Here is a 72,089-nt window from a genome sequence, read left to right as displayed (position 1 = left end):
CCGGGTGAAACGCCAGTATGGCGATGACGAATACACGCTTCCAATGTGCGTTCACCGCGATGTCGCCAAACACGGATGCAACCATCATGATGCTGTATGCAGAACCTGGATTCATCCGAAAAAATGACGTTTTGCCATTCGTGCACCCAGGTTCGTCGTAGAGTACAGCGTCGCAGGCGCTCCTGTCTGTGATGCAGCGTCAAGGGTAACCGCAGCCATGGTCTCCGAGCTGATAGTCCATGCTGCTGCAAACGTCTTCGAACTGTTCGTGCAGATGGTTGTCTTGCTAACGTCCAAAACGAGAGTGAAAATTGGGAATGCTGAGTGCTGGAAGCTAAAGTAACGGCAGCAAAGGTGCCGAAGCAGAGTCTGTATCTTGCTACAGGGGCGGAAACTAGATCTGAGCTCGGGTTTTAGCAACTGTTACCATGAGAAACCTATCTGCTGAAAATGTGATAGTGATGGAGTCCAGATCGACAGCTGACAAAAGCCTGTATTGTCTGGACAATGCTTTGGGAGTATGTGCGATCATTGACACATTGCTCATCTTGTTGTCCTTCCACGATGAGAAGGTCATCAGTTACCCAGCGTGAGATCACCTCAGGTCGGAACCGATGCAAGTCTATTTTCCTTATAATTGCGTTGTCATCCAGGTTAATGTGCAGAATGTCGTCTGTGTGGTTACTGATATGCTAACGTCTGTCAGTGGCATCAAGCAGGGTCCATGCCAGTTTAGGTCTGTTGACCCGGGGTCAGGGATTTTCTCTGCCTCGTGATGACTGGGTGTTGTGTGATGTCCTTAGGTTAGTTAGGTTTAAGTAGTTCTAAGTTCTAGGGAACTGATGACCATACATGTTAAGTCCCATAGTGCTCAGAGCCATTTTTTTCTGTTGACCATAACAGTTGTCAGTTTGCTGAGCAGCAGTTGTCAAAGGTTTTGTCGCCATATCTAAGTACTTAATATACATGCGGATATTAGATTTCTACTGTGAATTGCATAATGAAGTAAAAGTAGCAGCAGCTCTATGGGTGGAGCCTGTTGCAAGGCTCTGAACAGAATCCACTAGGGCTGCGATGATCCATATAGACTGGCATTGAGCTGCCCTCAATGTCATCTTTCCATTTCTGCACTGGTTCGACGTCATAGGCCGAACTTAAGCTGTGAGTCTGTCAACTTTTTGCAGAAGAGACGCAGTGGTTGTTGCATAGTTGCTATCAGCTGCCGGAGAACAGTGCCAGTCGCAAAATCGCTCACACCTGTGGTGATAGTCAGCTGGGCAGTGGGAAGTGGGTGAGTTTGGGTTGTAGCCTGAGCAAGACAGTCTTTAATTTTTCCATGTGCTTGTTGCGTCTGCGGGGTCCAGCGAATAGTCTTTCCACCAGAGGTGCCTGGATGGCGGCTGCATTAGGCAGATGTCTGCGATAAAAGTTTATCTTGTTGAGAAATCGGCGGAAGTCATGAAATGTTGCGGCTGTGCAAGTGCCGAGAAGTTCGGCATGTTGACTTATAGGCTGTGTGCCGCCACGGAAAACCACATGTCCAAGGAAGGTAACCTGAAATAGTTTCAACTGACAATTGGCATCACTGATCATGACACTGAGTTCGTGTAAAGTACTGAAAACGAGTTTGAGACGTTCGTCATTAGGTATTCCGGGCCCGAAGTACGTGATAGATGACGTCGTGGGATTTCCCCATGACAAATTTTGATAGTGTGTTTCTTATGGAAGGAGGGTTTTGTCCTAAGTACAAACTGGCAGGAAATCGAAGATGATGCATTGTCATGATGGCTGATCTCGAGCACTGGCCCTGGCTCTATGACGTCACAATACGTGACTTGGAATACGGGCGCAGCCTTATTATGATGTCAGAATCCAAGATGGGTGACCTAGAATACGAGATGGTGATCTAACATGGCGGCCAGGCCATAGTGACGCACCTCTATGACGTCTCAATCCAGATACCTGACAGGCTATTTGTAACAGAGTGGAATACTGGCATACTGGCCCAGACTAGAGATAGTGGCATGGTTTTATTTTTGACGTCAGAATCCGGAATGGGTGACCTGGAACACAAGATCGTGATCGAACATGGTGATGAGGTCGTACTGGGACAGCTGTATGTAGTCGGAATCCGAACTCTGGAATACTAGCACTATGACAAAGGATGTTCCTGCAGGTCCAGACCTGTCCACTGCCCTACCTGACGTGTTTTGGCCCCTCAAAAATACTCTCACAGAACTGTATTGCTACTGGTTCTCTTAACTCTGAGTCTCTCCACTTCTGTCTTTATTCAGACAAACACCGGGAGGAACAGACGTTCTGGACGCTCAGCCCAGACTTATTGCCCTGAGCTGGAAGTCCAAATTGTACGCTGTGTAGTAGGAACACTGTAACGTTCTTTTAAAAAATGTGGAATAATATACTTTACGATTACGTAGAATGAAGTCTGAACTGTGGAATGGATACAGAACTCGAATTCTCGTGTTGCGTGTTGTAAGAGCAAGTGGTGTGCTTCCTCTGTCTTATTGTTAACAAAACTTTACGAATCGATTGGGCAATTCAACTCCCAATACCAATAAAGAAATACAGTCACTGCAAAATACATTCAGCCCCTTAGGCACTGAATCATTTGGCCCTGTTCAAAACTGGTAACTTTGTCTATGTGCACGCACATAACAAATAAATTAGACTGTCTTACCTCTAGAGCAGCAACGGAGTAACGCGATATTTTCTGGTCTCTCATAAAAAATATGAATGTGCGAACTACAGGCTCAGCAGTGTGCAATGCTGGCCATAGTACTTGAAATGCACTTGACATTCTTTTGGCTGATAAAGGAGAACATTTGAGAAAATTGAACTTCTTTAAAAAAATTGTATGACCTCGACTGGGAGGTGGTACTGATTATGGTGAATTACTAACAATGGGTTTTCTTAGCAAAATTATATTGCAAGTTAAGTTTGTCTTTTCAGAAACATCTGACAACTGAAGCTACATTAATCACAATTGATTCATAAACAATGAGATTTAAACAGCATGTATTATCTAACTTCATTAATCCAACATAAATGTAAATCATCAAATTACATACAGATCTGTTAACACATCTTAAAAGGATTACAAAAATGTAATATCTAACTAGTCTCTTTCTCAAAATAGTTTACGTACATTCTGTGGTTACTCAACAATTATAAATTATCAGCCAAATCATCTATACTAACGCGCTGGCGAAAACAGAAATAATAATTATTTAAATCTTTACCTTATTTGCCTGAAGACTTCTGCTTCCATGTTCAACAATATTGACATACCTACATTAAACTAACTCTTGGTGGCTTCACACAGCACACCACAGAAACTGCCTACACCATCCTCTTTCCCTCAGAGACAGATACCTACAACTGTCCGCCCAGCGCTTTGTTACTCCAACATAGCAGTATCTTTAACTCTACGGCCGCGTACAGTCAGAGATCCACATTATCGAGCTTATCGGAGACATTCTTCGTTTATAGTATCTTAGTTTTATTTTAATTTATTAATATTCTTGTCTTATTCTGCTGCCACATACAAGTCTGCCGCAGTATACTCCTTCGCATCTTTATTTCAACAAATTATTTACTTAAGTGGTCAAGAAGTCCTCCGCCCTGCCTGAAGGTTGGACAGAACTGTCAAGTGCCGTGAAATTACTACCTGACACATGCCGCTTATAGGTGCCCAGAGTGGGACAACGTCAACTTCTTACGAAATTCGGAAATTGTGGTGTGTTCACATCATTCCTGTAAAGTGATCGTCAGCGATGGCAAATGTATGTGATGAAACAGCGACACCTTATGAGAAAAATAGTCTGTTACCTTCATATTCACAACATCTCAACATGAAAAACACCTGCCAGTGTCAGACACCAGACCACAGTGCACCCTGTATTTAACATCGACCAGAAGTCAGGAACTTTATGTTCCAACACATACTTGATAACATAAACGAAGAACAGTTAAGATATGCCAGCCACAGATTGACTCTCTCTACATAGTGGCCCATATGGCAGAATGTAAGGCACACAGGTCTACTATACTCGAATGCTTAAAGTTACTTGTCACAGACACACATTCGTTCTCCCGTTTCTCCACATGAAGGTGTAACTGACTAGCAGTTATACAAGATATTCTGCACAATGTGTTGTATGCAGGCATGTTAACCATCAAGAATATATTGGAGAAAGACATCATCAAAGTATTTAACACCACACACAACACACGGCAGAACTAGCACCAACTTTATATTTCAACACATACAGGGTGACATAATTGAACTATATGAAATAAAATCATCATAACTTCTGAACGGTTTGCGATCGGACATGGTTGGCCACGGTGCATGATGGGAATTAGTATGCACATGCATACAAATGTTGGCTTGGTCCCTGCTTTCATGTGGTATGGCCGGCCACAATTGAACAGCTCTGTCAGGAGGGTCAATACGGAGCTAGATCAGCTGCTTCGGGCGGCTACTTTGTCAGGCATAGGTTTTATTCCTGTTGATGGTATTGGTAGGTGGGACTGCACAGGACATGACACGCATCTCAATGGGAAAGGGAAGGGTAAACTGGCTGGTATGATAGCAAAATCTTTAAGGGGGGGACACTGAAACTCATGGGAGAACTTTTTTTGGCTAAGATCAGTGTCCAATCATCCTACATGGATTGAAATTAAGCTTAATAAAAAGTTCAGACAGGCAGGTACTAGAGATGTGAAAATATCGCGATTCTCATAACAGTACAGTGGAAAATAATGTTAGTATGTCACAAGATTCACATAAAGGCACAGAGAAAAATAATATTAATATATTTCATCAGAATATCAGGGGATTAAAAAACAAAGGAGATGAGCGTCTTGTTTGTTTAGAAGATTTAGAAACTGAGGGTGGAATAGATGTACTATGCCTGTCTGAATATCATATAGTCACAGGTATGGTAATGGTAAATGTAGGTGGATATAAGCTTTCAGCACATGTAAGTAGAGACACTATGGAGAGAGGAGGAGTTGTCATATATGTTAAAATTAGTTATAGCATGTGCAGGTGAGCTTAAACTAAATAATGGCACTTTTATAATTGTAGCTGTGTATAGATCCCCACCGGGAAATTTTCAACTATTTTTGAAAAACGTGGATCCTTTGTTGTGCTACCTGTCAGACAAAGGAAAGCAAATGATTGTTTGTGGGAATTTCAACATAGATTTTCTGAAAGAGTCCGATAGTAAACTTGACCTTGAAGTATTACTTGGTTCTTTCAATTTGACATCAGTTATTGATTTTTCTGCCCGGGTGGTACAGGAAAGCAGCACACTGATAGATAACGTTTTCATAGACCAAGATAAATTTAATCATATAAAAACTTTTCCTGTTAAGAATGGTCTGTCTGATCATGATGCACAGCTAATTACGGTATATGATATAACTCCATACAGTAATGCAAAACAGTCATCCAAAATAGTGCATTCCATTAACGATTTAGCAATTCAGAACTTTAGGGAAAGCTTCCGACAGTTAGACTGGGATGAGATGTACAGGGAACATGATGCTAATTCAAAATTTAACCTATTTCATGATACCTTTGTGAGTATCTTTGAAAACAGTTTCCCTCAGAAAACAGTGAGCCGGCCACGGTGGCCGAGCGGTTCTAGGTGCTTCAGTCTGGAAACCGCGCGACCGCAACCGTTGCAGGTTCGAATCCTGCCTCAGCCATGGATGTGTGTGATGCCTATAGGTTAGTTAGGTTTAAGTAGTTCTACGTTCAAGGGGACTGATGACCTCAGATGTTAAGTCCCATAGTGCTCAGAGCCATTTTGAAAACAGTGACATATAATTGTAAGAAAACATGTAGAAAGCCATGGCTTACTAAAGGGATAAAAATGTCTTGTAAACAGAAAAGGGAAATGTATCTTATAACTAGGAGGAGTAATGATCCTGAAACAGTGAAACACTATAAAAACTACTGCACTGTATTAAGAAAAGTTATTAAAAAGTCCAGAAGCATGTGCATTATGTCTGAGATTAGCACATCTGCTAATAAAATTAAAACAGTTTGGAATAGTGTGAAAAGGGAAACAGGGCAACTGAGAGCACAGGAAGACTGTATTTCTATCAAACACAATGAAAAGTTTGTTAACAAGAAGTCAGAAGTAGAAAACACATTTAATAATCATTTTTTAAGTGTTGTAGGGAAAATAGGATCCGTCTATTTATTAGAAAATGCAAGGCAGTATATGGAAGAGGCAGTATCCATGCAATTTTCTTAAAACTGAAATTCAACCCACCTCTCCAACTGAAATTAGGAAAAAAATAAATTCACTCAAAAGTAAAAGCTCACGTGGAATTGATGGCATTTCCGACAGAGTACTAAAAGCTTGCTCCCAACAAATAAGTAGGATTCTCAGCCACATATGTTGTAGCTCATTGAAACAGGTCATTTTTCCAGATAGACTGAAATATGCTATTGTTAAACCATTGCATAAAAAGGGGATAGATCTGATGCTAACAACTACCACCCAATCTCACTTCTCACAACTTTATCAAAAATTCTTGAAAAAGTAATGTATTCAAGAGTAGCATCACATATTTACAAAAATGAAGCACTAACAAAATGTCAATTTGGTTTTCAGAAAGGCTTTTCAACAGAAAATTCTATATACGCTTTCACTGATCAGATATTAAATGCATTGAATAACCGAACATCACCCATTGGGACATTTTGTGATCTCTCAAAGGCTTTTGATTGTGCGAATCATGAAAGTATTCTAGATAAGCTTAAGTATTGTGGTATGAGTGGGACAGTGCACAAATAGTTTAATTCACTTTTGTCTGGAAGAAAGCAGAAGGTTGACATTAACAGTACAGATAGCGTGGAAAAACCAGCAGAGTCTTCTAACTGGGGTCCCTTGTTGTTCTTAATATATATTAATGGCCTGCCACTCTGTTTTCATGAAGATGCAAAGCTAGTACTTTTTGCTGATGATACAAGTATAGTAATCTCATCCAAGAAGCAAGAATCAGCTGAGGAAATTACAAATAACGTCTTTCAGAAAATTATTAAGTGGTTCTCTGCAAATGCACTCTCACTAAATTCTGAGAAAAGACAGCTTATAAAATTATGTACAGTAAATGGCATAACACCATTGATAAGTATAGACTATGAATGGAAGTCTGTTGCTAAGGCAGAATACTCAAAATTTCTGGGTGTGTGCATTGATGAGAAATTGAATTGGAAGGAACATATCTATGATCTTCTGAAGCGGTTAGGTTCAGCTACTTATGCTATTAGGTGTATCGCAAATTTTGGTGATAAACATATAGTAAATTAGCCTGCTACGCCTATTTTCATTCACTGCTTTTATATGACATCATATTTTGGGGCAATTCGTCATTAAGAGAGAAAGTATTCATTGCAGAAAAGCGTGTAATCAGAATAATAGCTGGAGCCCACCCAAGATCACCTTGCAGACATTTATTTAAGGAACTCGGGATATTGACAATACCTTCGCAATACATATATTCACTTATGAAATTTGTCATTAACAACCTATCCCAATTCAAAAATAACAGGAAAGTGCATAGCTACAACACTAGAAGAAGGGATGATATTCACTATTCTGGATTAAAATCACTTTGGCACAGAACGGGGTGAATAATCCTGCCAAATAGTATTAAAAGTCTGACAGATAGCTAAACAACGTTTAAAAGCAAATTAAAAGAATTTCTGAATGAGAAGTCCTTCTACTCAATAGATGGATTCTTAGATATGAAATAGTAAGTGTAAAAAAATTTAATTAATTAATTATTTTGTGTAAAGAATACTTATGTTAAAGTGACAGGTTCCACATCATTACGAAATGTCGTACTCATGATCTATGGAACAAGGTTCAATGAATGTATGTATGTACGCGCGTTGTTGTTGTTGTCCATTTGAACGTGAAAATATCACGGTACAGCGTGCCTGAGCGTATAGCGCTTGTGAAGGTATTCTACGTGAGCAACAACAAACAGCCCAACTGCGGCTCAAAGGAAGTTTGCGACTGAGTTCAAGCTGAAGACAACCGGTCAAAGCGTGCTAAACAATCAAGAATATGATTCGCAACGGGTAGTGTTCGTGATGACAATGTTGGCAATGTCTGTCGTCCAAAAAGATTGAAAACGCCTGAAAACACCGAAAAGATACGCGCTGTGTTTCAAAGCAGCCCCAGGTAATCGATCGAACGAGCTGCACAACAGTTGGGAATCAACCGGGAGACACTGCGACAAATAGTTGTCGAAGTCCTGCATCTCTTCCCATACAAAATTCAGACCCATCAGCTATTAATCCCCAGGGCCATGGAACAGCGGTTGTGTTTCGCCAACACTGTTGTCTGCAGAATCGACGAACAGGACTTTGATGTGAATATAGTGTGGTTTAGCGACGAAGCCCACTTTCATTTGGATGGGCTCGTCAGTAAGCAAATTTGGGGAATGTGTGGGACTGTGAATGCGCGTTTCGCGATCTAGAAGTCTCTTACCCTCAACAGGTGACTGTGTGGTGTGCATTTTCCAGTCACGGAATAATTGATGCGATATTCGTTGATTGCACGGTGACTACCGAACGGTACGTGAAGGTTTTGGAAGATGATTTCATCCCCATTATCCAAAGTGACCCGGATTTCGACAAGATGTGGTTCATGCAAGAGGAGCTCGACCCCACTGAAGCAGGAGAGTGTTTGACGTCCTGGAGGAGTACTCTGTGAAGGAGTGCTCTGGGGACCACATTCTGGCTCCGGGGTACCCAGAGGCCACTGGCATGGGCCTCGATTGGCCGCCATATACTCCGAATGTGAACACACGCGACTCCTTTTTATGGGGCTATATTAAAGACAAGATGCACAGCAACAACTCCCAAATCACTGCTGAGCTGAAAACAGTCATTCAGGAGGTCATAGACATCGTCGATTTTCCGACACTTCAGCGGGTCATGCAGAATTTCGCTATTCGTCTGCACCACATCATCGGAAATGATGGCAGGAATATCGAACATGTCATAAGCTAAATCCGAATTTCAGTAGTGAGGTTTACATTTTGAATAAGTGTGTACATGCCGTAGTTTGTAACTAATTTACGTTTTTTTCATACAGTTCAATAATTGTTATCCTGTACTTAACAACATAATCAACAAGTAATTCTAAGATATGTCCACCATAGATTGAGTGTCTCCATAGCGATCCATATTGCATAGTAGAAATCGCACAGGTTCACCACTTAAACTTATTTGACAGAGGTACATATTCGTTCCCCCATTACTCCATACGCAGGTGGAATAACAGAAGGGGCCAAACCACTCCTTTTCCTCTCAATGTGCCTGTCGAGAAAATCAAGAGATGCACATTCATCCTCCCGATGGTTGCTCATTCCTTTCTTGAACACATTTCAACACGAAAAACAGTCACCAATACCAGATGTTAGACCAGAGCGCTCCCTCTATTTAACACAGACTAGAAGTCAGGGATGCTAATTTTGTTTTCCAACAAATAATTGGCAACATAATGCAAGAGCAGTTAAGATGTATTTGACATAGGTAGTCTCTTCTCTATCTCTTCTATCACTCCTGCCTGGTAAGGAGCCCATACTCATGAAAAATACTCAAAATAGGTGGAAAAAGCGCGTTATAAGCGTCTTCCTTCATGGATGAGTTACATTTCCTTAAGGTTCTTCTTGTGAATCTGTGCAGTAGTGAATTTCTTTTCCTATATATATGCAGTAACTTACATTTATTTACATTCAGGGTCAACTGTCAGAGCTTGCACTATTCACCAATCCTCCGCAGATCATTCTGCAAATCGATACCGTTTTCCGACGGCGCTACCTCCTTATAGACAACCGCATCATCTGCCTATATTCACAAATAGTTTACGACGCTTTCTACTAGTTCATTTATACAGGGTGTTACAAAAAGGTACGGCCAAACTTTCAGGAAACATTCCTCACATACAAAGAAAGAAAATATGTTATGTGGACATGTGTCCGGAAACGCTTACTTTCCGTGTTAGAGCTCACTTTATTACTTCTCTTCAAATCACATTAATCATGGAATGGAAACACACAGCAACAGAACGTACCAGCGTGACTTCAAACACTTTGTTACAGGAAATGTTCAAAATGTCCTCCGTTAGCGAGGATACATGCATCCACCCTCCGTCGCATGGAATCCCTGATGCGCTGATGCAGCCCTGGAGAATGGCGTATTGTATCACAGCCGTCCACAATACGAGCACGAAGAGTCTCCACATTTGGTACCGGGGTTGCGTAGACAAGAGCTTTCAAATGCCCCCATAATCCATACGTCAAATGGGCATCTGCCAACTCCGCATTTGTAAACATTGCACTGACTGCAAAACCACGTTCGTGATGAACACTAACCTGTTGGTGCTACGTACTGATGTTCTTGATGCTAGTACTGTAGAGCGATGAGTCGCATGTCAACACAAGCACCGAAGTCAGCATTACCTTCCTTCAATTGGGCCAACTGGCGGTGAATCGAGGAAGTACAGTACATACTGACGAAACTAAAATGAGCTCTAACATGGAAATTAAGCGTTTCCGGACACATGCCCACATAACATCTTTTCTTTATTTGTGTGTGAGGAATGTTTCCTGAAAGTTTGGCTGTACCTTTTTGTAACACCCTGTATACATTGTAAACAGTAACTTTCCTATCACAGCCGGCCGCGGTGGCCGTGCGGTTCTAGGAGCTCCAGTCCGGAGCCGCGCTGCTGCTACGGTCGCAGGTTCGAATCCTGCCTCGGGCATGGGTGTGTGTGATGTTCTTAGGTTAGTTAGGTTTACGTAGTTCTAAGTTCTAGGGGACTGATGACCACAGCAGTTGAGTCCCATAGTGCTCAGAGCCATTTGAACCATTTTTTGTCCTATCACACTTCCTTGGTGTTTTCCGGAAATTACCTTTACATCTGTTGATTTTGTTCCGTTAAGAAGGAAATATTCTCTATACAAATAAGTCTTGAATCCAGTCGCAAATCTGACCCTATGTTCGGTAATCTCGTATGTTTTCCACTAAACGGCAGCGCGGGATGGTGTCAAATGCCTTCTCGAAGTTAAGGAACGCGACATCAATATGAGGGCCGTTGTCTGCAACGCTATGGGTCTACATCTACATCTACATATCTACGTATAAACTCCGCTAGCTACCAAGCGGTGTGTGACGGAGGGCACAATTCGCGCCAGTGTCATATTTCCCACCCACTGTTCCACTCTAATGGGGAAACATAGGAAGCTGAGTTTCCAAAGATCTCTGTTTCGGAATCCCTGTTGATTTTTATATAGGACATTTTCGTTCTCTAAACACGTCATAATTCTTGAGCATACCGTGAGCAAGAAATTTGCTCGCTATATTCTCCAAGTCTCTTCTGAACTCTTCTTCCACTATTGCTCCTGTGACATGTGGCCTATAAAAGTATCCGATCAAAGGATTGCTAGTGACACACAATAGGAAACTTGACAATTTGCAGCCACTGTACCGGAAATAGGTGGTAATCGTAATGTGCTGCTCGCTTCTAAATGAGTGGTAACTGTACAAAGATTTACGTTCATTTTTTTAATGTTTTAATCGATTTTCTCATCTATAGGTTAGCACTTTGAGTGCTGGTAACTTACGTAAATCTACATACCCCAGTGGCAGCCTCTTGCCTTTATTTACCACTTCCGAGCATTTTCACTATAATTTGACTCTCTCGTCAACGCGAAACAAAGCTTATTAATTGCTTTTTAGTTAAATTGAATTATATTGTTCTTCTGTTAAATGTCTCATCATCACAGGGAGTGAGAAAGATTGCCTTTTTCGGATAAAAAAAAGGTTCAGCTTTAGTTTACAATTTACGAGTAAAAAGTATGAGTTTAATATGTGTACAGGGTGAACCAGAAGTCCGTTATCATTTGAAAATTCAGTACGTCACAGAATAACGTAGGTAGAGGGATAAAAATTGACAAACATGTTTGAAATGACTTGGGTTTTTATTGAAACCAAGAAAAGTGCAAAAAATGACCAACAAATGGAGCTTCATATTGTGCAAAAGCAATAACTAGCAAACCAACTGATTTTGAGCAAAGGCGATGTTCTTTATAACAAATGTTCAACATGACGGCCGTCATTCATCAACAATACATGTAGTAGAGGGACAATGTTATGAACAGCATTGTACAGTATATCAGTAGGCATGGTGAGAAACTGCCGTCGTATGTTGCCTTTTAGCATCGCGATTGAGGTTGGTCGATCGCGGTAGACTTGCGACTCCAGGTAACCCCACAGCAACTAATCACACGGATAGAGGCCTGGGGACCTGGGAGGCCAAGCATAACGGAAGCGGTGGCTCAACACGCGATCCTAAACGAACCACGTGCGCAAGAGGTCTTTCACACGTGTAGAATATTGGGTACAATGCCATACTGCATAAAAGTCGTACTTTGCAGCAGGTGTTTAGCAGTCAGGCTAGGGATAATGCGATTCTGTAAAGGCCCCCGTCAAGTTCAAACCTTTTGTCAAACTTAACTACGCTTGCCAAATATTTGACCGTGTACGGTGTTGTTCGATGTGTCTGTCAAGCGTAGATAGTGTTAGATGTGTTCGCCAGAAATTCTGATTGACCGAAAGTTTGACAAGATGACGATGATTTGTGAAGATGTTTCACCGCATATGTTTAGTGAAAAATTGTTTTATCATAATTTATCTCATTAGATCGTGAGTTTGCACAACCATGGAAACTGCGGTCAAGTGTAAAAATAAAGTAGCACTGACAATTACGAAAATGCTAGAGGTATAGCATCTTTCTCAGACATACATTAGCATGAAGAGGTTAAGAACAAAAGCAATATTTTACGCATACAGTCATATACAAGCGGAAGTGGAATAAAATAAAAGACATCGAGGATCTCCTGTTCTTCTACGGACGATGTGGGCTATATGTTCCTACGTTGTGGTATTTTGACGAACTGTAATTATAGGAATATGTAGAGGAGAATAAATTTTCGCATACCTGTATCTTTTTTTTCAATGTGAGGGGGAAGTAACGCTAAACAAGTTATTGAACGTTTCACTGTCAATCTACAGAAAGTTTATGTAATCATCAGGTTCTGTATATAACATTTCCATTAACAGGTTTTCAGTTGTATATTTCTCTCTCATTTTATACCACTCACTGGACCTGCCTCTTGTTTTCTTCTTCTTTAAACACGGTGTCAGAGTCATTGTTGTTGTTTTTGTGGTCTGCAGTTCCAAGAATGGTTTGATAACGCTCTCCACGCTACTAAAAATGCCTTATCTGCATTTGTACCTCTTCGCAGAAGTGCCAAAATACAGCATACACGAAAAGCTTCTGTTTCAAAAGTAAGGTAAAATTGACGAGCTTTTTTGGTACGTGTACTGGTTCTTTTCAGACATTAGTAGCTAGACAAGAGCTCATTTGGTAGGGCCTTAACAAGTTTTAAAAAAATTAATTTTCCATTCGAAGGAAGTTGATGTAATCATCGGGTTCTGAGAGAGATAAATCTTTTACAGATATCCATGGAAAATCTCTCATTTTAAGCTGTAGCATGGACCAGACAGATGTTTTCTTCTCTTTCTTCTACTCTTCTTTAAACACAGTGCCAAAATAACTGCCATGACTGGTTTGTCTGCATTTGTGGCCTTTCTCACTACTGGCGAAATAGTTACGAAGACGAATACCGTCTGCTTAAAAGTGAGGTTAAACTGGCAAACGTTGTTTGAACTTGTACGGGCTTGCTTGGCAAATCCTTGGCTAGATACGGGCAATTTTGTCGAAGACGATTGTTCGTTCGCGGAGGCTTAAACATACCGGCGTACGTCGCACCTCATTCGGCGTCAGTGACGTGTTTCTCTCCAGCGCCATCTGGTGGCCGGGTTTTGCACTCCTTTTAGGTTTAAGTAAAACTTCATGTCATTTCAGACATATGTGTCAAGTTATACATCTCCTCCTATATTATTCCATGAATTAATCAGTTTGAAATGTTAACAGACTTTTGGGTCACCCTATACACTGAAGGAGAATTATAGTATTACGAGAATGATTTCTTTCATGAACTGGGAACATGCTTGCACACAAAACCCCAGTTTGCGTACTGAATCGATATTTCTGCATTTGTGTTCCAGTGATCTGCAGTTGATTGTCGCTCGCCAACACTCATACGCCTACGCAAAATGACTGCCATAAATTTTCGAATGTCCCCCAGAGCGACTGTTTTCTTACCTGTATCAGATAAATCGTAAATAGAATCGAAATCCGCACGGCCAGCATATAAACGATCGCTACTGTCGTCTTCAGATTCTTCGAGAATGCGGAGAACATTTGCCAGACATATTCCATCGAGTACATATTGCGCTAGCAATGGAGCCTCACGCTGATATGACTTAGTTTGATTACTTCAGTTATCAGATTGCATTGTCGTGAATCAAACCGGCGGAAATGTGTACTAGCAGCGTTTGTGTGCTGTCTTTTAGCCGGTGGAGGACTAACGTTAGTTACGAAAACTAACAGTTCAGTGAGAAACGCTGCTCATAATATTACGGGTGTTGCAGCCCTCAGTAAGTTGTGCCCGATATATTACGGGCATAACACACAGCCTTACAGCGAGACTGCGCGTTGCCAGGGAGAGAGAGACTAACAAGTCTTCCTGTTAGGCAACCCGCAGAGCTGATGGGCTTTGCAGGTCACTCACTACGCAGGCGTTTCACGGATTTACATCCAGAAATAGTTCCAACGAAGTCACACAATTTTACCCGTAAAACACATACCATTAAATTTCTCTTTTTCTGCCTTGATTTATAAGGTTTACAAGCCTCAATCTGTAGCTTAATTACTCTGATGAAGTTGGATATATTTCAGTATACTGTTTCGGTATAGTGCATGTTGCTAAAGCTACTAATTAACGAATTTTGGATTTGTCATCATTCACAATTCTTTCCTTACACGACGCTTCCTGCTTGGAAAGTATAGTGTTATTCTTAATGCAGTCAAGACGGCGCATAATCTTCATTCACGCCTGAGTGCTCGATACTGTCATTTCGTTCTACACAACTTTCAACATTATTTGAGGTTTGCATTTTTACATGCTTAAACTATTCTATTTTCTATCGTTCTTATCCTTAACACACGGCTTTCCTAGGAGCTCTTTTACGATTATCCTTATTGTCATTAAAAGCTGTTAGCTATACTTTGTTCTGATTTTAACTGTGACATACAATTTGTCCATTATGTGTTAGAGCAACTTTACCTCTCCATCGCCGAAGCTATGTTTAACGTTCATATCAACTTTTTCGTTGATTTTCAAGTATCTTTCTTTAGCCACTTCGTGTATTTACCTGACCTGTTAATTTCAGCGACATACACCACGTACTTCATTTCGGATAGTCTACGTTATCGTTTTTGTTTCAGATGTCAGAAAGTTGCAGCGTTTCGTGAGTGATCCTTCCTTTACACTTCAAAGCGATTAATACCTGGACTCACTTCCTAGTTCTGTCTACTCACAGTGCTCCTTGTCGGAGGTATGACTGCCACCTCTGCGAGTTTTAAGTCCGTGTTTTCTTTTGACGGTGTCCTGTTTGCTACTGCATGTCATCTCGTACTACGAACTCATGTTTCACTGTGTACGTCACATATGCAGGAAGAAATGAATTGACTCGTGTGTATAGATGGCTAACAAGGTCACGGATTTTATTTAGGCGAGTCAGCAGGTATGAGCCATGAATGTGGTTCTCGGTCCTACTTCTGTATCAGAAGCGAAAGGAAAAAATCAATACACTTCAGATTTAAGAGCTTGAGACTTCTACTTAGAAAACGTAGAAGATGAAATTTTCACTCTGCAGTGAAGTGTGCGCTGATATCGAACTTCATGGCAGATTAAAGTTGTGTGCGGGACCGAGACACGAGATCGGGACCTATGCCTTTCGCGGACAAGTGGTCTACCTCCTGAGCTACCCAAGTACAAGGCACAACCTGTCCTCACAGCTTTACTTCCGCCAGTTCGTCGTATCCTACCTTCCCGTATAGTAGTAGTATGATATTCTGCCTTACCGCCGGTCTTGTCATGGGTTAAGCCTCTTCCACTTTTGTCTGTCCATAGCCAGTCTTTTCATTTCTGAATTTTTGTCTCCTCTGATATTGTCCAACATTTGATACCTTCTTTTTCCTCTTCCCCTATTTCCCTCCACCATTCCTTCTATTCCCTCCTTCAATAAACAGTCCCTCCTCAAACAATGTCCAATCCAGTTCTCTTTTCTCTTTCTGACGACTTTCAGCATGTTTCTTTCTTCTCCAACTCTTCTTCATACTTCCTCATTCCTTACTCGGTCTTCCCATTTCACTTTTCCATTCTTCTCCATATCCACATCTCTAGTGCCTCCAATCTTCTTTCATCTTCCTTCCTCAATGTCCAGGTCTCCGCACCATAAAGTGCAACGCTCCAGATATAACACTTGGCAAGTCTTTTCTTCAGATCTTTGTTTAGTGGTCCACAAAGTAATTTCTGTTTATTCTTGAATCCTTATTTTGCCATTGCAATTATGCGTATTAAATTTGTTTGAATGGATATGAATGTGGCTGCAAGCATATTTGAGTCCACTGTTGTATCGTGGAATCTGTGTGTCCTCTTAGCTAAAATAATACAAGTAAAAATTTTATGGAATTTAAAAGGATTTGTTTCTCATCTTAAAGAAATGTTTGTCCTAATTCCAAAATTGTTCTTAGATTTTCGAAATTATAGGGCGTTTGGCATTATGGTTTATAGTTTAGTAATATTGATGAAGACCATATATTTGGATTAGAGTTATGCTTCGCTTAAATGAATATGAATATTACCCAACATCTATTCGTATGTGGTATAATTTTAGAATCAAGTAAATGAGTTAAACGTAAAGGTAGGCTTCCGCGGCAGTTGTCACTGTCAATATAATTCTTCTAGGCTGTTGACTATATTGTCTGTATATAAAATTGTCCTATGCTTCGGCCACTATTGCAAGTGGCCTTCCTCAGGACTATGTGCTCAGCTGAGCTGAGTTGAACTGAGTCAGATCAGCCCATAACCCTGAGGAAGGCCACTTGCAATAGTGGCCGAAGCGTCGGACAATTTTTTGTATTGACAATGCGGTCAACAGCCCAGAAAATTTTTATTGACAGGTAAAAGAGTTGATTCCTAATTAAATCTATTATCCTACTAAGGCTTTTAGTTGGTATCGACCCTCAGTTCACCGGAGGAAAACATGTGGTTAACTAGTTTCAGCTATTTACGTGGCAGAATGAACCCCTTACCAGTAGAACATTACACCCCCTGTGTCCTGGGCATATGCATTGATTCTTTTGGGATGTGTGTCACAAAGCCGTCATATCCTCTTCTGAGGCAGGTGGTCCTTAACCGCTGTAAATTGTCCTTCACGTCCTCGATAATGGCGCTGGGATGGAAATGATGTGTGAGCTGGTCCCACACATGTTCTATCGGTGACAGATCCGGGGATCTGCTGGCCGTGGGAAAATCTCAGTATCACGCAGACGCGTACCATGTGTCGACGAGCATTGTCCTGTTGAAAAATGTCACCATGATACTGTCGCCTGAGAGGTAACACTTGAAGACGCAGAATGTGCGTGACGTAAGGCTGTGTCGTAGGAGTTCCTTCAGTCACTATGAGGCGTGACCCAGAGTTACAGCCGATGGCTTCCCGCACCGTGAGACCAGCAGTAACACCGTTATGCCTCTCCAAAATCTTGTAAGAATGTGACCTCTTTCCAGGTCGCCCCTTACTCGCCGAAGATGGTCGAAAAGGTAGTACACGGCCGCGATTCATCGCTGAAAACAATGCGACATGGTTCGCCAGCAGTCCATGCTCCCCGCTCAAGATACCACGCCAGACGCAGCCACTGTCCACTGTGTTGTGGTGTCAATGGCAGCCTACACGTGGGGTGGTAATTCCCTCGTCCGGGCACTTTTTTGTCTACGATCAGCGGTGCGGAATGACAGAATGTTGCAGGTGGTCGATTAATTTCCTCGGTGCAGGAAGGGAGTTAAATGCGATAGAAGTAAATGTTGCGGCGGATTTCGTTGTCGGAAAATGGGAGTCTGCTCAAATAAACCTGGGAGAAGATATTGAGGGTGTATAAGTGTATAGTGATGTGTTGATAAAGGCGCGGAAGCACTCTTGCGTTGCCAGTAAGGGGTTGAGGGGGGAACCATGGGATTTTGGAGTCGAATATATGGGAAGTATGATTATTATGATACACTATGTATCGCAGGAGAGCTTCTGTAAAGTTTGGAAGGTAGTAGACGAGCTACTGGCAGAAGTAAAGCAGTGAGGACAGAGCGGGAGTCGTGCTTGGGCAGCTCAGTTGGTAGAGCACTTGCACGCGAAAGGCAAAGGTCCCGAGTTCGAGTCTCGGTCGGGCACACAGTTTTAATCTGGCAGGAAGTTTCACATCAGCGCACACTCCGCTGCAGAGTGAAAATCTCATATTGGAAACATCTCCCAGGCTGTGGCTAAGCTATGTCTCCGTAATATCCTTTCTTTTAGGAGTGCTAGTTCTGCAAGGTTCGCAGGAGAGCTGTAAAGTTTGGAAGGTAAGAGACGAGATACTGGCAGAAGTAAAGCTGTGAGTACCGGGCGTGAGTCGTGCTTCGGTAGTTCAGATGGTAGAGCACTTTCCCGCGAAAGGCAAATATCCCGAGTTCGAGTCTCGGTCGGGCACACAGTTTTAATCTGCCAGGAAGTTTCATATCAGCGCACACTCTCATTCTACAATATGTAATTAAAAGTATCTAGACACCTGGCTAAAAATGACTTGAAGTTCGTGGCGCCCTCCATCGGTAATGCTGGAATTCAGTTTGGCGTTGGCCCACCCTTAGCCTTGATGACAGCTTCCACTCTCGCAGGCATACGTTCAATCAGGTGCTGGAAGGTTTCTTGGGGAATGACAGCCCATTCTTCACGGAGTGCTGCACTGAGGAGAGGTATCGATGTCGGTCGGTGAGGCCTGGCACCAAGGCGGCGTTCCAAAACATCCCAAAGGTGTTCTATAGGGTTCAGGTCAGGACTCTGTGCAAACCAGTCCATTGCAGGGATGTTATTGTCGTGTAACCACTCCACCACGGGCCGTGCATTATGAACAGGTGCTCGATCGTATTGTAAGATGCAATCGCCAACCCCGAATCGCCCTTCAAGAGTGGGAAGCAAGAAGGTGCTTAAAACACCAATGCAGGCCTTTGATGTGATAGTGCCACTCAAAACAACAAGGGGTGCAAGCCTCCTACATGAAAAACACGACCACACCATAACACCACCGCCTCAGAATTTTACTGTTGGCACTACACACCCTGGCTGATGACGTTCATCGGGCATTCGCCATACCCACACGTTGCCTTCGGATCGCCACATTGTGAACTGTGAATTGTCACTCCACACAACGTTTTTCCATTGTTCAATAGTCCAATGTTTACGCTCCTCACACCAAGCGAGGCGTCGTTTGGCATTTACCGGCGTGATGTGTGGCTTATGAGCAGTTGCTCGACCATGAAATCCAAGTTTTCTCACCTCCCGCCAACTGTGGTACTACTTGCAGTGGATCTTGATGCAGTTTGGAATTACAATGTGACGGTCTGGATAGATGCTGCCTATTACACGTTATTATACATTACGACCCTCTTCAACTGTCAGTCAACAGACTAGGTCGGCCTGTACGCTTTTGTGCCGTACGTGTTCCTTCACGTTTTCACTCAACTACCACATCGGAAACAGTGGACTTAGGGATGTTTAGGAGTGTGGAAATCTCGTGTACAGACGTATGACACAAGTGACACCCAATCACCTGACCACGTTCGAAGTCCGTGAGTTCCGCGGAGCGCCCCATTCTGCTCTCTCACGATGCCTAATGACTGTTGAGTTTCTGATATGGAATACCTGGCAGTAGGTGGCAGCACAATGCACCTAATATGAAAAACCATATGTTTTTAGGGGTGTCCGGTTACTTTTGATCACATTGTGTATATGGAGGCGTATGACAGATATTCCGAATCAAACAATTAAATCTTATCTCTTTATTAATATTTCATTCGGCAAGTTATTCAAGCAAATTTCCATCTCTAAGCTATTGATTACCGTTTCAGATTTTCTTAGGTCGAAATACGTAGAATTATCAGATCCAGTGGGTGGCGGCTGATTGTTCCAGTAGAAATGAAATAACAAAATCGGCACAAAATTATGTTTATAACATGGTAAGTCTGTCTAGTGGTGAGTCTCGGGGTGATGATTCCACATAGTTTTCGTTAGGCGTCACCTCCGTCGCTTTCATAACGAGCAGAACAGATTTCCATTTTTCGGAATACCGAGAAAGAAGAAAACAAACTTGTACGCACTGTGTCAGCTACTGTACGCGTCGTAAAAATGTCATAATATTGCAATATAATGTGAAATAGATGCTGATTAAGCTTATCCATTACGGATATCTTAGATCCCTTGACAGTTAACTGAATGGAAATACATAAAACTGCAACCAGTCACTTTTTTGAATGGTTATTCGTTATTCAATGAACCGGTTTTCGAATTTTTTCAGGTTCACGGATTAATAAATAACCATTAAAAAAAGAGACTGGTCGTAGTTTCATGTGTGCGCCAACACATGAAAAACAAAAAGTTATAATTTACTGAACCGTAAATGAAACAAGTCTCCCCCATAATTTCCAGTCCAAGTGCATTGGGGCGCTTGCACCGACAGAGTGAACCAACCCTAAAACTGCGCACACTCCACATCCTCTCCCAATGAAATTTCAACTGTTTTCCTCTCCCAGACTAAGAAGTTCGTCCCGGTATTTACCCACTCTACCAACCATAATTAGACCCTAACCATCCCACCTCATTAGGGCTCCCCTTTTTGTTTTCCTTCCCCATCTTGCCCCACCCCCTTTCCCCTTCGAATAATGGCCCTACCCACACCGCAAACTATTCTTCTCTTCCAGTCTTGCTAACTTCTCTTGATTTCCTGTCGATTATGAATTCCTCTAAAGTATGGGATAATATTTGGCTATCTATCGAATCATAAGTCTTTTTGAAGTCGACAAATGTTACCACAGTGTTTCTACCTCTTCTCATTTGCAAAATTATGTTCAAGTTCCACATCATTTGTACACAAGATCGCCCTTTATGAAGTTCTATCTTATACGCTACTGTTAATGGATCTGCCTGTTTTTCCAGTCGACTTAAAATGACTTTTGAAAGAATTCGTACACAACAGGCAGCACTGAAATAGGCGTATTGCGATGTGAACTCAAGAACGTTCTGCTGAGGCCTGTTTAGGCAACTGGCAATACTAACTACTCCTTCCCAATAGCTTAATGAAATTTGACATTAAAAACATATCTCTTTTTTAAAACAACAGATTAATTCACAGAATATACTATGAACAGAGATAATCTTCACAAAGATTTGCAGTCGCTTACTTTCGTCCAGGAAGTTGGCCATTATTCAGGAACAGATATTTTCAATAACTTGCCAGAAACAATATAAAGATTAACTACTAATATAAAATCAGTATAAGAGGAGCCTAAATACTTTATTGCTGGTCAATTCATTGACGAAATTCTTGGCAGAACAGACTGTTTGTATATATTATTAATAACATCAAATCATGTATATTATTAATAATATCAAATACTGCGAGTGTTACGCACAACATGACTTCTGTACAACTTCAGAGTAGTAAAGTGATCAGTGGAAATATGTGTTGTGACTTTTTATATGGTGACATCTGATTAAAATAGCCTAAGACTTGTCATGTGCACTTGAGTAATTTGATGACATGTTTTGTGACAAATTTGTTATTACCTTTTAAATGAAATGTACTTAAAATTTTTTGACTTATTCCACAGCCATGGGAAATTGGGATCTGTGGATGGTACATTAGCATTTACTTTTTTTCTTTACAAACATTTATTGTGTATTCTTGTTGTACGACATGTTCTACATCCAGGAGGATCTCCTCCCTATGGACCTACAAAACGAAGAATACCTCTAATCTAATCACGCCTGTAATTATTTGGCTCAGCTTCTTCTCCTTTTTGTGTTGGAGGATGAATTAACGCACGTTTCCTCTGTCCAGGTATTTGTTCTATTTCTGGAATGTTTGATGTAAATGTATGATTTGCTTGTGTGAGATTACTGTCATTTAATGTCCATATTTCTGCTATGATTCATTCTCCCCCGGGGGACATGCTATTTTCAAATAACTCATTGTTTCCTTTACTTCCTCAAGAGACAATAATTTTGAAAACCGGTTGGATGGAGGTTTTCCAGAATCTAGTTTTTTTATCGGGGCCTCGCAGTTGAGAAGTGAGTGAAAGCACTAGCCTCAAAATTTGACGGTTATTTTACGCGTTGGTTACCGCTTAACCGTTGGCCCAGCGGAAGCATGGAGAAGGTGGACGATACTCTGATTTTGTCTAAGAATTTTGTAAAAGTTTCTGGTGTTGTTCTTAATAAAGTCTTGTTCAGTTTCTTTAAGCAGGTTTACAGCATGCCTTATTTTTCCTCTTCGTGTCGCCTTGGGCGAGCTCCCCTGTGTTTAAAAAAATTCCTGACTTTTTCTGGAGTTTTGTTGCTATTGAAAGTTTTCCATGCTTGTACCCCTGTTGTATTGTATGGTCACAGACAATGTTCCGCCACCTGTTTTTTCTCTTTCTTGGAAGTTTGCCTAATCTCATATTGGTTTCCTAGAGACCTGTAAATTTCTTCCAGTTCATAGTATTACTCGTAGATTGATACAGTGTATATTGTTGATATTCTACTCGGACATTAACAGTTTGGGCTAGTTTGTTGAAGAGTGCTAGCATACGCTTATTACTTGTATGTTGCCTGTTGATGAGAAGCTAATGGTGATGAACTAAGACATTCCTCTTTTTATCGTATCACAGTCTTTCCCAGGGTATGAAACGCTAAGGAAATTTAAATAGGATTATGTAGGATATGGAGATAAAAGTAAAAGTTTGAAACAGTTTTCACGTATAAAAATGTGTTTATTGGCAGGCAGAACAAGCCGATAAAAACATTTGTTCCTACAAAAGGCATCACACATAAGTATAAAAAAAATAATAATGCTTGGATGAGTAATATTTACAAAAGAGAGAGAGAGATGCACAGACGATTAACTACTTACAATACACTGCGTTAAGTGTAAGGGTGGTAGCAGAGAAGGGACCTGCGGACATGGCGATGTGAAATCACGGAGACGATGTGGCAGGGCCGAGACCTGCGGGTCGACGGGCGAGTTATGGGGACCGCCATCCCCAGATGTGGCGGTGTTGTCGCTTCCTGATGGCTGGATGGATGGATGGATGGTTGGATGGGTGTGAGACGCGGCGCGGATGGTGGTGGCGTCGAAGTGTGCCGGCAGAGTTTCCCCGTGCCTTTCGTGATGTCGATGTTTATGGCAGAAGAATGATGTGTCGGTGTAAGATGGGTGACAGATAATGCGAGTACGGCGAAGTCAGAGAGACGGACGCTGGCTGAAGTCTAGACGTTCCCCCTGTCGAGAATTTTCTGGCAGATTGTAACTGTGCTGTGGACCATGAGTCGAACCCCGAAACCTTGTCTTCCGCGGGCAATGCCGTTACCAGTTGAGGTATCCAGATGAGACTCAAGACCCGACCTCACAGCTTAAAGTCTGCGAGTATCTCTTAGCCAGACTTCACAGAGGTTTCAGGTTGGTCTGCAGGTTTTTGTGGCCGTACTATCCAATGACGATGGCCCACCAATGGGCACAAGAAGATCTCGAAGTTTTATGTAAGTCTGCAAGCTTTCTTGGTTGTACTATCCATCTGACGTTGGCCCACCAGTGGTAGCCCAAGATTTTTACCCTGTAATCCCACTTCTCGAGCATAAACGCGGGAAAACGCCCCTTTAAATGATAAGGCGACACTGGTCTCTGACAGTATCTACGGTGGACAACACAGGATCCGAAAGACAATGCCAGCAGAGGGGTCGAAAGGTGTATTGTTTGAAGAAATATGATGCGGCCTAGCAACCCAGACGATTTTGACTTCAGAGGCTTGCGACTCGCGATGTTCGAAGGCTGAGGAATGGTAGATGTGTCGATGTAAAATGGTACAGCTACGGCGATTGAAGAAATAGTGGCAGCGACGAGTGGAAATGGACGCGTTCAGCACTGTTCTGCGAAGAGTGGGTAGTGCGGGTGGTGTTGGTGATGCACTGCTGCAGAAGTGTGTGTCGACTAGGATGTAGCAGTTTTACGTGTGGCGATGTCCCGATGGCGATGGTGCCGCAACAGCCGTCCGCCGTCTGGGGGGGAGGGGGGGGGGGTTTGAATGAACGGCGGCCAGCAGCGATGCGGGGGAGGGGCGATAGGAATGGGGAGGGGAGTTGGGGGAGGAGGAGGGGAGGGCCCGGTCAGCCCGACGCCCGGCCTCGGCGCGCGGCGGAGGGTGGTTCGTCATCGTCAGTGGTAGCCGTAGCCGCCGTAGCCGACGGACTTGACGATGGCTGGCGCGGCGGCCACGTACTTGGCGACGGCGGGCACGGCCACGGGGGTGGCGGGGTGCGTGCTGGGCCCGGAGCGGTGCACCACGGCGTTGAAGCCGTTGTGCGCGTCGGCCGTGTAGGTGACGGTGCGGGTGGTGCCGTCCGGCTCGAGCAGCGAGTACTCGCCGCGCACCACGTCACCGTCCCGCTCCTCCCACTGCCGCTTCACGTCGCCGGTGTGCGGGTCGTTCACGCCGTACTCGTACGCGTACTTGGGGTACGACTGCAACAGCCAAAGAACAGGGCACACCGTGTCAGACAGTGGGGGGTTCCACGATCGCCGATGTATACAAAAATGCTGGGAGTTTAAACATCTGCACTGAAGAGCCAAAGGAACTGGCACATCTGCCCTGCCAGCATGCAGAAGTGCCGCAGCACGACACGGCATGGACTCGACTAATATCACAAGTAGTGCGGGGGGGGGGGGGGGGGGAGGGGATTGACACCATGAATGCTGCAGGGCTGTACATAAATCCGTAAGAGTACGAGGGGGTGGTGATCCTTTCTGAACAGCACGTTGCTAGCCGTTCCAGATAAGCTCAATAACGTTCATTTCTGGGAAGTTTGGTGGCCAGCGCAACTGTTTAAACTAAGAAGAGTGTTCCTGAAGCCGCTCTGTAGGAATTCTGGACGTGTGGGGTGACTCATTGTCCTGCTGGAATTGCCCAAGTCCGTCGGAAAGCACAATTGACACAGCTGATCAGACAGGATGCTTATATACGTGTCACCCATCAGAGTCGCATCTAGACGTATCAGGGGTCCTATATCCCTCCAACTGCACACGCCCCACACTATTACAGAGCCTCCACCAGCTTGAACAGTCCCCTGCTGACATGCAGGGTCCATGTATTCACGGTCTCCATACCCGTACACGTCCATTCGCTCGATACAATTTGAAATGAGACTCGTCCGACCAGGCAACATGTTTCCAGTCATCAACAGTCCAATGTCGGTGTTGACGGGCCCTGGCGAGGCGTAAAGCTTGTGCAGTCATCAAGGGTACATGAGTAGGCCTTCGGCTCCGAAAGCCCATATCGATGATGTTTCGTTGAACGATCGCACGCTGACACTTGATAGGTCCAGTTCTTGCAGGATCTTTTTCCAGCTGCAGCGATGTCGGAGATTTGATGTTTTACCGGCTTCCTGATATTCACGGTACACTCGTGAAATGGTCGTACGGCAAAACCCCACTTCATCGCTACCTCGGAGATGCTGTGTTCCATCGCTAGTGCGCCGACTATAACACAACGTTGAAACTCACTTACATCTCAATAACCTGCCATTGCAGCAGCAGTAACCGATCTAACAACTGCGCGAGACACTTCTTGTCTTATACAGGCGTTGCCGATCGCAGCATCGTATTCTGCCTGTTTACATTCTCTGTATTTGAATACGCATGTCTCTATCAGTTTCTTTGGCGCTTCAGTGGAATACTAGTTTCAGAATTCTCGCAGATGATGCACTTATCTATAAAGAAGCGGTGTCTGAAGGAAGCAACAAAAATTTCCCGTCTATTTTTGACAATACTTCAAAACAGTGAAAAGATTGGCAACTTGCATTAAATGTTTGGAAGTGTATTTGGTGTGTTATGATTACAACACCAGTGGGTCACAACTGGAATCAGTCGACTCATAAAAATACCTGTGTATAGCAATTTGTAGGGATATGAAATGAAATGAGTACATAGGCTCAATTGTCGGTAACCCAGGTGACAGTCTTCCGTTCACTTACTGGACACAGCGAAAATGCAGTCTACAAAGATGACTGCTTACAAATAGCTCGTGTGACCCATCCTAGAACATTGCTCAAGTATGTGGGACTGGTACCCCCTAACAGCGGATATTGAACGTATGCAGAGAAGGGCAGCACTAACGGACACAGGACTGCCTGACCCACGGTTACAGATAAGATGAAGAAACTGAACTGGTAGAGCCTTTAAGACAGACGCCAATTATCCCGTGAAAACCTGATTTGTTTTGAAGTTTGCAGAGTATTTATGTAGATGTAGAACGTTGGAAGCTCCATGACACAGCTCGATGATGATGCTGTTGCGTGTAGAGAAGTCGCAACGCTAGAAAAATAGTAAAACAAAATAAACAGGTAACATATGATTCTCTGCCGAAGCGTACCTATGTATTATTTAGGTTTCTTCGAAGCAGGCGTCACATTTCAAAACCACGGAGCTCTTCCACTATGGAGGCTATCAAGAAACAGGGTACGGGCCCGGTGGAAGATAAACAAGGCTAAAGTTGCTGCATCCAGCTCCATACAGATGGCACCCAAAACTAACGGCGCTCCAGGAAGTACCACGACTCCTCATTTACGTCGAGAGGAAGATCACAACAGAGGCAGCACGCCGGATGTCAGGCACACTGCCGGATGGGCAGAGACTTTTTCTGCCGACTGGTTACAATGAGTGAAAGTCGTATTTAGCTCAAAGTTCGTTACAGTCGAGGAACAATGGACTAGGAGTAGGAGAAATTCACCATTTCGCTCGCTTCCTCCCAGCCAGATATAGGGAAGCAGTTTAGCTCCTTTACCGTGGAGATCTTCAACTGTTGGTATTTTCAGTAAGAATTGCAATAAATGTACAACGTTAATTTAAGGCGAAAGCAACTTGAAGATAATTAAGTGCTTCTTTATACTAGAATGGTTTATTTGGTCATTGAATGAGCGTGCATTTTGGAATAACTTTAGCTGCGTAGGTACACAGAGTTCTTTTTGTTTTTCCTCTTTCTTTCTTCCTTCTCGTTAAAACTATTGAGAATGTCGAATGCTCGAGCATCAGATTGAAACGACGCAGGCAGTCTAATTTCCTTTCTCCTAACAACAGTTCGCGCCGTAAATGTACCAAACAAATGCAAGACTTTTAGTAAGAACTCTTAGAGAATTATCGTACTTAGGGTTCACTATCCACTCTGTATGGTGCGAAAATTTCGGCTACAATCAATGTCCTACAATATATGTTTTTTTTTTTTTGGTTCACAAAAGAAATGGACGAATAGACTGTTGTGCAAAGTAGTTAAGTACTACATAAGGTTGATTTTTCAAAAAAGAGCTGCGCTGTTCGTCGCAGGAATACATTTAGTTGGAACAAACTGAAGTAGGAGATGCTACAAAGAAGATGTTGAGAGTTACACGAAGAATTACTCTTAAGAGTACGAGGCCATCCGACCGAACAGAGAAGGAATGATGACTACATTACGTTGTCGTTGTTGTTGTTGTGGTCTTCAGTCCTGAGACTGGTTTGATGCAGCTCTCCATGCCACTCTATCCTGTGCAAGTCTTTTCATCTCCCAGTACCTACTGCAGCCTACATCCTTCTGAATCTGCTTAGTGTATTCATCTCTTGGTCTCCCTCTACGATTTTTACCCTCCACGCCGCCCTCCAGTGCTAAACTGGTGATCCCTTGATGCCTCAGGCCATGTCCTACCAACCGATGCCTTCTTCTAGTCAAGTTGTGCCACAAACTCCTCTTCTCCCCAATTCTATTCAATACCTCCTCATTAGTTATGTGATCTATCCATCTAATCTTCAGCATTCTTCTGTAGCACCACATTTCGAAAACTTCTATTCTCTTCTTTTCTAAACTATTTATCGTCCTTGTTTCACTGCCATACGTGGCTACACTCCATACAAATGCTTTCAGAAACGACTTCCTGACACTTAAATCTATACTCGATGTTAACAAATTTCTCTTCTTCAGAAACGCTTTCCTTGCTATTGCCAGTCTACATTTTGTATCCTCTCTACTTCGACCATCATCAGTTATTTTTCTCCCCAAATAGCAAAACTCCTTTACTGCTTTAACTGTCTCATTTCCTAGTCTAATTCCCGCAGCATCACCCGACTTAATTCGACTGTTATAAAAATAAAATCGAGCTCTGGAAGACAGGAAGACGCGATGCCGTGATCTACGCAATCTACACCAATACACACCGGTCAGGCTGCAGCTGCAGACATGGGTAGCTGCTTCCCTTATAACTACATTTATATTGAAACTTACTGGCAGATTAAAATCGTGTACTGGACCGAGACTCTCAGGACCTTTTCCTTTCCTCAGACCACCTTAAGGTGTGTGGCGGACGGTACTTCTGGTTCCTCTATCCTGACCTTCAGGTCCGAGACTCGGTAAGCTCCAACTTTGTTCAGCAAACAACAGCGCGGGACTGTATCGAATGCCTTCCGGAAGTCAAGGAAGCACGGCATCAGCTTGGCGCCGTCTTTGTCTACTGCGCTACGGATCTTACGAACGGACGGAGCTAGTTGAGTTTCGCAAGATCGCTGTTTGCGAAATCCGTTCTGATTTCTTTTTCACACAGGAGATTTTTCTTTCCGAGAACATCATAATCATTTAGCATGGCAAGTATATCGCTATTACTTCTGTGCTATGCTGGAGGTTTTATCCGTATGGCTGATACACACCACTCGGCGCAAGCAGTACACGACTTCAGACTACGAGTGGTGCCTGGGCAGCGATATTAGCGCTTCTGATTAAAACTAAGACTACGAGTGGTGCCTGGGCAGCGATATTAGCGCTTCTGATTAAAACTAAGACTACGAGTGGTGCCTGGGCAGCGATATTAGCGCTTCTGATTAAAACTAAGACTACGAGTGGTGCCTGGGCAGCGATATTAGCGCTTCTGATTAAAACTAAGACTACGAGTGGTGCCTGGGCAGCGATATTAGCGCTTCTGATTAAAACTAAGACTACGAGTGGTGCCTGGGCAGCGATATTAGCGCTTCTGATTAAAACTAAGACTACGAGTGGTGCCTGGGCAGCGATATTAGCGCTTCTGATTAAAGCTCCACACACTGCTTTTCAGTCTTGCGAGTAACGTGGGTAGCGGAGTGGCTCGTTCTGTTGCACAGTGTGTGCCTCGCGCCTGCCGACTGTTGGAAAGCAGACGCGACACGCACTATGCCCTGCCCGTGGCGGAACGGCGAGCAGCGAGGAAGTGAAGTTGCGGCGGATGCCGTGGCGCACTGGGAAAGCGTGCGCACTTTGCGTTCCGCCTTGCTCTCTTCCCAACCCCCCCTCGCCCCCCCCCCACCCCCGCTGTGCCTGTCCGCCTCCCTCACTTACGTAAAGTGGAGGCCGCGTCACGTCAGAACAAGAGCACCGCGATATGGGAGGCGATGACGTCAGCTGGTAAACAAGCTCACCGCGCCTACTCCCCTACGTCGAGTAAAAAAAAATCGCATCGCGATTCCTTACAAGTCCGTCAAGAGAAGCAGATGTAAAATGGAGACGCAAAAAAAAAAAAAAAAGAAATGTATTGACTATTAAGAAACGCTTACGAGATTGAAGGAAAATTTCGGAAGAGAAACAGAAGTGGAAAGAGGCTAGCAGACGACGTACCCTGTCTGGTCGGATACAAGCGAAACTCAGCTTGCCCTTTTATCTCACGATATTCTGCGAACCACGGATGAAGGACAACACGTAGCTTCCATATTCCTAGATTTCCGCAAAGCGTTTGACACTGAGCCCCATTGCAGACTGTTATGAACTCGGAGCATACGGCATAAGTTACCACGTATCTGAGTTGCTCGAAGACTTCATAAGTAACAGAACCTGGTACGTTGTCCTGGAAGGCGAATGTTCTTCAGAGACGAGGGTTTCAGCAGGAGTACACAATGGAAGAGTGGTAGGATCGCTCTTGTTCTCTGTGTGCAAAAAAGATCGTTTGCGGAAAGTGTTGCCATTGAGTGACCGTAGGAGGGTACAGGATAACTTGGGGACAGAATTTCTGTTTGGTTTAACGAATGGCAGCTGACTCTAAATGTAGAGATGAGTAGTAAAACAGAACCCACAATGTTCGAATACATCGTTGGTGGCGTCCTGCTTGACACATTCACGTCAGTTAAATGTCTAGGCGTAACGTAGCAAAGCGATGTGAAACTAAACGAACTCGTGAGGTAGGCCGTAGGTAGGGCCAATGGTCGAATTTGGTTTATTGGGAGTATTCTAGGTAAGCATAGTTTATCTATGAAGAAGACCTCGACCAATTCTTGAGTACTGCTGGAGTGTTCGGGATTCCCACCAAGTCGGTTTAAAGGAAGACATTGAGGAAGACACTGAACCAATTCTGAGGCGTGTTACTAGATTTGTTACCGGTAGGTTTGATCAACTCAAGAGTGTTATGGAGGTGCTTCGTGAACTAAAAAGAGAACTCCTGGGGGCGGGGGAGGGGGGGGGGAGGAAGACGTTTTGTTTGCGAAACACTATTGAGAAAATTTAGAGAACCAGTGTTTGCGGCTCACTGCAGAACGATCCTATTGCCGTCAAAGTATTATATTTCACGAATGACCGCGAAGACAAGCCGAGAGGAATTAGAGCTCGTATGGAAGCGTATAGGCAGTCGTTTACTCCCTAGCTCTCTTTGCGAGTGCGAAAAGAAAGGAAAGTACTAGTATTGGTAACAGGTACCCACCGCCATGCACCGTATGGTGTCTTGCGGAGTATGTATGTGTCCGTAGATGTAAGCAGAGCGTTGAGAGAACTGGGAATCGTACTTGATACAGAACACTGCTGAAAAGTATGAACAAAGCAAAGCCAAAGGTGTTGAAGTGTGGTAGGAAAACGACGACAACTTAATCAAAACTGGGAACGACACAGTAGTCTGTTAAGAGAAAGAATCTCTACGAAGTAAGATTACATAGGATGGCTGTAGCGAGGAACATCTCAGAAAAGTATCTACATTATCAGGTATTTATATGGGACTGAGGTACAACTGCCGGGCGAAGTGGCCGAGCGGTTCTAGGCGCTACAGTCTGGAACAGGGTCATGGATGTGTGTGATGTCCTTAGGTTAGTTAGGTTTAAGTAGTTCTAAGTTCTAGGGGACTGATGACTTCAGAAGTTAAGTCCCATAGTGTTTAGAGCCATTTTTTTGAGGTACAACTTCCTGACGCTGTACGTTTGCTGAACGGCATTGTATGGAAGTGTAACTTGGTCAATCGAAAATTCGGAGAGTAAGCATTGCAAACGAGTTGTTACCGAAGATCGTTTTAATGTATTACTTCTTTGCCACTAACTCTATTCGCAGCACAATTCTCAGATAATATAGGTGGACATGCTGAGGAGATCCGTGAAATGGATGTTCTGTACATGGGAGTTGGATTCTTTAAAGAGGATGCCACCATCATGAAGCCATACAACAAAGTTGCATGCCCTCAGGATATGTAACAGCCATTCGCAATACCAACGTAGTTTCATGGCAATGTTGGCTAATATTACAGATCAGTCGCCGAGACCAGTGCCCCTGCCCTTCTCGAGGAACCACATGTTTGTCTGGCTCCTCCACAGATTACCTGTCAATGTTGTTGCACCCGTCTGTGTCGTAGGAGCATGCAAGCCAACGCACCACAAGGTCCATGGTTGATGGAAGAGGGCTGGTTCTTTGCAGCGCACAAAGTAACAACGCATGACTCCTCCACCTTACCGTACGGTCTAGTTGCCTCCGTGGTGTTTATTTCTCGTTTGCGAGCTGCTTAAGAGGAGTCACAAGTCGTATTGTTCTGAACAGACAGGTTTGCGGTCTAGGAGCTGCGGGCGTGTGACGACTTCCTTTTGTGCTGCCTGAGGGGCGTGGCTTTGTGCTACTTTGTGTGTGTGTGTGTGTGTGTGTGTGTGTGTGTGTGTGACTGTCGGCCACATTCCTCGCGGGTACTTAGCGAACTCTCAGAAATGGCTGCTCTCACTTCACTGTGACGCAATTCGCTCGCTGCAGCGCTCCCTTCGCGCGTCCGTTTCGACCGTCACCGACTCTCGGTTACTGGCGTGCCGCTCTAGCAAACTGGACCGAGAGAAGTGGCGCTGTGATCAACACACAGGACTCATATTCGGAAGGACGAAGGTTCAAATCCACGTCTTGCCACCCAGGTTTAGGTATTCCGCGGTTTCCGTAAATTTGCCTTTGAAACAGGACGACTGATTTCTGTTCCCATCCTTGAAACATTCCGAGCTTGTATGTTCCGTCTCTAATGACCTCGGCGCCGACTGGACGCTAAACCGTAACCTTCGTCCCCACTTTCCTTCCAGCAAACTGGACGGACCGACCAGTGCGACGTGGTACTCGACTGTATTGCGACAGTTGCTGAGTGTCAGACTTCCAGAACCAGCTGGGATAGGGGACACTCTGCTGAGCCAATTTAGGCAAGAGTGCTACGGTTCCGTTACAGATCTGACACTGTGGTGTATTCGAATCATAAAAATCCAGGAAAAGCGGTTCGTGCTCCGCGTACAGGTCTGAAGATGATCAAGTGATGACCGAAACCTGTCTCCTTGAAAAACGTGCCTTTGCGTTGTAGACTGTTTTGTAATTGATTTCAGATATTCTATTTCTACCGACCAGCAACGTTCTCAAAAATAATTACTAGGCACACTTCTGCTGGAAGCGATATGCTCTTCCGTTTCTCAGAGTTTCAAACTGACTCACCTAGTCAGCTGAAGGGGTATCTACAGTTCATTGTAACTGGGGTGTAGCTTGATTCTTTCCACATTAACAAATGATTTGCCGGCCGAAGTGGCCGTGCGGTTCAAGGCGCTGCAGTCTGGAACCGCAAGACCGCTACGGTCGCAGGTTCGAATCCTGCCTCGGGCATGGATGTTTGTGATGTCCTTAGGTTAGTTAGGTTTAACTAGTTCTAAGTTCTAGGGGACTAATGACCTCAGAAGTTGAGTCCCATAGTGCTCAGAGCCATTTGAGCCATTTTGAACAAATGATTTCTAGAGACAGGAAAAGCAATATGTGTCAAAAAATCCTACGACTTATTGCGAATGGAACACTGGAGCTTTGGATTTATGGGCTGACCTTTTGGAACTAATAAATTACATCACCTGAATTTGCTGCAGGAACCACTACACCTTCTCATAACATACATTCGTGACACGCGACGTGCCATTTAGTAAGATCATGAGAAACGTGAGACATAATAATATCGGCGAGGAAGGATGACAGGACATCTGTTAAGACATCAGGGTATAATTTCCATGATACTGGAGGAAGCTGTAGAGGAAGACAGACAGGGGAAGACAGAAAGGGGAAGGCAGAGGTTGGATTACGTCCAGCAAATAATTGACGAAGTAGGATGCAAGCGCTACTGTAAGCTGCCACAAGAGCGGGATTAGTGGTGGGCCGCGTCAAACCAGAAAAAAAGAAAAGCGCTATGAAAGCAGAAATTATGGGGTACTCAATCGAAGCTTCTATATAAGCTTCAGCCTTCCATTTGAACATACTAGCAAAATTTTGTGTTACAATATTCGTTTAATTACAGGGTAACTACTGAATGGATTGATCTCAAATTTGGTAAATGTAACTCTGAAAACATTTTTAGGATAAAAATAAAATAAAATTCATATCTTGTCATATAACATTAACTTGTTAGACAATGTTGTACAATATACTGAAGTTCGCCACGCTTGTTTCCTTGCTTGGGAGGTTTAACTGTTCAAGCCACGCCGAGTGTTGCTTCGTTCTTTCGGCAGTTGCATCCTGTTATAGGCTCTTAAACTGAGCCCTGACAGGGCTGCCGGCTTTGTTTTACCTGCTTGGCCACAGCAGGAGGGTGAAACAATGTCAATCGCTCCCTCCCGGGGCACCACAACCAACTGTGTGATTCGTGCGCTACTAACCGCTCAGGAACCAGAGTGCTGTTCGTTAAGTGGCAGCTGTAGCAATAATGCTGTAACGCTGGATGATCCAGTTTCCCGGAACGCTCGGAAGACAGGTCTGCAGCTGTTTCGGGATGCGATGTTTACGTCTAAATGGCGAAAGGCGCCGTGTAGGGAAGTGGAAGGTAACTCGCGTACCCGGCAACGCGTTTCTGCCCCGAATACCTGCGCTGCAGTCTCTGGCAGTGCGACGTTGCGTCACACGCGGCAGAGACACGCACTGAGGTGAGTTCCCCGTACTGTCAGGCGTGGCTCGCTCCAGCTCCATCTCCAGCGGGCGCGCGTGCGCTCCAGTGCCACAAATGGCGGGCATTCCGCACCACGGCTGCATGCCGGCGACACAAAAAAAGTCTCGCCCCGCCTGCTTTTCCTCTCTGCCAGCGGAGTACGTCGTGTGGCCACTCTCTACTCTTGGAGAGCTTTTGGAGCTGCCCCGAAAGTTGGATCCTATGAAGAGTTTCACTAAAAAATGTCTTCAAAGCCAGAACGCAAACCGTTCACCTGGTCAACGCCCGAACTCTGCTGCTTGGCCAAAACAGTCTTTACTACCAGTGCCCGAATTCTGCAACTAGAAGCCGACCTTTGATTTTCTCTTGGTAATTCCCAGCAACATGTCCGTCAACCACATTGTGGAAGTGTAGCATATGTTACTTTATTATTGGATTTTTTTTAAAGAGATAAATTACTATCTTAATACCCTAACTGAGAGAAGGATGATGAAAAAGTGTTTAAGCAAAGGATACAGGGTGAGTCAGCTGCCCCTACCACTGGCTTTTATGCAAACTGCTACACCTCTTAAAACAATACATGAGATTTTCATATTCTTTCTCTCGCTATGTGCAAACTATTAGTCCCACAGAAGAACGATGAATAGGACTTTTTGTAGCGGATTTAATGTAGTTAAATTTTTTACCGGGATATATTTTCAGTGGAGGCCACAGTATCTGAGTTATTATAGGAAAACGAGTTTGATGGTCACTTTTGTACGTTTGTCTTGACTAGTTCGAAAACTACGGCCTCTAGCGAAAACGTGTCCCATTACAAAATTTAACTACACTAAATTTCCTACAAAAAGGTAATGTTCATTTTTCTGTAGGACTAATAGTTTGCACGTAGTGAGCGAGAGAATTCGAAATCTTGTGAGTGGTATTTGAAGGCGTTGTGGGTTGCATAAAACACAATGGTAGAGGCAGCTAAATAGCCCTGTGTAATAATGAGGTTCAGTTACAAGCAGTTTTATTCAAATAATATTGTTAATCTAACGAAGAAATTTAAGCTTTGTACGAAACATACGTCAGTAAGTGCAATCAATCTATTCCACCATTTTTTCGTTGCACAATTTTGTCTTTCTTTGGCTTTTTTGCCAGTTTTTGTTACAGCCCTAGAGACGACACTGTTTAGCCGAATGTAAGAGTCTGTGGGTGCTCTTCTGAAATTCCTCATTACAAATGTAAAAGTTAGGGTGAGCCAATTCAAGCAAAGAGTTAAAAAAGAGAATGAGAACTCACGCACGCATTTGTCGTTCTCCCTTGTACATGAGGGGCAAGCTGCGGCATTCGCGTAGGGCGTTCATTAGACCCTTCCTCGATCTTTCCGTGTTCACCCACTGCAGTGAGTTCAGCTAGTTTGCGTAACTACTTGCTGCTATCGACATGAGGGGTGTATCGTGTTTTCGCAGTTGTTCCTCGTAAATTTCTTGCTTTCATTTTGTCAGGAAGAAAGACGGCACGCGACACATGTCGAGCAAGCCACTGACTTTACCTTGCATCTCTCTCTCTCTCGTTCCCTCTCTCTCCCTCTCTAGTCATTCAGTCGCTTCCGAGTCTCCGTGACCCTAGGAATATGCAGGCAAGTTTCTACTGTCCTGCACTATTTCCCGAATACCCTTCACGCTGGAATCCATTACGTCCGTAATGTCAACGATTCGTCTTATCCTTTGCCGCTCTCTTCTCCTTGTGTCTTCGACTGTCCCCAGCATTGAGATCTTTTCCAGCGAAAGATATCTTTTTATGATGTGCCCAAAGTAGGTTAGTTTTTTTCAGTATCAGACCTTCCAAGGAGCAATGTGATTTTATTTGGTGTGGCACCGACCTATTCGTTCTCTTTGCAGTTCGTCGAACTCTAAGGAGTTTCCCCCACTGCCACAGTTCGGACGAATTTATTCTACGATGTTCAGCCTGCTTCATGGTCCAGGTCTCACATCACTACATCACAAGCGGAAACACTATAGCCCTTACCGTACGGATCTGTGTTGTTATAAGATTCGCTGATGACATTTCCACCCTCGCTGAAAGCGAAGGAGAATTACGGATTACTGGACTTTTCGAATGGAATGAACAGACTTATGGGTACAGAACATGGATTGAGAACCAACCAAAGAAAGACGTAAGTAATAAGGAGTATCAGAAAAGAGATTAATTAATGCTGAGTTACACTTAACACCAAAACTGATAACCACGAAGTAGATGAAATGATAGGATTCTGCTGCAAAGGAAGCAAAATAACACACTGCACACAAAACAAGGACATAAAAAGCAGACTAGTATCAAATATCCGACTTAATTTTAGGACGATATTTCTGAGCACAGCGTTTTACGGAAGTGGACTGTGAGAAAGCCGAGAAAGAGGAGAATCGAAGCGTCTGAGCTGGGGTGCTATTGAAAATTAGGTGTACTGGTAAGAAATGAGGAGGTTCTCCAAAGAATCGGCGAGGAAAGGAACATGTTGGGGAAAACTGACAAAAAGGAGCAGGATTATAGGAATAGGAACCTGTGGTATGAAATGAGAGAATAACTTCCACAGCAGAAGGGGAGGGGGGCGGAGGTGGGGATGGGGGGTGCTGTAGGAGGTAAAACCTGCACATTAAGCAGAGATTGCAGTAACAAATGTGCGAGGGTGTCGGATACAAGTGCTAATCTGAGATGAAGAGGTTAGAACACGAGATGAAATCATAGTGGGGAGTGTTAAACCATTCAGAAGGGTGATGACGCAGAAAAAGTGTTGGAATTGCACTTTCCTGGAGACATATGAGTCTCAACTTTATCTTTGATAACGATGGAAGCTGAAGTAATGAATTAAAATTTGTGCTAAAGTCGGGACTCGAACTCAGGTCTCCTGCTTACTAGGCAGATGTGCTAAACAGTACAGCACCATGGCGTGGTGGCTCAGGCAGCTGGATGGACTATCTCAGTCGAGTGGCCTCCCCAACACAAACTTCATTTCACACCTTCAGCCCATTTCCATTCCTTAAATCATCACAAATTTTAATTCATTACTTCAGCTTCTATCGTTATCGGAAGAAGGCACGTTGTTTCGTGCGGCTAGTACCCAGCTCCAGCATCGCGATTCTACTCACGTAGTAGTCGACGGCTGGGGCGGCGGCCTTGACGATGGCGGGGGCGGCGTAGGCGGTCTTGACGATGGCGGGAGCGGCGGCGTAGGCGGGGGCGGCGTAGGCAGCGGGAGCGGCGGCGTAGGCGGCGGGGGCGGCGGCGTAGCCGCCATAGCCTCCCAGGTAGCCGGCGCGGCACGTCGCCACCAGCAGCGCGGCGGTCAGCAACTGCGGGCAGGCGGGGGCGGCGCGTTAAGGGGGGGGGCGACAACGTGAAAGGTAAAGCCGCCCATGTCCATTCACGGCCTGACGAATCGGCCAACCCCACCACTGCTCAGCAGGTCGCTGATCCATCTGACTATGTGTGGTGGCATGCTGCGACTGCGTGGAGCACCCCACCTGCGCCCAGTCGCATGGAAGCTTTCACCGTGCCAAAACAGAAGGGAAAAAGGACAGAATGAGGGTAGCAGGTAGAGAGTGGGGACAGCAGGTAGTGGTGGACCAGTGGAGTCGACGTACCCGGACCCTGAACCCGACCGTCTCAGCATCTGGGTCGGCCAACTGGTTGGCCTGTGAATGGGTGTCTTAAGGGTCGACCCCGTGCACTGGCGAAGTTTCTGCTCGGGATCGCAACAGGACAGAGCTGCATCTCGCTGTCCCACCACTGCAGCAACTTCCTAGCCATGATCACTATCAAAATTGGGGTCTCTCAATCCCAGGTGCAAAAGAGAGTGGCAATGTCGCGATAGCCTAGCTAATTTTATCCTTAGGCCCGTCTGACACGAGCGATTTTCCGGTCAAGATCGGTTGCACTTTGTGGGTGCGCGTGGCGTGCCTGCGTGTAAATAGCCGTCAACCACGTCGCTAGTGGGACAGTGACGTCAGTGATCAGTCGGCTGTGCCAAATGTGGAGTTCGAAAATGTTGAATATACTTCAGAATGCGCATGCGCACAAACAAGGAATTGTGTGGCATTGTCTGCTGATATCGGAAGTTGACCTACTCTAGCAGAATTCAGTCATTTTATAGTAACGGATTTTTATGCCTTTGTGTCTTCATTTTGTTGTTTGTTTTGGTTCCGTCACACACTGCAAAGGTTGCACGAGGACCTGATATTTTCCCTGCTAGTGTTAATCTAGAAGAGACGAAATATCTGAAAGGAAATGTATTTACTTTTCAGGGTGCCTGGCTAAAGAAAAAGCCTACTCTGTGTACAGAACGAGAACGTAAATAAACGCATTTTAATGAAAATTATTGGAACAATGGAACTGTCAGATATATTTAACGAACAGAATAATTTTCGACATTATATAACAAGACAGAGAGTTCGTAAAGAGGCGCAGTTTATTGCCATTAAAATAGTGTTTGATGTGAATACTGGTGTCTTCCGACGTAGTAAGTATTCCACGGGGTTCAGACTTACAGCCGGCTGATGTCGATATCTCGAAAGATATTCCGGCTGACAACTGTTCAGCCATCTTCAGAGCAGTTTTACACTGTAAACTGAGTATGGCTGAATGTTTGTCAGCCGAGATCAGCCGATATATTGGGCCAAATGTCGACGTCACCCGGCTGCAAGACCGAAACCGCATGCCATCGTTTGATGTGTTTGTAAGTATATATTTTCTCTAGCAGATAATCAGCCCTTGACCTAGCTTTCGATATTTGTAAAAACATCTTCTTCAGCGGCTCTTGTCAATTTTGTTTAAGACAAGAGCCATTCGGCCTCATGTAATCTAGTGTACCATCAAGTGATGTAACAAGGCCCACTAATTCTGTAGAAGATTTTTTACAAATATCGGAACCTAGGTCAAGGGTTAATAAACCTTTATTTGCAACTGGTTGGCTGATTTTTCAACCTCTTCAGATTTACATAGGTGCTGTTTCGCAGCCATTTTTAAGATTTTGATACACGTTTTGAAATATTTGGACGACATGTTTCCTATTCTTTCAATTCTCGTGAATTTACCATAGGATCTTTTTCAAGAACATCCACTATGAATTTTGCTTTGGTCATTGATAAACTGTACTGTCATTACTACTTCCTAAACTCTATTATATATTTCGGTTTTTTCGTAAACAGGGTGGTCCCTCAATCTCACTTTCGCGATTCCGGTACTAAACTGCACGCCAGACAGCTCTCACAACACACGCAATTTTGGCGCTGACGTGTAAACGAAAATAATCAGCCGTGTCAGGCGGGAATCAGTACAGCAGTAGACGTGCTTGCCACGAGTTGTCAAGTAGAGACAAGAGAGTCGTCCGTGTAAAAGAGGCTTTAGGGAGTCGAAATCTTCCTTTGGAATGTTTTACGACGGTGGTCCTGACCTCAGTATCAGCGACGTTCGCAAATTAGTGTGAACCACACTTCCAGTCTCATCCTCGCTAATCTGTATCTCAGCCGATGCAGTGTGCATTCTCGTCACAAGCAGGAAATGAAGGAGCAGTTTATGTCAGCTACAGGAGAACGTATGGGCTGTACCTTATCCCATTCCATTCTCTTTTGATATCTACGCCGGCCGCGGTGGCCGAGCGGTTCTAGGCGCTTCAGTCCGGAACCGTGAGACTGCTACGGTCGCAGGTTCGAATGCTCCCTCGGGCATGGATGTGTGTGATGTCCTTAGGTTAGTTAGGTTTAAGTAGTTCTAAGTTATAGGGGACTGATGACCTCAGATGTTAAGTCCCATAGTGCTCAGAGACATTTTTTTTATATCTACGTAGGAAATATAGCAGAGAATGGAAACTGGCAGGAAGCCTAGGAACGGAAATAAATGAAAGAATACGCTTAAATGCAATCTTTTTGTTGATGATGAAGTTATTGTTCAGCAAATTGAGGATGGCTTTCGGACATACGTTTGATATGTTCAGCATTTCTGCCGAGGATATAATATGACAACCTGTTGTAGAAAAGACGAAGACTATGGCTTTTAATAGTATGTGTACGGTACGAAGAAAAGCAACTCTATCTAATAGGCGTACTAAACTAATGTCTCTCTTCCAGCACCTCGGCTGTGGGGTAAGTTACGACGTTCAAAATGGTTCAAATGGCTCTGAGCACTATGGGACTTAACATCTATGGTCATCAGTCCCCTAGAACTTAGAACTACTTAAACCTAACTAACCTACGGACATCACACAACACCCAGTCATCACGAGGCAGAGAAAATTCCTGACCCCGCCGGGAATCGAACCCGGGAACCCGGGCGTGGGAAGCGAGAACGCTACCGCACGACCACGAGCTGCGGACTAGTTACGACGTTGGTGACGATATTGATCAAAAGCGGAATATGTTACTCACCGTATGTGGAACAACCCGAAGAACGAGAAAAAGAAACAGCAACTAAAATTTATAGTCACGGCTGTGCGAGTTTCGTGGTTAGACAGGGGTGACGAATATGTTTTCGTGCCGTACAGGGAAAGACTGTGCGGGACTGCTTAGAGAACTGAATATTTGTGGAGCAGAGGAGAAAATCAAAGGTAACGTTCCTCTATCTGTGAATTAAATTACTTGAATACTAAAGAAAGATAGCTCTCGCACTGAGACAGAATGCAAAAATGAGGAATACAAGAAAGAGTGTAGATCGTTGTGGTAGAAGCGACACTGGCAAATCGAGGAAGTATTGCCAATATTTTCCTTTGTGACCGGAACGGACGAATCGTCTACTTGATGAAGGAAGAACGAGAATGCTAAGGCAGAACGGAACGTTGCTATGAAAGTGCACGTGGTAGCACTGCGCATTGGTGTGCTGGTATGAGGAAGTTGTCCAGTGCTGGATACCGCCATAATACGGTGGCTGTTAATCCGGGTCCCTGTTTCACCGCATAATCCGGCTAGAAATCTGCATAAAACGGCGATTCCCATTCGCCGTGTTGGGCCAGACCGAGCAGAATAGCCCTGACTGCCCTGCAGGAAGTGGTCTCCTGTGCATGTTATACTCTGCTTGTCTTGCACGACCGGCGTGGCTCTTTAAAGCACCCCGACACCTAAGCTCCATCTCTTCTGTAACCCTTTGATTACCCTTAAAACGTGAAAGTAATTTAACGAAAAGAATTAGTCTGGATCGCAAATGGTGTGTATTTTTTTGGCAACCTGTTTCACTTGCAGGAGGACAGTCTTCAGACCAGTGTGTAACTCCATTGGTGCCGATTCGCGGGGCAGTTGTACATGCGCATCGGCTCCACGTGTCACCAGTGGTGTTACATGCTGCTCCTACTGCCAGAAAAATAAACATCATTGGCCATCTAGATTGACTGTTTTTTGTTAAACTAGCATAAAAGATTGCTGTAGATTCAGTTATGACTACAAAACTTATTTTCTGGAAGAGGTAGCTGACTTATACCCAATAACATTTTTCTTGTGCGTCTTCATGTTTTCACGGCGTAATGGCTGCTCCATTAAATATCAGGCGCCCAGCCGCACAAATTGAGATTCTTCTTCTTCTAATATTTCGAATGCATACCATTCAGCCACCTTCAGAACGAACTGAAAGCCTGACGCTCCAGCACTCGCTCCGTCCTTTTAATCTCGCGGACCGCGCCGCTGCGTTTGCGGCCACAGATACACGGGCGCCAGAGATGTTGATCGGCAGCAAAGAAGGACAGTGCAGATGATGATATCCGTGGCTGCGCACTCGGTGTATCACTCCGATCTGCACTGTCGTGACGTCTTTCTAAGTTTATCACAGAAAGCGCTGGATTCCGTGACTTATACAGGCAGCCGCCGATATCTATATTAATTAAATTCGTCGCCAAGCGAATTGCAGTTCTCTCTTTCACCACCGAGTCCTAGAACGATGAGGTAGACTCTAAAATTTTGGAGTCTTCGTACAACATAGAGTGACCAGTATCAGTACAGTGTTCTGTCACGGCCGATTTATTTCGCTGTAAGAGGCGGGCGTACCTGCGGTGTTCCGCACATCTTTCATGTACTGTACGAATCGTCTGTACGATGTCTGAGAGGCCACATTCACAGGGAGACCTTGTAAATCCCAGAGCATCAAATCATCTTTAACTGAACCCAAGAGTGCTGCTGTCTTTGGTGGAACATTTTTCTCAAATGATTCAAATGGCTCTGAGCACTATGGGACTTAACATCAGTCCCCTAGAACTTAGAACTACTTAAACCTAACGAACCTAAGGACATCACACACATCCATGCGCGAGGCAGGATTCGAGCCTGCGACCGTAGCGGTCATGCGGTTCCAGACTGAAGCGCCTAGAACCGCTCGACCACACCGGCCGGCGCATTTTTCTCAAAAATTATCTTTTATAAATTGTCCACCTTCATAACCGAATGGTTAGTCCTGCGGCCTTCAGTGTGGAAGGACCTGCATTCGGTTTCCGATACCTCCTTGGAATTTTTCTGGAGTAGGGAGGTCTGAAACGGGTACCACTCAGCCTCGTGTGGCCAAATGAGGAGCTGCTCGAATAAGGAAACAGCGGCACCATCAGGATTCGTCCACCGGTTGTGGTAGAAGGGACACTGTCAAATCGAGGAAACATGTTGATCCCATGTCGTAAGAGCATAGATCGCTTCTCGTACTCCGATGTAGGCAGCAGTCTTCAGGTAATGGTGCAAATAAAGCTATGAGGAGAGACTGCGAGTCGTGTTTGGATAGTTCAGTCAAAGACAGCTTGTCCGTGAAAGGCAAAGCTCCCGGGTTCGAATCCCGGTCCATCACTCAGTTTCGATCTGTCAGTAGGTTTTTCCTTCTGTCCCTTTTTTCCTTTGGTAACACTCAGCTCGGCTCTGCGTGTGCAGAGAACTGTTATCCGCTGCGAAATGTGCTGGTGTTAGAGCGCCAACCAAAAGTGACGTTCAGTCGCCGTGCTAGAAAGTTGGGCTGGACACGCCGGATGGCCGGCTGCCTCCGCAGTGCCTGCGTACCGGACGCGTCGGGCACGCCCGGAGGCTGCAGAAACTGTGACGTGTCGAGGCGGTTCCACGCTCCACTTGCGCCGCGCCACAGCTGAAGGACGACCGCGATGCCTGGTCGAGCATCGCCGCGGACTAAAGCCGCCGCAAAACGGCGCCGGAACCGTTCGCTTTCTAGCGGCGGCGCGGACCTCCAAAGAAGGCGATATCGATATCGACGCGGTCGTCATCGCTCCGAAGATGAGAAGAAGGAATGTTAGCCTAGTCTCGTCGAACTCGAGACCTCTAGAGGGTGAGCACAGTCTCATTTGGGAAGGGAAGTTGCAGCAGCCTGTTTGAAGACTATACTACTTCTATACTCTGCGAACCCCTATGAAGTGCGTGGTAGAGGGTGCTTCTTACTGTACCCCGATTTAGGTTTTCCGTGATTTCCCTAAATCGCTTCAGGCAAATGACAGGTTGGTTCCTTTGAAAGGGCATAGTCAATTTCCTTCCCCACCTTTTCCTAATCCGATGGGACTGATGATCTCGCTGTTTGGTCCCCTCTCCCAAATCAACCAACCAACTACTATCCGATCTAAAGTATCCGGATACCTATTGGTGGACATTAATATAGAGTTGGTCCACCCTTCGCCTTTATAACGGATTGAACTGTACTGGAGACACATTCAGTAAGGTGACTGAATGTCCGTGAAGGAATGGCAGCCCGTTCTTTCTCAAGAACCGAGATCAGAGAAAGTAGTGAAGTTTACAATCTGAGGGAAGTTGAGGTTCTAACACATTCCAGACGGGTTGCATTGGGTTCAGGTCGGGGCTCTGGGCAAAAATGACTCTGAGCACTATGGGACTTAACGTCAGAGATCATCAGTCGCCTATAACTTAGAACTAATTAAACCTAACTAACCTAAGGACATCATACACATCCATGCCCGAGGCAGGATTCGAACCTGCGACCGTAGCGGTCGCCCGGCTCCAGACTGTAGCGCCTAGAACCGCACGGCCGCTCAGGCCGGCGACTATGGGCAGGTCAGTTCATTTCAGGGATGATATTGTCCACAAACGATTGCCTCACAGATGCTGCCTCATAAAAGGGTGTATTGTCATGCTGCTACGAACAGTCATGGTCTCCCAGCTGTTCCTGTACTGTACGCAATACACAGTGCTGTAAATGTATTCATATCCTTTCACATTTATCATTTTCTTAAGCACAATATGGGGACCACATCCTAACCGCGAAAATCACTCCCATACCATAGTATCACCACCTCTACTCTTCACTGTTAGAACCACACTTTATGGCAGGTAACTTCCTCCAGGGATTTGTCAAGCCCGAGGCCTTCCATCAGACTGCCGCAGGGCACAGCTGGATTCATCACTCCCAGTCACTCGTTTCCAGCAATCCGCTGTCCATTAGCCCTGCTCGACCACTGTACCCCATTCTTTTTAGCTCAGTACCCACTGCTTGTAGTATTTTGGAGCTCAGGTGTGATTGCTTCCGCTAATTCCATGCTATTTTTTGTAACAACCGTCCGTGTCCAGCAGTACATGAGATCTCTCCGGTCTTGCCCGCAGCTCGTGGTCTATTGGCTAACGTTGTTGTCTCTGGATACGGGGACCCGGGTTCGATTCCCGGCAGCGTCGGGATTTTCTCCGCCTGGGACTGGGTGTTTGTGTTGTCCTAATCATCTCATCATCGTTCGGGTAGTGGCGTGACTGGAAATGGAAAGATTGAAACTTGAACAGGCACTGACGACCACGATGTTGAGCGCCCCACAAACCAACATAATGATCATCATCTTCTCCGGTCTTGGTTTAGTTGTGGTTCTTTCTTTGCATTTCCATTTCACAGTCACATCCCCAGCAGTTGCCTTGGGCAGCTTTAAAATTGTTGAAACGTTCCTGATGGATCTATTAATCAGGTGACATCGAATGACTAGTTCACGTTCCAAGCCACTGACCTCCCTGACCGACCCATTCTTCTGCATCTCTGCTGACATCAAGGTACTACCCGCCTCCTTTTATACGGGCGCGGTCCCTCTCGTGATATCTGGCGGTCAGTTCCGCGTTACACAGCGGTGTCCTGATGCTTCGGGTAGCGTACCACGGTATTTCGCGTTCCATTCACGGAGGAGTGTAAGTGGCATAACTGCTTATTCGCCTGTGAGGGAGCTATTATTTACTTTATTTTATCTGCACTATCTCTGCGGGATAGATAAGTTTGTGGGCGGAGAAGAGTCGTAGTTACTGCCCTGAAAGACATTTTCTAAGCAGGTTCTCGCAGGTGATGCGACTTCGGCATTCATCTGGAGCGTTTCCGGTAACTGCACAAATACCTAAATTTAAGAATTTTGATCTACCTCCTGCCTTATTAGTCTGTATTGTCTTGAGCATTGTGCCACCGCATAGAAGCAGCTCGGTGACTCCTGTATTCCTGACTACAGGTTTTACTACACTTGAATTGTGCCAAGTAGAGCTGTCTCCTGTTTTTGCGTCCTTTGTAAATTTTGTTTCCTAGGCATTAGCCCGAGTTGTAAGACGTATTTCTGTGCCTGATGTTTGACGCTTCGTTAGCTACTGGTAAACCTAATTTGCCTACCTTGTAGTTGAATTGTCGGCAGTGTGTCATGTCTGATTCGTAAACTGTTCAATCCCTCTACCTTCTTACACTACTTCATTTGCTGTCTTCATCTACATCTGCACCTCTACTCCATAAGTCACCTTACGGGGAGTAGTGGAGAATACTTGTGGTACCTCTATCATATCGTCTCGTCCTCTGTTCTATCCGTAAATGGTGAGTGGGAAGCAAGATTGGTGGTAAACCTCGGTCTCAACTCCATTTCCTCAGATTTATCACATCATTTCGTACGTGTATGCAGGATGAACCAATATGTTGCCTGACTTTTTCCGGAACGTACAGTCTCGGAATTTCAACAGTAAACCTGTCCGTGATGCAGAACGCCTCTTTTGCAAAGCCTGCCACTGGAGTTTGATGAAACTTTCTGCGACTCTGTCGAGCTTACTAACTGAATCCGCGGCAAAACGCACCTCTGTTCTTTGGAGCTCCTCCTTCTCTTCTATTAATATCGAAACAAAGGAACTTTAATGTCCAATTCGGCCACCCTGAGTTGAAATTCTAATAAGGCCCTCGTAAAAGAGTTATGCAAATGTAGAAGCGGAAATCCCAAGGTTACGTCCAGTGTTACACTCGTTTATGCTACACATGTTTCCAGTTATGTACCTCAACGAAAGGGTGAAGGGGACTGAGTCCTATTCTTACGGCATTACCGGGAAACTATAACGAGTGGCATTACAACTGGAGCTGTAACTGCGCCTCTGCCTGGAGCTGAAGCCAGAAACATCCAGGAAGCGAGCGGTCTCCCATTTCCCACGCCCAAGCTTCGGACTTGCGGAGCTACGATTGCTAAGGTTCCATCTATAATGCCCCATATCTTCATTCTGGATGCTACTGAAATGTCATATTCTGAATGGACGTATCCCATTGTTGTGCTTGAGGAAATGAGTAACTCTGTTGCAGAGAGAGGAGGTTTACACTCCAAGCGTACAAATACCCCCTCGTGCTCGTGTACGCGTGATATAGCGTTTGCGTGCACGAGAAAGAGAGACGGAGAGAGACAAGAGAGAGAGTTGTCAGACGTTGAAGGGCCGTGACAGAACGTGTGAGAGGAAGGTGGGGCGCGTATGAACCGGACACATCAACGCTAACTCGCGGTCGCGTCACTGGCCCGCGCGAAAAGCGTGGGAATAGCCAGACTCATGCGCTTGCATTACTCGACTCGACGTACGAGAACCGTAAATTTTGCTGCAGAGAGTACGTGACCCACGCGTCCAATTTCCCTGGCCGAACAGCTGCCAATTACATCAGCGTACCTCACAAATGTCCGTTTCGCATGTACGGTCAGGTCCTCTCGAAAAAAAAGAGTGGTTACTTCCTGTTTCGCGTTCGTTACTGAAGCACGGAGCTGGCAGGGCACGGATGCAGAGTGATGGGTTGTGTGATACAGGAAATAGTGCGGCAGCAACGAATGCAAGACGATCATGAGCGATACGAGAATGCTGGCTTTGTCGGAGAATTTCATTGACGAAATTTTCTTGGCCGATTCGTGGCGAAGCTTCCGCCTGAAGATGACCAATAGGGAACTCGTCGAAACTTTGCGATAACCCGAGTTTCATTAAGTTGATGAATAATATTGGTGCTATGTACTCTCCGCCATGAATTGTACGGTGGCTAGCAAAGTGTATATGTAGATAGTCTTTCAGTTTCATTTTCAGAATTCTTGTGTGGGCGGTATAAGCTAGAAAGAAAGTAGACTGGGAGGGGGGGGGGGAGGAGAAATGGAAATGTCAGGTGCTCTACTTTCTTCTATGAACTTCCAATATTTTACTTGCAACATGATCCACTACAACTGTAAATTGAATTATAAACAGTGCAACACAGGTGACCATTGCATGGGTCAAAATATATTTTTATTTGGCTTTCGCTACTGCACAGTTTCGCCTGTAAACCCACTTTCAAATATTTGTGTAGTGTAACCCACCGGAATGGACATACTTGGGCTAAAGTCTGTTGTATGATTTGCTGATTGCCTGGGTTAAGCCAAGGGCAGTTTGATGAGTTAGACTCTACAAACGTTTGAATATGGCCCCACAGGCAAAACTGCACACTAATCAAAACAAAACGGAAGGCCTGTTTTGACCTATCGAGCGTATCGTCGTCTGTTAACTGTTTTCGAGGTTCAGCTGTCAGATTTCGCCCAGATTAAGACAGCAGATTCGGGTACTCTACGAGAAGCGAAGTGTGCACCTCTGGCGAGACAGGCGTATTTTAATCTCCAGTTTTTTACTGAAATAACTCCAGAACAACCATTTGGGCTAGCGATCTCCCTTGCAATGCTTTCGTTACCCGTGACAAGTTTGAACTGTACGATGCGTCTCGAGGGACGCGTTTCCAGTCGGCAGCGCTTCGTCATCCTCTGCGAGCCGTCGTTTTTCCTAGATTGTTCGAGCTGCGAAGGCCGCGACAAATCCATAATCGTGCTCGGGTACCTTTCAAGCTGGCGTGGACGCACGCCGTTACCAGTGATCTAGAACACGCGCGCCGCGACACAGAAAACTAGCTACCCAGAATCTCTGTCGCAATAACTGCGAGGCGTTCCAGGAAAAGTTCTGACACACGCGTGAGTCTTCTACAAAGATATGCGGAGAGATCACTGCATAAACAAATGAGCTCTAATTACACGTGTTACTTCCGTCACATCGAGGATATCATCGAACGAGGATATAATTAAGGTCTTGAAGGTGGAATTTGATATTCACAGTCCTTCCACTACATTACGTGAAGGCAATCAGTTATCGGCTGACATTTTCCTTGCAGCCTCTTCGGACAGTGATCAAAGATAGTTTTAGTATGACAAGTCAGTCTCGTGTTGCAGAGCAGCTTGAATTGCCTTCCAGTAATGAAGTTTCACATACGCTCATGTAGCTAGCACAACCAAAACCGGCGGAAAGTTATGTACTTATGAAACTGAACGTATAAAGGCTGTCAATACATTTCTTAAGAGAACAGTATAGGGTTGACTTTGAAAGCTGTTGACTAAGCTACTCTATAGCAACTCGACAATACACAGGGTACTAAGCGAGTGTGAGGTGCATTTATTGGAGGTCGTTAATGAAGAAGTGAAATGCTGGATTTTTGTCGTACAAGAAAAATCGGTAGATCAATTAGACTCCTGCCGCTTTGCCTGTAGCTTCACAGGTGAATAATTTAGAAGGCCTATTGCTGTAGATGCCGATGTTCACCCTACTCTATCCTGTGCAAGCCTCTTCATCTCTGAATAATTGCTGCAACCTAGATCCACTTCTATCTGCTTACTGTATTCAAGCCTGTATCCCCTCGCTGGAGATTCTACCATCGACGCTCCCTTCCATTGCCAAATTAACCGTTAGTTCATGCCTAAGGACATATGCTATCGACCTATCCGTTTGTGTCTTGAAAACTATCTGCTATTGAAGAAAGGGAAAAGGGACAACAGACTGCAATGCGTTTAATTCCCGTAGAGTACTTCTGAATAGTCAAAGTTAGCTAGTAGGGCATGTATATACGCTAAAACTCCCCTGACCAGGTGCAGTAAACTGAGGGTTTTGTAAGGGTATGGTTCTACGGTATGTTTTTCTTTTGCTCCAGATGATGCTGGACCACAATGCTGGCCACAAGTGTCCGCAGCTCGTGGTCGTGCGGTAGCGTTCTCGCTTCCCACGCCCGGGTTCCCGGGTTCGATTCCCGGCGGGGTCAGAGATTTTCTCTGCCTCGTGATGACTGGGTGTTGTGTGATGTCCTTAGGTTAGTTAGGTTTAAGTAGTTCTAAGTTCTAGGGGACTGATGACCATAGCTGTTAAGTCCCATAGTGCTCAGAGCCATTTGAACCATTTTTTGGCCACAAGTAAGTAGAGCTGTCAGCAACCCGAAGGTTGATTTGAACACTCCAGTTCTTATCTGGGCTCGACGTTTTTGGAGGTGCTATGCCCCTTCCTTCTTCTGACCTACGAACTGACTTACCAAGCTAGTTGTAGGGGAAACTAAAATTTAACGTGCACTCTGAACGCGATGCAGTTTCTAAATTTTCGCATTAAGAAATTATTGGCAGAGGTGGAGGACAGAAAACATTCCTAGAAACGACTGGAATCTATCCCTAGACCCGCAGGAAAAACTTTGTGGCCCTCTGGTGCTGGTTGACATTATCATAAAGTTGGCACCTCCTTCTAGCCTGGTATTATCTTGGCCCTCGTCCTGCCGTGCGGGCTGCGTAGCGAGCGAGTTCACAAACCTTACTGGGTGGATCTTGTACGCCGCTCTGTGGCGGTCGCGACTTAACACATGTCGTCCAGCGGGGAACCAAGCCCACTTTTGTTTTATGGGTCTTACAATACATTCATTCAGACAGTTATTAATTTCTTTAATGATCTTGTGCCACTACCACACTTACTGTCCTACATGTAACACAAATTGTGCTACTCAGCAAACGCGCCTGACCAGTGTGGTCTGCTACTCGCGTTTCCTAATGCATAGTACTGCACAACACTGACTGCACCCTGACGTGTGCCAAACCAGGCCCATTGCTGAGACTGGAAACAAGGAACAATGCACTCTCACATTCATACAGCAGTATATAACACAGAAAACTGATCGGAAATCAATAGGCACAGCTACATTGTTCTATAAACTGACACAAAACTGGAACGACTGAGATACATGTTTTGTCTCAAGAGTTGGAACTAATGTCAGACACCAGTGAAGCCAGCGCATTTTACGACCTCCGCGGCTTTCGGTAAGATTTCCGCACAGATTATGTTGGGGTTCGTTGTTTGACCGATTCCCGTCCACGATGCACTATCCCTGTTAAAAACACTACTGTGTTAACAGGTAATGCCCCCGTATCCACATCTGTAGACTCACGTAATTGACAATGCCATTTACACTTTGATTGTCTGGCGTATGTGAATGACCGCTCGTGGCACTCTGCGAGGGGCGAATCACGCCCATTCAATCACGCCTTCTCAAAAAAGCGCCTCGCTATGCTAAAGCAAATACTGACAGACTCAGTTGTGTTAGCCAACATTCGGAAAAGTGGCGCCAACCGTTGAAGAAGACGGAACCTCTGCATCGGAAACCTGTGAAAGATCTGCCTAGCTGCTAAGCTGAGCTGCTGTCGTAGCTATAAGCTCGGAGCAGACATGCGGAAGTACAGATTGTAGGTTGGCAGATGCAAAGAATCGTATGCAAGCACACGTCTACAAATAACGTAAGCTAAATCAGGGTGTGCATTTCTTACTGATATTTGCAATCGCCGCGACGAACGTAAAAATAAACACCACTTCCTACAAGGCACTGTGGGGAGCGATATGTGACGTTTGACATACATGTTGCCAGCCGCTATTGCGAGTGGACGACAATCCTGATGATGATGCCGCCTCTTTATTCAAGCAGCTACTCATTTGGCCTCACGGGTCTAGTTTCCAAAGTAATTCTATTTGCCTGCCAGTTTCGGCGATTTGCCACGCCATCTTCAGGTCCCTGACCGACGTGTAAGAAACTTCCAGCTTGGTTCTGGTCAAAACAGCGGTCAGCATACAAATACTGGTATCTTTAGACTTCTGCTTGCTGTAGAAATCACTCCATCATCTGCCGAGTGTTAGATCACTGGAAGTAGTTATAGTCATAAATTGTCTACATTGTCTACTGGCATGCGTTCGGAGCGATTTAAAGTGGACGTACAGCATAAAATTAATAGCATGTGAGACTGATGCTGGACAGATTAGTTTGGAAGAACCTGCAGGAAATTTAGTCCACCCATCCAACCACAAAGGAGGTAGCTCACAAAAGCTCCGTTCGTTCGATACTTGAATATTGCTAGCCAGTCTGGGATCCGGCTAATAGAGAGAATCCAAAGAAGAGCAACGCGTTTCGATAGCTGTACATTTGATACTTCCTGGAAGATTAAAACTGTGTACCGGACCGAGACTCGAACTCGGGACCTTTGCCTTTCGCGGGCAAGTGCTCTACCGACTGAGCTACCCAAGCACGACTCACGCCCCGTCCTCACAGCTTTAATTCTGCCAGTACCTCGTCTCCTACTTTCCAAACTTCACAGAAGCTCTCCTGCGAACCTTGCAGAACTAGCACTCCTGGAAGAAAGGATATTTCGGAGACATGGCCTAGCCACAGCCTGGGGGATGGTAGAGCACTTGCCCGCGAAAGGCAAAGGTCCCGAGTTCGAGTCTCGGTCCGGCACACAGTTTTAATCTGCCAGGAAGTTTCATATCATTGCACACTCCGCTGTAGAGTGAAAATTTCATTCTAGCTGTACATTTAGTTAGCGCGAAAGGTTCGCGAAGAAGCTGGGGCATCTGCAAAGGAAGACACTGCAGGGAGGTGATCTGCATCAGGATGTGATTCTTGTGAATAGTTCCGAGAGCGTATGTTCCTAGGAGAGTCAACTAGAATGTTGCTTCTTGCTACGTACTTGTCGCGGAAATACCACGAAGATAAAAGTACAGACATTCCTGAGCTGGTACGGAGGTTTACCAGCAATCGCTCTTCCCGTGAACTATCCGCGACTCAAGAAGGAAAAGGGGGTGGGGGTAGAAGTTGGGGGGGGGGGGGGGAAGGTAACAGTGGTACACAAAGTACCCTTAGGGATGGAAATGTGGCTCGCGAAGTGTGGATGTAGCTGAAGACAGAATTAGTCGTTCTTCCAGACATGCGTGTCCAGCCACAAATTTGTGTTAGTAATGGAGCAATCATGTTGTCACGGGGTGAGAAGCTGGCAGTGACTGCCTGTAATCAGCTAGTTGTCGACGGGACGTTAAACACTTGTCCCCGCTAGTTGGCAGGAGAGAGACACTGTGGGGCGCGGTTAGAGGCGATGCGGCGGCGAGTGGTGGCCCGCTGTTGTGTTTACCTGCGTTACGGCCCTCATGGCTGGTCTGCTGGGCTGTGGACGGTGAGAGGTGGAGAGCTGGGCTGAGCTGTGGTGCCGTGTGCGGTACCGGCCAGTGGACTGACTAGACGACTCCGCGGTCGCGTTTATATAGCGCGCGCGCGCGGGCAGGCCACGCCGGGCGATGCGATGCCGTGGCTGCGCTGCTCTGGAAAGCAAGGTCGCCCCGCCGGACACTTTCACTCTCTCAGCCTCTGCTCTGTGTACGCGCGTGTGTGTGTCCGCTCTGTGTGTGTGAGTGCGAGACCGAGCGCCGCGGCGCGCCGCGACCCGTCGACGTCCGCGTCTCTCGTGCCGGCCGGACGCCGGCTGTGGACCGAGAGAGAAGAACGCGCGGCGCAACCGGAAGAGCACCGGTCCGACACCAGGTGATACATACGGCGTGTGAGGCGGGAGTCAGCCACGCGCGATGCATTCCGCAGGCTGCTGACAGACGATTATTATCTGTAAAATTAAGGCTGCGGACACAGTGGCACCGAAATCGCCGACCGACGTCGTCCGAAGGCGGCCGATCGTTTCAAATCTGGTACGCCACTACTTGCGCGCACTGGACTCGCATTCGGGAGGACGACGGTTCAATCCCGCGTCCGGCCATCCTGATTTAGGTTTTCCGTGATTTCCTAAATCGCTCCAGGCAAATGTTGGGATGGTTCCTTTGAAAGGGCACGGCCGACTTCCTTCTCCATCCTTCCCAAATCCGATGAGACCGATGACCTCGCTGTTTGGTCTCTTCCCCCAAACAACCCAACCCAACCCTACTTGCGCGGTCACAATGTAGTCGATCTCACCACCCGAACTTGCAGATTTCGGACGGCAATCGACGACATTAAAATCAGTTTTTTTTCTCTCACAATGGCTGGCACGACTCGAAACATGCACAGTAAGAAACTGAAAAGTTTAGTCAAAGTACACTGAGGCGCCAAAGAAACTGGTGTAGGTTGGTTGCTTTGTGGGGGCTGAAGGGACCAGACTACAAAGGCCATCGGTCCCAAACTGCTGTAGACTGGTGTATTCTAATTTGTAAACAGTCAGAATATGGCGCTGCGATCGGCAACCCCTATATAAGACAACAAGTGTCTGGCGCTGTTGTCAGATCGGTTACTGTTGCTACAGTGACAGGATATCAAGATTTATGTGAGTTTGCACGTGGAGTTATACACTACTGGCCATTAAAATTGCTACACCACGAAGATGACGTGCTACAGACGCGAAATTTAAGCGACAGGAAGAAGATGCTGTGATATGCAAATGATTAGCTTTTCAGTGCATTCACACAAGGTTGGCGCCGGTGGCGACACCTACAACGTGTTGACATTAGGAAAGTTTCCAACCGATTTCTCATACAGAAACAGCAGTTGACCGGCGTTGCCTGGTGAAACGTTGCTGTGATGCCTCGTGTAAGGAGGAGAAATGCGTACCATCACGTTTCCGACTTCGGTAAAGGACGAATTGTAGCCCATCGCTATTGCGGTTTATCGTATCGCGACATTGCTGCTCGCGTTGGAAGAGATCCAATGACTGTTAGCAGAATATGGAATCGGTAGGTTCAGGACGGTAATACGTTATGCCGTGCTGGATCCCAAAGGCCTCGTATCACTATCCGTCGAGATGACAGGCATCTTATCCGCATGGCTGTAACTGATCTTGCAGCCACGTCCCGATCCCTGAGTCAACAGATGGGGACGTTTGCAAGACAACAACCATCTGCACGAACAGTTCGACGACGTTTGCAGCAGCATGGACTATCAACTCGGAGACCATGGCTGCAGTTACCCTTGACCCTTGACGCTGCATCACAGACAGGAGCGCCTGCGATGGTGTACTCAACGACGAACCTGGGTGCACGAATGGCAAAACGTCATTTTTTCGGATGAATCCTGGTTCTGTTTATATCATCATGATGGTCGCATCCGTGTTTGGCGACATCGCGGTGAACGCACATTGGAAGGGTGTATTCGTCATCGCCATACTGGCGTATCACCCGGCGTGATGGAATGGGGTGCCATTGGTTACACGTCTCGGTCACCTCCTGTTCGCATTGACGGCACTTTGAACAGTGGACGTTACATTTCAGATGTATTACGACCCGTGGCTCTACCCCTCATTCTACCCCTGCGAAACCCTACATTTCAGCAGGATAATGCATGACCGCACGTTGCAGGTCCCGTACGGGCCTTTCTGGATACAGAAAATGTTTGACTGCTGCCCTGGCCAGCACATTCTCCAGATCTCTCGCCAACTGAAAACGTCAGGCCAATGGTGGCCAAGCAACTGGCTCATTACAATACGCCAGTCGCTACTCTTGATGAACTGTGGTATCGTGTTGAAGCTGCATGGGCAGCTGTACCTGTACACGTCATCCGAGCACTGTGACTCAATGCCCAGGCGTATCAAGGCCGGTATTACGGCCAGAGGTGGTTGTTCTAGGTACTGATTTCTCAGGATCTACGCAACCAAATGGCGTGAAAATGTAATCACATGTCAGTTCTAGTATAATATATTTGTTCAATGAATACCAGTTTATCATCTGCATTTCTTCTTGGTGTAGCAATTTTAAAGGCCAGTAGTGTAGTCGGCGCACGAGCCATGCGACTCAGCACCTCCGAGGTAGCGATGAAGTGGGGATTTTCCTTTACGAACATTTCACGTGTGTACCGTGAATATCAGGAAAACGGTAAAACATCAAATCTCCGGAAAAAGATCCTGCAAGAACAGGACGAACGATGACAGTAGAGAAACGTTCAACGTGACAGAAGTGCAACCGTTCCGCAAATTGCTGCAGATTTTAATGCTGGGCCATCAACAGTTGTCAGCGTGCGAACCATTCAACGAAACATAATCGATATGGGCTTTCGGAGCCGAAGGCCCACTCGTTTACCCTTGATGTCTGCACGACACAAAGCTTAAGACCTCGCACACAAAGCTCAACGCCTCCGTCAACACCAACATTGGACTTTTGATGACTGGAAACATGTTGCCTGGTTGAGCGAGTCTCGTTTCAAATTATATCGTGCGGATGGACGTGTACGGGTATGGAGACAACCTCATGAATCCCTGAATCCTGCATGTCAGCAGGGGACTGTTCAAGCTGGTGGAGGCTCTATAATAGTGTGAGTGTGTGTGCAGTTGGTTTTCTATGGGACCCCTGATACGTCTAGATACGACTCTGATAGGTGACAGGTACGTAAGCATCCTGCCTGACCACATACATCCATTCATGTCCATTGTGTATTCGGGCGGACTTGGGCAGTTCCAGCAGGACAATGCGACACCTCACACGCCCAGAATTGCTACAGAGTTGCTCCAGGAACACTTTTCTGAGTTTAAAAACTTCCACTGGCCACCAAACTCCCCAGACACGAACACTATTAAGCATTCTGGGATACCTTGCAACGTGCTGTTCGGAAGAAATCTCCACCCTCTCGTACTCGTACGGATTTACGGACACCCTTGCAGGATTCATGATGTCAGTTCCCTCCAGTACTACTTCAGACATTAGTCGAGTCCATGCCACGTCGTGTTTCGGCTTTTCTGGGTGCTCGCGGAGCCCCTACATGATACTTGACTGGTGTACCAGTTTCTTTGGCACTTCAACGTAGTAGTTCGTGGCGTCCTCAAGATGAAAAGTATCATATTTAGGATATGGTTCGGAACCTATGGACTGAAATCGCAGGTTTCTTGGAAACCAAAAGTAGGCAAAATCTTTATCGCATATTTTAGGCGTGGATTTATAACCCAAAAAAAATAATTTGTTCAAGTGACAAAGATGATATGTTTTATGACTAAAGTTACTTTGATAGATCTTTTTTGGCTTTTGATAGGTAGATATTATTAGCTGTCTAAAATTTATTTTTACTGCTTACTGGCATATTTATGCCGTTAGGCTTGTGACTGTGTTCATGAAGTGGTTTGCAAATGTGGTGTACGTGTGTGTTTCCACCTTACAGTGCTTTAAGTGTTCAGAGTATCTTACTCAAAACTTTGTGTTTGTCTTTCACACTTATGCTGAACGACATTGTAGGTTATCTGACGTACATCAACACAACTTCAGACAAATTGAGCAAAACATATCTCGAGTGCTTGTAGAGGTGTGATGAGAGATCCCAATAAGAAATACGATACTCACATTAAAGATGCAGTTCTATCTCAGGTAAAACTAGAAGTTACACTCTGATATTTGACATCTGGTGATTACATCTTTCCAATAATTAGGTCTATATCGCGCTTTAAAAAGTATGTGAAATGTTGGATATTATTTGCGATGCCTTAAATACTAATTTAAGAGCTAATATTTTCACTCTTTCACCCCCAAGTGGCAACGGCCTTGCCGCAGTGGATACACCGGTTCCCGTGAGATCACCGAAGTTAAGCGCTGTCGGGCGTGGCCGGCACTTGGATGGGTGACCATCCAGGCCGTCATGCGCTGTTGCCATTTTTCGGGGTGCACTCAGCCTCGTGATGCCAATTGAGGAGCTACTCGACCGAATAGTAGCGGCTGCGGTCAAGAATACCATCATAACGACCGGGAGAGCGGTGTGCTGACCCCACGCACCTCCTATCCGCATCCCCCTCTGAGGATGACACGGCGGTCGGATAGTTCAGATGGGCCACTTGTGGCCTGTAGACGGAGTGGTTTTTACCCCCAAATACTACGAGATTTTTAATTAATTCTGTGTCAAATTTTGCAGCTGTGCTTCTACAAGTGCAGTGAAAGTCACAGTAATATGGTGCATTTTCATTATTAAAAGCCGCGCTTAATCTGAAATAATACTGCCATAAGATATCTTGTTACACCTTTTCTCAAATACACTGGGCAACTGTTTAAGAGCAGTGAAGTTACCAGTACTAGAAACTGTTTATCTGAATATCAAAAACGGTTCAAATGGCTGTGAGCACTATGGGACTTAACATTTGAGGTCATCAGTCCCCTAGAACTTAGAACTACTTAAACCTAACCAACCTAAGGACATTAAACACATCTATGCTCGAGGCAGGATTCGAACCTGCGACCGTAGCGATCTCGCGGTTCGAGACTGAAGCGCCCAGAACCGCTCGGCCAAATCGGCCGGCTATCTGAATATCCCTACTGCTAGTATTGCATTAATATTCACCGTTTTTTGGAATAAAGTCAGCTGCTGTCAAAACCACAAATCTACCTTTCATTAATTAAATCAAACTTGCTTACTTACACACAAATTTAATCTATCCATCTTGTAATAGAAACCTCTACTTTCACCACGTAAATTAACCATTATGTGCTCATAACCTCATTGGCGAAACCTTTATACACCGAAGTCGCCACTGTAGCATAATAATCCATATTCTGAATAAGTTACATTCAAGTATTTTTCTATAAGCATGCGTTCGGAGCGACTTAAAATGGAAGTACCGTGTAAAATTAATCGCTTGTGAGACTGATGCCGGGCGTATTAGTCTGGAAGAATCTGCAGGAAATTCAGTCCACCCAACCACCCACAAAGCAGATAGCTTACAAAAGCTTCGTTCGTTCGATACTTGAATATTGCTAGCCAGTCTGGGATCCGACTAATAGAGGAAACAGGGAGAATCCAAAGAAGAGCAGGGATCCTTAGTGGGCTGTATCACTGAAGCCAAGTATTTTCGTAAGACACTACTTCGTAAAACTTGTCTGGCAATTCCAGTAACTGAAGATATAGTTTACAATACTCGACACGTTCTTTCCACGAAAGATACAGCTCATTCGTCAGCTTTTGAATAGCATTACCCCACACTGCAACACTAGTCTCCAAGCACAGAGGCGTCGTAGTATCCATCCCACACACGGAGGTTAAAATCCAACGTACTTCATACATAGACTAAATTCTAACCCCACCTTATCTACTCGACCTCTCGAAAAAATGGCAAATGAGATCGGAGGAGAGTAGATGTTTGGTTCTCACGCTGGCACAGCCGACGCTGGCTACTGGGCCCAGCGAGGCCTGTACTTGCCTAACGCTGCGTGCAATATGTTACACACACTCTCTCTGTGAATCTGAAGAAGTACTGTTAAATATTAATCGAGCTTCTCCATACTCAGTGTACCAAATTCTATGGATAACACAACCATACTCTTAAAATTTCAAATCAATAATTTAGATACTTTCGGAGATATAAATTTTTCACTATAACACATAATAACCGTGCTGGCACTGTGAAACTGAGTTAGGGACTGTAATGTATTCATCTGTAGTATCAACTGAAACAACAACCGAGAGGATAGGTTCATATAATTTAATTTCCTGGAATTTTCTTTAGTTTCATTGCCACAGATTTCTGACGTAATTAAAAGTACTTTGGAAAATTCTTATTGCATCGTGTTTTGGTTGTTTGAGTATTTTGGAAGGACTGAGAGAGTGAACGTTAAGCGAGACTGTGATATTTTCATTAAAACGACGTAAATGTAAGCTTGAGATAGTTGTCGTGCAATAGAGGAATTGAAACGTCCCCTTTGAACAATTATCCAAGACTGTGCTTAAACTGACACACAATATTTTTAGCGCAACGCAATCTGACTTTCAAAAATTCCTACAAAAAATAGCCCTGACTAACATTAACCTATACCTTTCACAAATCACTTACCTCACAAAAATCTTGGTTACTCGAACTACTGCAATACAGCGAGTGCCACTACTGCCAGCTAAATAAAAGATTCAAACTACGGAAAGCACTAACTGCTGATAGGGATAGTTAGCAAATGAAAGATTTTAATAGAGAACGAACAATGTATTTACCTTAATATCATCAAAAGTCATAATATATCTAGCAGTTCATGACATCCAGTCTTACAAATTTCAAAACTCCGCCATTTCTTTCCCCACATCCACCACTGCTGGCGGCTCACCTCCAACTGCGCAACGCTACGTGCTGGTAACATCCAGCTGCCCAACACTACAATGGCAGACAACAATGCAAACTAGCCACAGACTGCACACAGCACAGCCAGTGATTTTCATACAGAGCGCTACGTGGTGTTACCAATATAAAAACCTAAACAGCCTACTTACATGGCCCCCATGCTCCCCACAAAAAATTTTACAAATTGTTTTGGGCACTGGCCAATACATATTTGTTAAAATTTTTTTACAATTACAATAACAAAGAAATCAAATGCACACACTTATTGATACAATGTTAGTCAAAAGCTAAAATTTTCTCACAGTCCATAAAGACAGTCCTGATCATTCATCACAGTAAAATTGCAGTGTTTTTCTCAAAGTCTAAGCAGTAAAACAGAATGCACACGGAAGTAGTGGATTTCCATGCAGTCTTGAAGAAGTAGTGTTGTCCTTCCAATGGAAAGACAGTGCTGACTCTTGACATGCAGACAGGTAATGGGCCACAACAGAGCAAACCCACTGCAGAGTCAGTCGAAGTTTTGAAGAATATTTGTAGGTAGGTCATCACAGGGCAGACCCACTGTCGTCCTGGTAGAGATGATGGTATTGGTGGGCCACCAGAGGTGCAGACCCACTGCAGTCCTTGTAGAAATAATGGTATTAGTTGGTCATCAAAGATGCAGACTCACTGTAGTCCTTGTAGAGATGGACAGCAGCCATCTGTTGTGACTGTGCAGGTGCACAATCACCATTGAAGAGTCTTGCGGATAATATAGCAAGTCCATAACCACCACTTGTGCACTCACAAAAAAAAAGTTTTTTTTAAATGTCCTTAGAGCCAGCAATGCTGTTAATCAGTCCCTTGCTGACTTATGAACACATGTCCAAACACTAACAGTCCCTACTTCTCACATATTGTCCATATACTATGACCAACAGAAACGTGTGCTGTGAAATGTAGCTTACAAGTTACTTAATTTGCTGAACTGGTGTCAATTACAATATTATAACATGAGAATACAATAACAAAGGTACAAAATACATCATTAAAGAACATAACAATATCGATAACATTTGTAGTAACACAGACTTTACAAAAGAATAGAAATAAACATATACATCAGTATTACAGGAATTATGAAATAAGTAAATATATAAAATAAAGAGAATAGTTTTTGAAACATTAATTTCACACATGAGCATTGAAACAGAACAGAATTAATAATGTCTAAACATCTTTACAAAGTAAATAACATAGTATTTGAAAAATTCTACAACATAAATCTAATTAGCTAAACACTTAAAGACAGGAAAAAGACAAATGCACAAGGGAACACAAACACATAGTGGGATAACACAAGGAAAGGACAGGGTTTCTTTTACTGCAGTATTTTGCAAACAAAACTTTCTTTACTTCTCAGAGATCTCCCTTCGTTCTTCATTATTTCCAAAAAGTCCTATCTATACCTGCTTTCTGTACTTTTTTCATATGACTTCTCAATGCATTTCTTCCAATTCACGCAACTCATTCTCTTATATAGTCTACCCCCTCTTAAGCTAACTTAAATCTACTGAGCTCAGATGCTAAACTAAGGGATGAGGCAATGCAGCAGCACAGAACAATTAACACAAATATCAATGACAAAAAGAAAATGGAAATTAGCAAAGCAAGCAGCAGCAAATGCAATAACTCATATCTAAACATGACAAAGCTCAAGCAGAAAAAATATTACAGTAAAAATGGCCATGTTTAATACCTGGGTCTTATCACTAGAGTGATGCATCACGAGAACTTACACTAGCAGATAAGTTACCAAATCGTAAAAAAATTATGTATGCAATTCCTGTGAAGGGAAATGTCTATTTATGTGCCCTCGTTTTCTTGGAAGTAGATCATAAATTTCTTATTGACTGGATCTGTAGGCATAAAATAACTATATTAGTACATCTATTAAATTTTATTTTAACCAATGCTGCAGTGCAGCTAGAAACTAGATATTAAACAAAACGAGTAAATAAATACATGAAGCAAGCCATATGGCATTTCTCTCAACTAGCAAGACAATAGCTGTGAAATGTTTCTCATCGTTTCATTAGGCATTTTAGTAAATATCATAAATTAAGCGCTCCACAGTATAATCATATGTTTTCAAGTTTTGGCGTGTCGTATTTGCGATGCTTTCTACAAAGAAATGTCAATAGCAAGGATAATGGCCTCTTTTTTTTCTCCACCTGTGCCTCTGAAAGGCACACACTAATGGCTTTTTTCCAGGCGACTGTCGCGAAGCTGGGTACTTACAGTGACCTACCGAAATATTTATGGCGTCAGTTTCCGCTACAGTGACAGTTGGATACAAATAAAATTTCACAGGTCGAAATATTTGCGTTACAAATCTGTAGAAACAAAATCCTATTGATATAACAGTGTCCAAAAAATTTTCGTCAGCATTGTAATACATTCACGCGTTGCCATACATTTCATAACTCTTAAAGTATGATTCTTGGTTTCCAACAACCTTTTCCACAAACCAGAGTCCCTAACCACTACTCATTATTCCTTACCTTATTACACATATACATATTCATCGACACTTCTTCAATATTTCATCATAACAGATATGTAGCATAATCAAATTCCTCATATAGCATCAGCTTATTGATCATAAACATACCTCAGAAGCATAATACACATCGTCGTCGTAAAAATAACATCATAACACCCCAGTCAAATCTCAAAATCGTCGTAGCTTCCTCCAATAATTTCAAAATCTAAAAAAAATTCTCTGCTCATGTCAAAAGTTTCATCTACCTCAAATGTACTTTAAAAATCATGATCCCATACCAAATACATCATTCAAAGCTCTCATAGTATCACAATGGTTCTGAAAAAATATGAAGAGTTCACAAAGTACAGACAAAATACAATTTCATAAGTGTGAAGTTATCCAACTGTGTAATTACGTAAACATCTGTCACTGATGTAGTAAAAAAAATGTTTATCTCTCAGTTAAATGATCAGATAGCTGGGTAATTTATGTGTTAGAGAAATATGGTACCGATGTGTAAAGTTGTAAAAGCAAATACCATATTAGCTAGGGCTCCTTGTGCTTGCCAGACACATGATACACAAAGTAGGCATGTACCCCTCTGAGGATTAATGTAATTATACCCTCAGGTGTTACAGATTACAGCCATGGAATGAAATGTATCACGGAAAACCTTTGTATCATTGTACTTCAAATATCTTTAAAAATAAATATTTTAAGTACAAAATTAATCACTCAAATACGTGTACTGTAGCGCTAAACTGTGTGTCTTGTTGTAAGATAATCTCTGTGGAAGTGTCGTAGTTATCGTCCTCCGAAAGCTAAGTTCTGCAGAAGTCAATGTACTTACCTCATGATAAACAAAAGTGAAATGCTTTGCGTATAGATATCTTAGTTATTACGCTTATTGCTGTGATGAAGAAAGTACTGTGCTGTAACGTATTGTTGTGCTACGGAAAAGGTTGTCTCCTTGTAGCTATACCACAGAAGTTACTACTAAAACATGTTTTACTTTCCAGAAAAATTCAGAAAAACTGTGCAGATATAAAACAGATACACCGCAAAAGCAACATTGTAAATTGTCATTCATTAGTAGCGTCGTGATAAAATCGTGTAGCTGTCACATAAACTAACCACTGTGTCATCTGGTATCTCACAGAAAGTACTTTAAATCCAGAATGTATTTTCAAGTAAACCAAAATGTTGCATTAAAGTCTCATTAGCAGTACCAGTATATGTTCTAAGTATGTAAGCCTTATAGTCGTTATGTAATCGTGCAACTTGTTGCAAGAATGTACAACACTGTGTCGTCTGTTCACTATAACAACGCATTCGTCATTACTGTCTATATAAGTTGCCCAGGTTCTTGACTGGATATTTATCTTCAAACATTGTTGCATGGTAACAGTTTCTAAGTCTGACGAAGTGTACTAGTAACATGAAGTGAAATTTTTTATAGTAAAGACTAAATTAAAAAAAAACAGATTATCTCTCAATAAACGGTTTTACATGTGAAATATGGTGTAAGCCTTTACTCTTTCTTCAGTACGCAGCAAATCAACTTGAACGCAAATTATCATACGGTATATGTCGGTAAAGAATGCTAAAATTTTTCTCAAGGTTAGCGTCTATGTTATTTTTCTCTGAGCCAGCCGGTGCACGTGGCTGCCTGCGGTGCGAGTCATTGTCTGTCTCTTTGTTGGCATGTGTCGTTATTGGGATTAGGAGACCTAACTTCTACAAATTCCCCTTGCCGAGAGGCCCCTGCCTTGTTTGAACCACGCCAGTTCTGATGAAATTCACGTCTGTCGTTATGATTATATCGTCTGTCGTCATGTCGGTAATTTCTGTAATTTCTTTCTTGTCGGTTATGTGGTGGAGAATTTCTCCCTGAATTATCACTGCACGGTGGACCGTTGCGTCTGAAGTTATTCTGTCTCCCATGATAATAATTGTTTTGGTTCCCATATTGTCTGTTTCTATGGTTGTCTCTGTCACATTCATTACTAAGGAATTGCGATCTTTCCCTGTAATTATTACTACTCTGCCAACGATTGTCATACGAGTGGTGTCTGTTTTGGTCACGATTTGTGTTGTGAGAACAGCCTTGTCGTGTCCAGTTATTATTTCTTTCATCAAGGAATTGTGACAGATGTGACCTGTAATTGTTGTGTTCCTGTTTTCGGGTTCCGCGATTGTCAGTGTCAATTTCTAATTCTTGTAAGAGTCCCTGAAAAGCTTCAATGTTGTCTTTACAACGTCCTGCTAAAATAATATGTCGTAAATGTTCAGACAATTTGATTAAGCAAATACGGATGAGTTCTGAGGGGCTGTATGGGTTTGAAAGATACTGATTCTTGTGCAACATGTCTTCAAAATATTTCACAAGACTGGAAAATTCAGATTGTTCAAAGTGTTTCATCGTCATGATGCTATGTTTTACTCGGTCTTGTGTAGCTTGAGACCAATATACTGAGAGGAAGGCATGATAAAATTCTCCTTCACTGTGACAATCGTGAATGACCGATCGCATTCTTACAGCTGGTTCATTCTCTAAATAGCCACACATAAATTCTAATCTGTGCTCTAATGACCAGTTGGGAGGAAAACAATGAGAGAATTGATGGAGCCACGCTTGTGGATGAATGTCGTTGCCGGAATTCTTAAATGTTTTGAATTTACGTGCAGTAATGAACAGCTTATAGTCAAAATCATCATGTCGGCGAGTCGCATATCGGTCATTGTTACGTCGTTTCGGCGGTTCCATTTCAAAATTCGGTGCACCTTGCCAATTTCTTTCATAATTTCCGAAATGCGCTGTGTTATTATTTTGTGGCTGTTCCGTATTTCTATGTCCCTCGACCCGTATTGGAGCGCGAGTGTCCTCTGAAATACGTAATTCTTGTATTACCTGTGTCAGCTGATTTTGTACTTCCCGGATTTCTCTTTGGTGTTGCGTATTAATTTGATTCTGATTTTGTTTGAATTTCCTAATTTGTTCACACTCTTCTGTATCATTAAAGACTACCGGTTTTGTGTCATTCAGATTATCATCTACCTTCATAGATAAATTATTTAGCTGATCCGAAAGTTCAACTACTTTCTCTGATAATGAACTAATTTCCTCCATGTGTCTTTCTGAACCAATTTTCAGAGTATCTACTGTGTCCTTTAAGTTTTCTTGAGTTTTTGCAAGTTGCGTAACCGAATCGGTAGATGCAACTGAGTTAATTTTAGCTTGCAAGGTCTCATGATTTTGATGAACAATAGTTTGCAGTTCTTTTATGGCTGCTTCGTGATTCTGTAATGCATTTTCATGCCGCGAAAAAGTAGGTTGAAAATGCTCACAAATCTGTGTTTTTACGTCATTACAGACTTTTTGACATTTCGATTCAATGTTATGTAACTCAGTAGTTAAATCTTCACGTGTTTGTTCAAGTGTGGTGTCTAACTTTTGAAGCTTTTGCTGTGTTTGTCTCTGAAGATTTTTTTCCATTGCGTCTAACTTTTGAAGCTTTTGTCCCATTTGTTGTATTAATTGTAATAACAATGCACTGGTGTTTGAAACATGTTCCTCAGTGCTATTCGGCAATGCATTTGAACCGGCAATATTCGCAGTTTGAAAAGCAGAAAATGTGTCTTGACTTATATGAGAAAACGGTGAGGACGCAAAACCTGAATCTACAGTATTTGCAAGATTGTGTCCTGTCATTTCGGATTCCTGAGGCAAGCTGTTGCTGACCCATCAATCGATAATGCTTCCGTGTTCACTAATTGTTTCACTGTCTACACCATTGTTTGCAGCCCGCTCCATTTCCCTATGTACAATTACCAAATTACTACTTTGAACATTAGTTAATTCATTACTCGGTGGCGCTAACACACTGCTTTCGTCTTCACTGTCATTTCACAGTTTACTTTGGAGCCTAGTATTACGTTTTTCACACGCCATTATTGTCACAATATTTCACACGATAACACAGAAAAGCACAATTTGAAGAGCAAAAATAAGAGAACACATTAACGTAGCACTGAAAATAATATCTCGTTAATTGCAAGCGCAGCTGTGAAATACTTGCTGCAAATCTACATGCATGCCACTACTGTTTTATTGTACAACAATGAAAAACTGCAACTACAAAGGAAACTCTCTCTATAATTACGCACTAGCAATAAACAAAAGCTACACTAATTACACAAACTACAAGGAAAAAGTCAGAAGATTCCAGGTTCGAATCCTGGTAGGGTCGCCATATGAAACGTCCCCTTTGAACAATTATACAAGACTGTGCTTAAACTGACACACAATATTTTTAGCGCAACACAATCTGACTTTCAAAAATCCTTACAAAAAAATGGCCCTGACTAACATTAACCTATACCTTTCACAAATCACTTACCTCACAAAAATCTTGGTTACTCGAACTACTGCAATACAGCGAGTGCCACTACTGCCAGCTAAATAAAAGATTCAAACTACGGAAAGCACTAACTACTGATAGGGATAGTTAGCAAATGAAAGATTTTAATAGAAAACAAACAATGTATTTACCTTAATATCATCAAAAGTCATAATATATCCAGCAGTTCATGACATCCAGTCTTACAAATTTCAAAACTCCGCCATTTCTTTCCCCACATCCACCATTGCTGGCAGCTCACCACCAACTGCGCAATGCTATGCGCTGTTAACATCCAGCTGCCCAACACTACAATGGCAGACAACAATGCAAGCTAGCCACAGACTGCACACAGCACAGCCAGTGATTTTCATACAGATCGCTACGTGGCGTTACCAATATAAAAACCTAAACAGCCTACTTACATAGCCCCCATGCTCCCCACAAAAATTTTTAAAAGCCAGACAAAAGGGGTGTCAGGTATAAAATTAGTTAGTAATTTATTTTGTGGAAATGAATTGTATTCTGTTTTCGTTAAATTTTTATTTCGGAGTTAAAAATTTCTTGTCTGAATTACTTGTGGTAATGTGATTGGTTGACACTAGAAGTGTAAGTAGGTTGTTTATGTTTTCTTATTGGCAACGTTACGTAGCGCTCTGTATGAAAATCACTGGCTGTGCTGTGTGCAGTCTGTGGCTAGTTTGCATTGTTGTCTGCCATTGTAGTGTTGGGCAGCGGCAGCTGGCTGTTAACAGCGCGTAGCGTTGCGCAGTTGGAGGTGAGCCGCCAGTAGTGGTGGATGTGGGGAGAGAGATGGCGGAGTTTTGAAATTTGTAAGACTGGATGTCAATTATGACTATTAAGGTAAATACATTGTTTGTTCTCTATTAAAATCTTTCATTTGCTAACTATGCCTATCAGTAGTTAGTGCCTTCCGTAATTTGAATCTTTTATTTAGCTGGCAGTAGTGGCGCTCGCTGTATTGCAGTAGTTCGAGTAACGAAGATTTTTGGTGAGGTAAGTGATTTGTGAAAGGTGTAGGTTAATGTTAGTCAGGGCCATTCTTTTGTAGGGGTTTTTGAAAGTCAGATTGCGTTGCGCTACAAATATTGTGTGTCAGTTTAAGCACAGTCTCGTATATAATTTTTCATAAGGGGACGTTTCATATGTTGACCCGTAGCCGAGGATACCTCACAGGAATCTTCCGATTTTTTCTTGTAGTTTGTGTAATTAGTGTAGCTTTTGTTTATTGCTAGCGCGTAATTGTAGAGAGAATCTCCTTTGTAGTTGCAGTCTTTCATTGTTGTACAGTAAAGCAGTTGTGGCATGCATGTAGATTTGCACCAAGTATTTCGCAGCTGCGCTTGCAATTAACTACATATTATTTTCAGTGCTATGTTAATGTGTTCTCTTACTTTTGCTCTTCAAATTGTGCTTTTCTGTGTTATCGTGTGAAATATTGTGACAATAATGGCGTGTGAAAAAAGTAACACTAAGCTACAAAGTAAACTGGGAAATAATAGTGACGGCGAGCATAGCTTAGCAGCACCACTGTGTAATGAATTAACAGACATTCAAAGTGGTAATTTGGTAATTGTGCATAGGGAAATGGAGCGGGCGGCAAATAATGGCGTAGACAGTGGAACAATTAGTGAACAGGGAAGCATTATCGATCGATCGGTCGGCAACAGCTCGCCTCAGGAATCCGAAATGACAGAACACAATATTGCAAATACTGTAGACTCAGGTTTTGGGTCCTCACCGTTTTCTCAAATAAGTCAAGACACATTTTCTGCTCGTCAAAATGTAAATGTTGCCGGTGCAAATGCACTGCCGAAATGCATAGAGGAACAGATTCCAGACACTAATACATTATTACTGCAATTAATGCAGCAAATGAAACAAAATCAGAGACAAACACAGCAACAGTTAGACACAATGGAACAAAATCTTCAAAAGTTAGACACAATGGAACAAAATCTTCAAAAGTTAGACACAATGGAACTAAATCTTCAAAAGTTAGACACAATGGAACAACACCAGAGACAAACACAGCAACAGTTAGACGCAATGGAACAAAATCTTCACACCACGCTTGAACAAACACGTGGAGATTTAACTACTGAGTTACATAAAATCGAATCGAAATGTTAAAAAGTCTGTAACGACGTAAAAACACAAATTTGTGAGCACTTCCAACCTATTTTTTCGCGTCATGAAAATGCATTACAGAATCACGAAGCAGCCATAAAAGAACTGCAAACTATTGTTCATCAAAATCATGAGACCTTGCAAGCTAAAATGGACTCAGTTGCATCTACCGATTCGGTTACGCAACTTGCAAAAACTCAGGAAAACTTAAAGGACACAGTAGAAAGACACATGGAGGAAATTAGTTCATTATCAGAGAAAGTAGTTGAACTTTCGGATCAGCTAAGTAATTTATCTACGAAGGTAGACGATAATCTGAATGACACAAAACCGGTAGTCTTTAATGACACAGAAGAGTGCGAACAAATTAGGAAATCCAAACAAAATCAGAATCAAATTAATACACAACACCAAAGAGAAATCCGGGAAGTACAAGATCAGCTGACACAGGTAATACAAGAATTACGTATTTCAGAGGACACTCGCGCCCCAATACGGGAAGAGGGACATAGAAATACGGTACAGCCACAAAATAATAACACAGCGCATTTCGGAAATTATGAAAGAAATTGGCAAGGTGCACCGAATTTTGAAATGGAACCGCCGAAACGACGTAACAATGACCGATATGCGACTCACCGACATGATGATTTTGACTATAAGCTGTTCATTACTGCACGTAAATTCAAAACATTTAAGAATTCCGGCAACGACATTCATCCACAAGCGTGGCTCCATCAATTCTCTCATTGTTTTCCTCCCAACTGGTCATTAGAGCACAGATTAGAATTTATGTGTGGCTATTTAGAGAATGAACCAGCTGTAAGAATGCGATCGGTCATTCACGATTGTCACAGTGAAGGAGAATTTTATCATGCCTTCCTCTCAGCATATTGGTCTCAAACTACACAAGACCGCGTAAAGCATAGCATCATAATGATGAAACAGTTCGAACAATCTGAATTTTCCAGTCTTGTGAAATATTTTGAAGACATGTTGCACAGGAATCAGTACCTGTCAAATCCATACAGCCCCTCAGAACTCATCCGCATTTGCTTAATCAAATTTCCTGAACATTTACGACATATTATTTTGGCAGGACGTTGCAAAGACGACATTGAAGCTTTTCAGGGACTCTTACAAGAATTAGAAATTGACACAGACAGTCGCGGGATGCGAAAACAGGAAAACAATCACTACAGGTCACATCCGTCACAATTCCGTGACGACAGAAATAATAACTGGACACGACAAGGCTATTCTTACAACGCAAATCGTGAACAAAACAGACACCACCCATATGACAACCACTGGCAGAGTAACAATAGTTACAGAGAAAGATCGCATTTCCGTAGTAATGAATATGACAGAGATTACCTTAGAAAAATTATACAAGACTGTGCTTAAACTGACACACAATATTTTTAGCGCAACGCAATCTGACTTTCAAAAACCCCTACAAAAGAATGGCCCTGACTAACATTAACCTATACCTTTCACAAATCACTTACCTCACCAAAAATCTTCGTTACTCGAACTACTGCAATACAGCGAGCGCCACTACTGCCAGCTAAATAAAAGATTCAAACTACGGAAGGCACTAACTACTGATAGGCATAGTTAGCAAATGAAAGATTTTAGTAGAGAACAAACAATGTATTTACCTTAATAGTCATAATTGACATCCAGTCTTACAAATTTCAAAACTCCGCCATCTCTCTCCCCACATCCACCACTACTGGCGGCTCACCTCCAACTGCGCAACGCTACGCGCTGTTAACAGCCAGCTGCCGCTGCCCAACACTACAATGGCAGACAACAATGCAAACTAGCCACAGACTGCACACAGCACAGCCAGTGATTTTCATACAGAGCGCTACGTAACGTTGCCAATAAGAAAACATAAACAGCCTACTTACAGAAGTAGTGCTCTAAATGATCTGATTGGCTGCTTAACATACTAGCCAATAGGAGTTCACCGTTTTCCCGCGCTTTTGAGTAGAGCCTTGTGCCTGAAATCTAAGAGGCTTCTGGAAGACATCTTTGTTAAAGTGCCCGAGCAAATTTGTACCAAAATGAAGGAATTAGCGTGTTTGATCGGTTCTTGTGTTGCAGACGAAACGCAACTACAGTACTGAGTATTTTGTGAAAGTTTGAGCCTTGTGAGTGGTTTATTAAAGGAGATATTTGCGTGTGAACATTTCACGTCGTCCATAAACTCCGAGTCGTTTGTTTCGTGCAGATTACGAGATTTCATGGCGGGCACCTCTTTACAAAACGCCTATTGAACGACTGGCTGTGTTAACGCATGTTGTCATGGGTCAATGACTGTTTCGGACGTTTAAAACATCGGGTCGAACTAAATATCTTCTGGCTGCTTTTGGGTGTGAACTTGTTACAGAGCATAAGTGATGTCGGGATATTAAATACGGACTTGATAGCCAGTTTCCTTGTTTTAATGACAATAAACCAACTAAAATGAAATTTTTGACTTTTTTCAAACGACTCATACAAGAATCTCGGACACTCGATGGTTTAACTAACTTTCAGCTACTACGCATGGAGTTACGTGGCCTTTGCGTGGTAGGAATTTAGTCGAATTTTCGTCAACGCTGCTTTTGTCGGCTAAACCAGTATCTAACATCGCAGAATGAAGGTGCAGACAACCTGAAGCCTGTCCACCTAGGTGGACAGATTGTTTAAAGGATTGTGAGAGACTAACGCGCCCCGCCGCAGTGCCACATTCAAAGTAGACTAAGCTACAGCCTAAGTGGTGTTCGGTGCAGGAGTCCAGTGCGAGTCGTTTATAAGATATCGTAGCCTCAACGGGGTAAACACCGACAGTTGTTTGTTCCTTGTTGTAGCACAAACCAACGTGAGTACACATGGGTACGTATGTGCAACTCTACATATATGTTAGTTAGTCTCCGGAGGTATCGTGTTGTTAAATGAGACATTGCTTAGAAACACGAAGAATGGTGAATACAGCATCCCAGTGGGGTCTGACACGTAAAGAAGCAATGTACATTCAAAGCCAGTGCTCAAAATGACCACTACCAGCGTCGGTACAAGCTTGCAGTTGGCCACGCAACGATAGCTGCACACTTTCTAGCATTTCGGTGGAAATTGCAG

The 72,089-nt window shown here is 43.9% G+C and overlaps 1 protein-coding gene and 1 pseudogene across 1 annotated transcript; one reads left to right on the top strand and one right to left on the bottom strand.

Moving 5' to 3' along the window:
* Nucleotides 1–23,067: 23,067 nt before the first annotated feature.
* Nucleotides 23,068–53,103, bottom strand: LOC126203415 (cuticle protein 19). The gene is made up of 3 exons (XM_049937721.1): nt 52,968–53,103; nt 37,642–37,845; nt 23,068–24,833 (listed from the first exon to the last, which is right to left on the bottom strand). The coding sequence occupies exons 1-3, from the start codon at nt 52,983–52,985 to the stop codon at nt 24,528–24,530; spliced, it is 528 nt and encodes a 175-aa protein (XP_049793678.1). The 5' UTR covers nt 52,986–53,103; the 3' UTR covers nt 23,068–24,527.
* Nucleotides 53,104–57,320: 4,217 nt separating this feature from the next.
* LOC126204553 (5S ribosomal RNA) lies at nt 57,321–57,438 on the top strand (annotated as a pseudogene).
* Nucleotides 57,439–72,089: the final 14,651 nt, after the last annotated feature.

This window comes from Schistocerca nitens, chromosome 9, assembly GCF_023898315.1.
Source record: "Schistocerca nitens isolate TAMUIC-IGC-003100 chromosome 9, iqSchNite1.1, whole genome shotgun sequence".
Taxonomy (NCBI): Eukaryota; Metazoa; Arthropoda; class Insecta; order Orthoptera; family Acrididae; genus Schistocerca; species Schistocerca nitens.
The sequence above is the reverse complement of the archived record's forward strand: the minus strand, read 5'-3'. Positions and strand labels throughout refer to the sequence as shown.

Excerpts from the sequence above, each read along its gene's own strand:
- LOC126203415 (XM_049937721.1), bottom strand. Across the intron at positions 24,834-37,641 it reads CCCCAGCCGTCGACTACTAC|TCGTACCCCAAGTACGCGTA; the intron begins GTGAGTAGAATC and ends TGGCTGTTGCAG.